A 61,649-nucleotide genomic window follows, 5' to 3' on the forward strand; every position below is an offset into this window, starting at 1 on the left:
ATCGATCGAGTGAGGAATCAAGAACAAGAATCGATCCATCCATTAATTGGCGAGGAGCTTTGAGTCAAAACGATTGGTATTTTATGTGACCATCGACCACACGTGTACGTACACGGTACACAAGCTGCTTAATTAATTGTATTGTATACCGTACCGTAGCATCGCTCTTTTCTTAAACTGTTACATGGATAATTAACGGTCATTCTCAGTGTATGGTTTTATAGTGTTGTTTCCTATAGTCCCACGTCGATCAAAACATATTGGAACGAATGAACGGAACATGTGCTCTCGGAACAAAATTTCGATTCATGGTTTTATAGGCTAACATATCATTTAAATGTTGCACCCAAGTGACCAATAAGTGTTTATTAAATACGTGAAGACAAAATGAATTACTCTCCAGGGAGATTTTAATACAGTTTTATAGTCTAAATAATTTGTACGCCAAGTTTCATCCCCATGAAACTCAACTCGTCATCACTCGTAATAAATTTTATGCCACATCACAATTTTTGCCTACATGGCATATTATTTAATAAAATTGAAACCCATATAAACCCTAATTGAGACTGACATAAACATTTATTAGTTAATTAAGCATGGCTAATAGTATCTTTGGGGCACTGTAACTACTGCAGAAGTTCATGAGCCAATCAAGTATGTTATGTCCATTGCATGTTGAAGCCGTAAAAATACCTATATCCTAAAATTAATGTAAGTATTTATAGGTTGTTTAAAAGAGATTAAGGTTGCGTAAAAATGGATGGTAGTGGGAGGGTAGGTGTTGATAAAATAGGAAGAATTAATTTTGAAATGTAAAGTGATGTAATAAGACAAGTAGTACTCTAAATATAGCAATAAATGCTTATATTTTGCTACAATATTCAAATCCTAGAAACAATTACATTTTGGGATGGACAGAGTAATAGTTGTTCATCCAATCAAGTTTGAGTCTGAGGATTCATTGATTTCCACATCCCAATGCTTTAAGGATGTTTTCTTTTAAATTATGGATTTTGGATTTCTATGGGCATGCTTTTGGAACTCCTAAACAATGTGTTTCATATACAAAAAATTCTGCCTAAAAGTTCATCATCTTGTCTTTTTGAAATAAGATTTTCACTTTATACAGTTAATTTAATCGACTATATCCTTGAATAGCAATGACAAAATAAGATAATCCTTTAATCTTAAAATCTTAGCTATGTTATCAAACCTCGCTCCCGCACCACAATACAAATAGAGGTAAGGAGTGCGTGTCGCAGGAGAATAATGAACCAGTTTCATACCGGTACCAGTTCTATAGAAATATAATGTTGGTACTGGTGATAACATGATGAATCAATATATATAAGTCTAATATAAATAGAGTATACAATTACGTTTTAGCTTAGTGTATTCCCTCAGTTGCAACCTCCTATCAAAAACAACAACGACAGAACTTAGCAAAGTTAGAACTTAACAATGGCAGATCTATAATTTTTATGTTTGACATTTCTTTATCCGATAAAGTGTTAGTATCATTGTTTATAAAATTTACATATCTTCGTTATATCTTCGTTATAGTTTATAAACTAGATAAGAGATATGTGAATTTTGTTAACAATATTACTATCACTTTGTCAGATGAACAAATGATCAAAATAAAAGTTATATATCTTGATGAGTTATATATCTTTGTTGTTGATGACCTTTTCAGTTGAAATAATTTAGTATTTCAAAATATTGTTTGAAGTTGTCATATTTTCAAATTCAAATTTAAACTATTTAAAAAATGTTATATAGAAAAATGAACAAAATAAAAGTTATAAATATTGATGAGTTATACAACTTTATTGTTGATTACTTTTTCAGTTGAAATCATTTAGTATTTGAAAATATTGATTGAAGTTATCATATTTTTAAATTCAAATTCAAATTGTTTAAAAAATATTATATAGCTAAAAGACCATAGTAAAAGTTTTAGATCTTAATGAGATATAAAACTTTATTGTTGACAATTTTTCTATTTGGGGATGCTAGGGTGTGACATCCTGGCCCAGGTGTTAATAGGATTAATAGAATACTTATACTAACAAATTACAATTTCTTTCTCGAAAGTCAATCTTCGAAGAACTAAGAGGTTAAACGTGGCCTGAGGCTAACCAAAAAGACAATGTTTATTTTTTTGATTATACTCATCCTTGACAGGGTATAATCTAGATCCGTCAGAGATGAGATCATCTATGGCGGGCTTTTGTATTGGTCCGATTGAGATGTGTCATCCGTGACAGTCGGATGCCCGATCGATATATTACCTCACTGACTTTTGCTTAGTGACGGGACCCTGTCCGATAGAGATGATGCTTTAAGCTTGTTAGAGATAACCGATCCTGTTCTAGTGGTATAATATTTTGTAACTATATAGTTATGTTGTTCGAATTCAAAAGAAAAATAATCACTATTTAATTACATGAAAAAGAAACATAATTAAATTATGACTTAATCATGACTACCCATAATTCACAAGGGTATTATTGTCAATCTACTATGTATCCTCTCTTTTAGGAATTCTGAAACAGGCCAAGCAGTCAAATAATTTTGATCTACTCTCCAGCTCCCATAAAAGAAGCTCCCGCTAGAGTTGGACTTTGGAGCTAAAATCTAAAGTTGATAGCCCTACCAAATGGGCCAGTAGTTGCGAGGGAGTACGGAACATTCTAGACCGCATAGCATATATATGGAATGCAAAGTCGATTAAACTGGATCATATTCATATCACTTTAACAGTTGGGCGATTGATCGATCTGACTGAATTATCAATTAATCAATCCTCTCAGGTCAAGATTAAACTAGCATCGTTCATTTGAAGTGGTTGGTTATTGGCTTCCAAGTTTTGGTTACTGAAAAAAACAAGATTTGGAGATTTCATTATTACTCACTTTGTCTCGTAACAAATTCATAACTTATTTTAGGGCCAAGCAAGTACTCGTATTTTTTGGGAGGTGGCAACGCAGTGTGTTGCATTTGGTTGCGGTTCCGAGCATCTTGTCGAGGCGAAGGTTAGGGAGAAACAAAATCAATTTATGAATGGGCCGGCTTAACTATAATGCAGTTCATGATGGGCTGGGCTAGATAGACCTTCCTTTGGAGCTCGGAGACACTTAAGTAGACACATGTTCTGTTATGGGACACTGGTGATTCGTCTTAACAGTTCTACATCGATCATCACTAGATATACTCAGTCTAACTATATTCAAGCTTAAATAATAAATAACTTATTACAATATAGTCATCCCATAATAGCACAAGAGGAGATACCTGTTTCGTCCTAAAATAAACCTATTTTTCAATTTTAATAACTTTATTCTTCGTCTTATTAAAAAATACGATTAATATTTTTATGTTTATTTGATGATAAAAAATACTTTACGTGTGACTATTTTTTATTTTTTTAAAAAAATAAATAAGACGGATGGTCAAACGCTGGTGTTAACACTAAAATTTAGTAAAATTCATTATTGGATTTGGATTGGGAAATGTGCAATCATATATAAAAATTTTATCTAGAGGAGTTCGAATCCAACAGGAAATCGCGAAGACCAAGGCATGCAACATAATTTTATCTATTAATTAGAACTAGTTTAGGATTTTCGCTTTATTTCTAAGAGAGTTAGAGTCCGATCGAGACTTGTTTGTTTTCTTTTTATTTATTAGGAAACCGTGTCATATTCAATAGGAATTAGAGATAGAGTCCAAATATAGTTTGTTATTTCTTTTTATCTATTAGGAGTCGTGTGTCATGTCTGACATGAATTACTATCCACCCGTGTGTATAAATATGTATGCGCGGGGTCATCGTAAATCATCTACATCATAATATAGATAACTACTTTCGACGCATCACCACCGTCTTCATCGAGGTTTCAACACCGCGGAACTTGGCACCTGACGCGGGGCTGCATCGTCTTGATCTCCAGCAGAGGGGTAAGTCCTACGTTCTGTCGGCCACGGTAATCTTATCAGCTATATTAAAATTGTCCCGGTTTAGTCCGATCTTCTATTTGGTTGCACGATTGCGTATCAGTTTCTGCTTGAGTTACTTCTGTATCTTGGGTTGATCTGGTCGACCACTTTGGGTGATTTACGTTGATTTGATATATGCTATTTGACATCTTCAATCTCGTACTATCTCGGTTCGGTCGGATCTATTACATTGTGTTTATCAAATAGTTTATATCATGTTGATGTATGTTACTCATTGTATTATCGGAGTACCAACCGATGAGTTAGGAGTCATCGGCTTGATAGCGATCTAGATCTGTTTAGTATCTATCCTGATATTGCTGAGCATATTCTTGAATTATCTCAGTTTGGTCCAATCTTCTATAATTATTCGTAGTAATATAGGCTAGATATTTTATAGATGTAGGTCGTTTATCAGTCGTTTATAGCCGATGATCTTTGTCGATCTACATGTTCATTGTATTTACATCAATGGAGTAGCCTGCATTATTTTTATACCAATCGGTTTGATTTACTTAGATCGGTATTTATTTTGTGTTGCATCAGCTTATGAGTATCACATGCTAGTTGGTTTTAGCCGATCACAGCACATGACTCATTGTTTATTTAATCACTTTTGTATCGGATTCTCAGCCGATCCAAGTTTTCAACAGCCGATCGATGAGTCTTTCAACTCAATACTTGTACATCAACATCATTAGCGGGTTTCTCAGTTTCCTATTGGGTCGATAGTCGATCGGCTTGTTTTACTGTTTATATCTTATCAGTTGCAAGATCAAACTGACGGGCACGCACGCACCTTTTAAAAATTTAGGTCCTGCACAGGAGCATTCTAAGAAGTGACTCCCAAGCCTTCGTGTGTGACATGTCATCGGATCACGTTTTAGCGTCACCAGCTGGACACGGAAACCAAAAGATTGTCTTTTTTAGATAAAGGGAGTAATATTTAACAAATAAATAGCAATGGTTTCGGTCCTTATCAATTCATATAAGTAATCCCCTAGCGACGCACAACTGCAACATATGTGTACCACTTACTTTTCCAAGTTTGAAATCCATTTTACTTCAGATTTAGGTCACAACTAAAGTTCATTTGCTGCTTTAAATATGTAAAACAATCCCTATTTCCCAAGTATGTATGTATGTATGTATGTATGTATGTATGTATATGTATGTATGTATGTATGTAATTTACTAAGCGTACGTGGCTAAGCATTTACATGTATATAACCCACTTCAGTACCTATCAAGTACTAATTCCCATCCTATGGTTTCAAGTATGAGTGAAACAATATTTTAAGGATATTTCTGCAGCAAAAAGGATGTATCATATACCCCAATTTAAACTACAGTTTATACAAACATACCATGCATAATTAAAATTAAAAATCATAGCAATGTAAAGAGCAAAACATGGGATTAAAAAATGGGCAAAGTCAGTTAACCTTTTGCTTTGTGTGATATTTTCTTCTGGATCCTCAATGTATTCAACTTCTTCTACTTCTTCCAGTGGCTCTTCCTCTAATTATTTAGCACAAAGAAAGTATATTCATCATATATGCAAAAATACAAAATACTCTAAAATGCATGATCTTTATGAATTAAATTGATACTAATTTTAGATATTTATTGGTGAAGGAATTTTCATTTTAGCACTTGCTAATTAAAGGTATGAATTTCATAGGTTCAACATATCATTGTAGGTATATCTAATATACTGGTTATTTGTGACATGATTCAACGAAAAGTAAATTAAGTAATAGAAATAAATAACACAATTGTCTAACAGCTGTAAATTTCATTTCACATTTTTGTGATGCCTAATGTTTTTTCATGAATTTTATAACTAGAAATTCTGTTTTAAAACTTTTCCAGAAGTGCTATAATTTTTTAGATCAGTTTTCTTCACAGAAAGTGCCACCTTATATTTTATAAAATTAGAGTGCATAGAATTATGAAGAAAAAATGGCTTCACTAAATTTGGAGCTAATATGAATTATCTATCAATTTTGTAACTATTTTTTAGTTGAACAGAAATCCAATTAAACATTTCTCAAACCTTGTCTAGATTCTAAATCCTAAGGGCCCACGTGTTAGTGACTAGCGCTCTACAAAAAGGTCCCTGGGGTTTCCTGGCAGTCAAAACGCAGTTCCTGACCCCTTGGCAAAAAAAATGCGAATAAGCCCCTAAAGCTTAATAAACACTAATCTAGTCCCTAGGCCCGTGTGTCAGTGGATGGCAACTTTGCTAAACAACCCTTACATCTTTAAACATTCTCAAATTAGTCCACGGTGCCATCTACTGTGCGAGCGCGCGTCCCCGGCGAGATTCACGGCGGCGCCGGCGGAAATAGGCTAGTTCTCGGTGTACAGCGAGCTAATTAAGGGCGGCGAAGCTCACTAGAGCTCACCGGCGAAATGGCAAAGAAGCCGGTCAGTATCAGAGAGGAAGGCGAACTTTCCGGCGACTTGGGGTTTGTCTCCTTGCATTCTTTGGTGAAACAGGAGGTGAGGGTCGCCGTCGGTGGAGGTGACTAGCTAGGGGTGGCGTCGCCGTCGGTGCACTGTTCATCTGTTAGATCATAATCTTGTCCATTCAGTTAAGCTAGTTTTTCTTCCACGTTTTGTTTATTTTCAGCATGAGTTGCACACTTTTTGGTTTTTAGTCATGGGATGGCACGGCAATCCGAACTAGTTGTCTAATCGATCAGAGTTGCATGTAAAAGACTCCATCGGAGGAGGAGAATAAATAGAAGAGAAAACAAGAAAGTTGTAGACTGTTCGTAGCACCAAAGACTGTTTTGTGTTGCTTATTTTAGTTCTTTAGTTTACTATTCGTCGCCCGAAATCTTCTATTTCGTCAAGTTATAGCCACCAAAAGTTAGAGAGAGTGCGATCAGTCAAAATATTGTTGACATTAGTTAAGCGCTAGTCACTGGTCGAGCGTGAAGTCCTAAAGAGATAGCCTAGAGGGGGGTGAATAGGTATCCTGAAAAATCTTTTAAATCGCAGCGGTCAATACAGGGGCCGGACCGTCCAGGCCTATGGCCGGACCGTCCGGTTGGCACTCTCGGGTTGGGCCGAGAGCTCTGGCCGGACCGTCCTGGTTAGAACATCGGACCGTCCGGTCAGTGAAAAATGCAGACTTGACAGTCTACCATTTCGGTGATGTTTCTGGGAACGTGATATGATTATGTGTGTAATAAAACAGCAGAAAGATTGCAGGAACAAACAGAACACCAAATCATAAGAACAAAGACACGAGAGATTTATCCCGAAGTTCGGATCTTTCGATCCTACTCTCCGTTGAGGCGCTCCTGCAAGCGGGATCTCTCTCAATCCTTTCTCTCTCTTGGCTTACTCTCACAAGGCCAACACGGTTCTCCGAATTCACAATTAGAGACTAAAAACCCCTTCGATCGACCACCAAGGTCAACATCAAGGCGGCTTGCCCAGCCCTAGATTGCAATTCGCTCTACCCTGCAGCCTTCTATGAGAAAGTACACGAATCCACTATCAATCTTATCTATTCCCTTGCGGAGGTTAGGTATCAACCTTCACAACTTGCTCCCGGGTGATCCACACGAATCGGAGGCTCGCGGGCGACGTCTATCCGTCTAGGAGATCAATCTCCAAGAGTAATAGGTCACCTTGACTCCACATGCATCTATCAATGCCCAAGAATGAACACTCTATCACTCACTAACCTTAACACTCTCTCTAAGACATGATCCAACGATTAATCTCTCTAGGAGATGTATTGGGTTAGTGGGGAGGCTTGAGAGGTGCTAAACTTATCCTAGCAACCAGAAAAATCGAACAAAAAGCCTCACCAACGGCTAGATCTCAAGAGCCCCTTTTATATGCTGGCAGATGTCACTTAGCTGTTGGAAAAAAACCTAACCGGACTGTCCGGCTAGGGGGCCGGACCGTCCGGCCGACACTTAACTCACTCACTCGGAGCAGGGGCCGGACCAAGGTCCGGACCGTCCTGCCACCGGACTGTCTGGCTTGGGGCCGGACCATCCACACACTCAACTTGAGCAGGGTCGGACCAAGGACCGGACCGTCCTGTCACCGGACCAAGGACCGGACCGTCCTGTCACCGGACAAAGTGCCGGACCAAGGACCGGACCGTCCTATCACCGGACCAAGGACCGGACCGTCCTGTCCCTGCTTCAGGAAAAACAGCATAGGCTACAACTGGACCTAAACTTACTCCACTCGGCTTAGACTTATTCTAGGATGCATGCGGAGATTCCAATGACCCCTCTTAGTAGTACGGAGTTCCTACGACTCAAAAAGAAAAAGATAAAATACGCCTTCGAGCGCCTTCGTCTTCGTAGAGCCCGTCGCTTTGGGTCACACATGCTCTAAGTTTGATCAAGTAATCCTTCAATCAAAATGATCTCCCATCTTTTCTGTAATCACAACTCATTAGCGCACACATGCTTGGCGAGCATTGTCATTAATCATCCAAAACTTAGTTTAGGGGCTAGATGCACTTTCAATCTCCCCTTTTTGGTAATTGATGACAATACTAGTCAACGCATGACAATAAAACATCATACATGCAGAGATGCAATAAATCTAGCTCCCCCTAGATGTGTGCTACCTTCAACAAGTAATTATGCATGAAACTTGAATTTTTCTAACGTAAGGCATACGAGTTCATGCAACGAACACACAACACGTAGCAAGGAAATTAAATGCGAGCTAGCCTACAGTCAATACATTCCAGCAACACAAAAGTTCAGAACACAGGATAAAGGAGGGGCCGGACTGTCCACCTTTGGCATCAGACACAGACTCAGAATCATTTTGACCCCCTCTCAATTCTGCAACTTCTCCCGCTTTGGCATCAATACACCAGACAAGGGAGCAAGCAGGGGAATGAGATGGTCAATCCTCATCTGATGGGACAATCTCAGTGGCGCCAGAGGCGATGCTCGCAGTGTCGTCCTCTGTCTGAATCCCATCACTCTCAGTGGCCTCCGCCTCTATAGCTACTTCTGGCTGAGCTGTTTCTTCCATCTGAGTGCACCAAACACAAACTCCTGTTGAGTAGAGTGGCCACCTGAAACCTGAGGCTCTGGGGCCGCCTGCTCTGGCAGCTGTTCTGTCTGCCGCTCTGGCTCCCCCTCTTCCTGTGCGTCTCCCTCCTCATCGTCTGCAGCCTCGCCCTCATCAGACTCGGCCTCATCTGAGGACTCCGCTGCAGGCACCTCGGACTCCTCGTCATCCTCCTCAACGTACTCCTCCTCCTCGGTGTCGACATCACTATCAATAGGAGCAGGGCGAGAAGAGGATGCACCGACGTCATGGACGATGGTACGAGCATCCTCATAGGCAGCAAAGGGATCCTCGTAGACCTCATCCTCGGACTCAGAGGGAATCTCATGCCCAGACTCACGCAGAAGCTGATTGATCTTTCTTTCGTTGGATTTTACTTTCACTGTTGTCTTCTTGCAGATCCCAAAGATAGCAGAGCACTTTCTTGAAAGGAGAAAGCGATCCTGAAGATGTGCGCTCAGGAATCTGCGAAGTGGAGGGGCGAGCTGAGGCACTGGACTTTCCTTTCGCTTTGCTGACTTTGGGGAGAATGGGTTTGTAACTGCGGTGAGCACAATCAGCTACAAAACACAGACCAGTGATTGTCTCAATCATCAGATGCAGGTATGGAGCATATGCAAGTCCACGGGAGGCATCCAGGATGATCTGCTACAGCTCATACCAGATATACTTCATGATGCTGAAAGGAGGCGCAATATTCTCCCTCATGCGCAACAGCAAGGTATGGTGCCTGGAGGTAAGGACTGTCTTATCGCCGCTCTTGGGCGAAATAGTAGTCTTCAAAAGCTTGAGTAACAGATTGTAATGAGGAAGGAGCCCCTTGGTTGAGCCAAGTGCCCCTGCCGGCATCCGGTCTGCATATAAGGTGCGAACCACATCTGAAGACATTGGGGACTCTGCGTGTATGATGGGCTTGTTCAGATTGAGTGCATCAAGTCCCAAGATGGTGGAAAATTGTGACATGGTCACAGTATACTCTTCCCCTTCAGTCAGCCACCGTATCTGTTGTTCTGTCCCATCCTCCGTCTCCTCAAAAAATACAGTCGCAAGGAACTGTCCAATCAGCTCCTCATTCCAATCCTTCTCTAAGCACATGATGCCACTGACATCCTTGTCGATGCACATCTTGATCACTTGCTTAGTTACCGGATTAGTAGAAGCCTGCAAGTAGTCCCAATCCACCCATTTCATCTCTGTGAGGGAATTGGTCCTGCCGAGGAATACTGAGGAAGTCACCGGCCGGACCATCCGGGTAGGGGCCGGACCGTGCGGCTGGGACTTTGCGAAGCAGGCCGAGGGGGCTGGCCAGACAGTCCGGCTGGGGGCGGACTGTCCGGTCCAGACTGGACTCTGGTGGAAGTAAAAGAGGCTGAAGGGAAACTGACTCTAAGAAGATTTGGCTATTCAACTTGAGAATCAGATCAAGCAATCAGTACAAAACTATGATTCTCAAGTCAACAACCATTTTCGCAATCTAGAAATCAAGTTTTCGCAAAGCACTCAACAATTTTCGCAACCAAGTTTGAAAAACAAGAATTTTGAAATTTTGTTTGGGAATGTTTGAGCCTTACTCCTGGTATTTAAGACTAATTCTATTTAAGAATTGACCTCTAGAAATATGAAGACTCATGTTGTTCTAACATGTGTATAAAATTGACTTAACTATTTGAAAAGTCAAGCCGTTTTTCATGCAATGTTGCGAGAATCCAAGATATTTAGTTCATTTCTCAACTCACAAAACCTTTTCTCATCTAAGGGCTTGGTGAAGATGCCGGCTAGTTGGTGTTCGGTTCTCACATGGGTTATGGAAATGTCTCCTTTGGTTTCATGGTCCCTCAAGAAATTGTGTCGTATATCGATATGTTTGGTTCTTGAGTGTTGGACTGGGTTGTTGGCTATTTTGATAGCACTCTCATTGTCACAAAGGAGGGGGATCCTAGTCATGGTGTATTCAAAATCTTGGAGAGTTTGTTTCATCCATAGGAGTTGGGCACAACACGCACCGGCGGCTATGTATTCGGCTTCGGCGGTGGATAAGGCGATGAAATTTTGTTTCTTGGATAACCATGAGACTAGAGACCGCCCAAGGAATTGACAAGTCCCTGTGGTACTTTTTCTATCAACCTTACACCCGGTACAATCTGAGTCGGAGTAGCCCACTAGCTCAAAATTGCATCCTTTCGGATACCAAAGCCCTAGGTTTGGAGTGTGAACCAAATACCTCAAGATTCTCTTAACGGCCACTAAATGACATTCTTTTGGAGCAGCTTGAAAGCGAGCACACATGCATACACTAAGCATTATGTCGGGCCTAGATGCGCAAAGATAAAGGAGGGAGCCGATGATTGAGCAATATACCTTGATATCTACCTCCTTACCATTGACATCAAGGTCGAGGTGTCCATTTATCGGCATTGGCGTCTTGATGGGCTTGGCGCCATTTATGTCAAACTTCTTAAGGACATCTTTCAAGTACTTTGTTTGTGAAATGAATGTGCCATCCTTGAGTTGCCTTACTTGCAAGCCGAGGAAGAACTTCAATTCTCCCATCATGGACATCTCAAACCTTTTGGTCATGATCCTACCAAACTCTTCACTAAATGAAACATTAGTTGAGCCAAATATTATGTCGTCGACATAAATTTGGCATACAAATAGATCATTCTTAAATTTCTTGGTGAAGAGAGTAGTGTCGGCCTTCCCGATTTCGAAACCGTTCTTGGTTAGGAAATCGCAAAGACACTTATACCATGCCCTTGGTGCTTGCTTGAGCCCATATAGAGCCTTGTGTAGCTTGTAGATGTGGTAGGGGTGCTTTGGATCTTCGAAGCTCGGCGGTTACTCCACATATACCAATTCGCAGATTGGTCCATTGAGAAAGGCGCTCTTGACGTCCATTTGGTATAACTTAAAATCATGGTTAGCGGCATAAGCTAATAGAATGTGAATGGACTCAAGGCAGGCAACCGGCGCAAAGGTTTCACCAAAGTCAAGTCCTTCGACTTGAGTGAAACCTTGGGCCACTAACCGTGCTTTGTTTCTTGTGATGATCCCATGCTCATCTTGCTTATTCCGGAAAACCCACTTGGTCCCGATGACATTTTGCTTGGGCCTTTCCACTGGAGACCACACTTCATTTCTTTTGAAGTTGTTGAGCTCTTCTTGCATGGCCATTACCCAATCCAGGTCTCCAAGCGCATCTTCCACTTTCACTGGTTCCAAAGATAAGACAAACGAGTAATTTTCACAAAAACTTGCAATTCAGGATCGAGTCGTTACCCCTTTTCTCATATCACCAATGATGTTGTCCACCGGGTGATTCCTTTGTACTGTTTGATGAATTCGAGGATAGTGCACCGTTGGGACCGGAGCCGATTCTTGCTCACATGTGCTCACAACATCAATCCCATCCCCAAGGTTTTTATTGCCACCATCATCATCAACTAGTACGGAATCATCTTCGGTTGAGGATTCTTGTTGAACATCTCATTCTTACTCTTGCTCCCCCTCAACCGCCCGGGGTCTTACATCACCTATAGCCTTGTTGTCTATATCCTCCCATGAAATTCCAATTCCTGCATCATTCACTTCTACTTGCTCTACTTGAGAGTCATTAGTTTTATCAAACGTCACATCCCTTGAGACTTCAACAATACTGGTGGTTTTGTTGAAAACCCGATAGGCACGTGCGTTTGCCTCATATTCTAATAGAAAACCTTCATCTACTTTGGATGCAAACTTAGATGATCTAGGCCTTTTGCTAAGAATGAAACATTTGCAACCAAAGACACGAAAGTAGGATACGTTTGACTTTTTACCGATTAGAAGTTCATATGCAGTTTTCTTGAGAAGCTTATGGAGGTATAGATGGTTGAGGGAGTGGCACGCGGTGTTGATGGCTTCGGCCCAAAAGACATCCGGAGTCTTGTACTCATCAAGCATTGTCCGAGCCATCTCGATAAGTGTCCGGTTCTTCCTCTCCACAATCCCATTTTAAGGAGAATCATATGGAGCGGAGAACTCGTGCTTGATTCCCTCTTCATCAAGAAACTCTTCAACTTGGGTATTCTTAAATTCTCCTCCGTTATCACTCCGAACTCTTTTTTATCTTCACTTCAAACTCATTTTACGCTCTCTTCGCAAATTTCTTGAAGATTTCTTGAGTTTCGCTCTTGACATAGAGAAAGAAGACCCAAGTGAAGCGAGAAAAGTCATCAACAATTACTAGACCGCATTTGTTACCTCCCAAGCTTAGATAAGCTATTGGTCTGAAGAGGTCCATGTGCAATAACTCCAATGGTCTTGTAGTCGTCATGATGTTCTTTGTGGGGTGGAAGGTTCCAACTTGCTTCCTCGCTTGACAAGCACTACAAACTCGGTCTTTCTCAAAAATGACATTAGATAAGCCAAGAATGTGCTTCCCTTTAGAAGATTTGACAAATTTCTCATCCCAGAGTGACCAAGGCGTCGATGCCAAAGCCATCCAAGAGTCGATTTGGCGATTAAGCAAGATTTAGAGTTAACTTTATCATTGTCGAAGTCGACAAGATAGAGATCCTCCTTTAATCTCTCCTAAAGACGGTAACATCTATATCGGTGAAGAGACAATTAAAGTCAACCTTTCTGCTCGGCTGGGGTCTGACTGTCCGGCCCGTAGGACCAGACTGTCTGGCTGGTACTCTCTGCCAGGCAGACAGCTCAGGTCGGACCATCCGGTCCTTAGGACCGGACCGTCCGGCCGGACCCTTCTGCCAGACCGAGAAGTCTGACCGGACTGATCGACCCAGACCAGACTGTCTGGTCTGCTCTCTCTGTTGAACAGAGGGGCCGGACCGAACCGTCCAAGCCGGGCCAGACCGTCCGGCCTGCCTTCTCTGTTGAACAGAGGACTTAGGCAGGACTGTCCAGCCCTGTTTGGACTGTCTATCCTTAGGGCTGATTTTTGTGTCCTCTTCAGTAGTTGACTCCCTTTCCTTCACAAATGCAACACATGGTTTACCATTGATCATTACTCTTTTTGGGCTTGCATTTGAGTCGGGGGAATATCCAAGACCCCTCTTATCCTTGTTGTTATAAGAGGTGATTGTCTTGAAGAGAGCATCCTTGGATTGGTAAGTTCGAATGCATCCAAATTTTACCAAGGTCACCAACCTCTCATTTTCTTTCTTCAACTCTTTGAGAGCTGCATTGTTAGTCTCAACAACACTCAAGTCAATAGTTTTGCATCTCACAATCAAGAATAGTATTGACTATTGTGTTGTCCTTAGAGTTGGAGAGGTTGTGCTTAAGATTGTCAATTTCATTCTCAAGACCATTGTGCCTCACATTCATGGACACAATAGTTTCCTCAAGGATTTCATTGACATCCTTAAGATTTGCTAGCATGAGCTCCTTAGACAAATCAACTAACTTTTCATCCTTTCCGACAAGGACCTTTTCAAGAGAGTCATTTTTTATCCTCTCTTGAATAAGGAGATCCTCTTGCCTCTCGAGAGATCCTTCCTTTTCTTCTAGCACTTTCATGAGTTTAGCGATATGAATGAGAGCGGGTTTGCTAAAATTTCTAAGCAAAGCATCATCATTATCATGGTCTGTATCATCAAGATCACTAGAGTCAACATGATGATTGGGAGCTAGATATACCTTGCGCCCTTGCGCCATGAGGCACAATGGCGTATGATCACCGTCGCCGTCGCGCAAGTTAGAGAAGAGCCGCTCTGTGCTCGATGACGATATGGTCATGGTAGCGATGCATTTGCTCTTGGAGTCGCTTGACTTGGGCTCCTCCTCTTTGTCGCTCTCATTGTCGCTTGACAACCACTCTTCACCAATGTGAGCTCTCTCGGGCCTTTTCATGAAATACTTGGTCTTGCCCCTGCCCTCCTTGTTCTTAGCGAGCTTGGGGCAATCCGCTATAAAGTGCTCAAACTCCTTGCACTCATAGCATGTTTTCTTGGATTGCCTCTTGTACCGGTCCTCATCCTTTCTCCCATAGCACTTCTTGCGGAGGAATTTCTTGAATTTGTGAACCAAGAGAGCGAGTTCTTCATTCTCACTCTCCGAGTCACTTGAGCTCTCTTCTTGAAGCTTGGAGTTAGTCTTCTTTGCCTTGAATGCAATCTCCTTGTTCTTGGCTTGGGCGACATTGGTGGCGTATTTCTTAACTTCCTTGGCTTCTTCCTCCAAGAGTTCATGCGAGATGATCCTTGAGAGCACGTCACTTGGAGTCATTCTCTTGAAACCGCTTGACTCACGGATCAAAGTCACCAAGGTAGGATTTCTTGGTGAAATTGTCCGGAGCAAGCGCTTCACCACCACATGATCCATCATGTCTCCACTCCCAAGGCCACGGATCTTGTTCACTATGACCATCATTCGGTCATACATCTCTTGAGGTGTTTCATCATCTTCCTTCACGAACCTCGCTAGCTTCCCTTCGAGAAGTTCAATCTTGGATTCTCGAACCCCTCTTGATCCTTCATGAGCAATGCGGAGCGTGTCCCAAATCTCCTTGGCTTCATCAAGTTGATCAACCTTGTTGAATTCCTCCGGGCTCAGGGAGTTGAGAATCACGCTTGCCGCTTGAGCATTGGGGTGGATGAGGAGCTCTTGTGCCGGAGTGAGATCTTCTTTATCTTCCGGTATATCCTTCACACCTGTGCACACAACTTTCCAAACACTTGGATGTAAGGAGATTAGATGAAGTCTCATTTTATGTTTCCATGCCCCATAGTGAGTACCATCAAAGGAAGGTGCACGGCCGGAAGAGATATAAATGTTAGATGATGAAGTATTGAGTTTAGAGTAATCAAACTCAATAGATGCTCCCTTTTTGGTAGAGCCTTCTCCACCATCTTAATCTTTACGATTGTTGTTGTTGGAAACGTCGCTAGTCTTGTCTCCCATCTTGGATCACTTCAAGCTTTTAAGCCTTTTCAGAAGAATAGGATCTGATACCAATTAAAGTCCTAGAGAGACAGTCTAGAGGGGGGTGAATAGGTGTCCTGAAAAATCTTCCAAATCGCAGCGGTCAGTATAGGGCCGGACCGTCCGGTCGGCACTCTCAGGTTGGGCCGAGAGCTCTGGCCGAACCGTCCTGGTTAGAACACCGGACCGTCCGGTCAGTGAAAAATGCAGATTTGACAATCTACCTTTTCGGTGATGTTCCTAGGAACGTGATGTGATTATGTGTGTAATAAAATAGCAGAAAGATCGCAGGAACAAACAAAACACAAAATCATAAGAACAAAGACACGAGAGATTTATCCCGAAGTTCGGATCTTTCGATCCTACTCTCCGTTGAGGCGCTTCTGCGAGCGGGATCTCTCTCAATCCTTTCCCTCTCTTGGCTTCCTCCCACAAGGCCAACATGAGTCTCCGAATTCACAACTAGGGACTAACAACCCCTTCGATCGACCACCAAGGTCAAGATCAAGGCGGCTTGCCCAGCCCTAGATTGCAATTCGATCTACCCTGCAGCCTTCTATGAGAAAGCACAAGAATCCACTATCAATCTTACCTATTCCCTTGCGGAGGTTAGGTACCAACCTTCACAACTTGCTCCAGGGCGATCCACACGAATCGGAGGCCCGCAGGCGACGCCTATTCGTCTAGGAGATCAATCTCCAAGAGTAATAGGCCACCTTGACTCCACATGCATCCATCAACGCCCGAGAATGAACACTCTATCACTCACTAACCTTAACACTCTCTCTAAGACATGATCCAACGATTAATCTCTCTAGGAGGTGTATTGGGTTAGTGGGGAGGCTTCAGAGGTGCTAAACTTGTCCTAGCAACCAGAGAACTCGAACAGAAAGCCTCACTAACGGCTAGATCTCAAGAGCCCCTTTTATAGACTGGCAGACGTCACTTAGCCGTTGGAAAAGAAACCTAACCGGACTGTCCGGCTAGGGCGCCGCACCGTCCGGCCGACACTTAACTCACTCACTCAGAGCAAGGGCCAGACCAAGGTCTGGACCATCCTGCCACCGGACTGTCCAGCTTGGGGCCGGACCGTCCACACACTCGACTTGAGCAGGGGCCGGACCAAGGACCGGACTGTCCTGTCACCGGACCAAGGACCGGACCGTCCTATCACCGGACAAAGGGCCGGACCAAGCAGAAACCGGACCAAGGACCGGACCGTCCTGTCACCGGACCAAGAACCGGACCGTCCTGCCCCTGCTTCAAGAAAAACAGCATAGGCTACAACTGGACCTAAACTTACTCCACTCCACTCGGCTTAGGCTTACTCCAGGATGCATGCATAGATTCCAGTGACCCCTCTCAGTAGTACGGAGTTCCTACGACTCAAAAAGAAAAAATAAAATACGCCTTCGAGCGCCTTCGTCTTCGTAGAGCCGTCGCTTCGGGTCACACATGCTCTAAGTTTGATCAAGTAATCCTTCAATCAAAATGATCTCTCATCTTCTCTGCAATCACAACTTATTAGCGCACACATGCTTGGCTAGCATTGTCATTAATCATCCAAAACTTCGTTTAGGGGCTAGATGTACTTTCAGAGCGGCTACTCACTTACCGGAGAATAGACGAACTAGATGGTGACTAGGTAGATTAGGCAATCCAAGTGGTTTTTCTATATTTTACACAGAAATGTATAGATTTCACACAAAAATCAAAGTATGACTTATTTTCCACGTGGTTGTAAGGCCACAAAAACACCTTGCAATAATAGCAAATGAGTAGGCACTACTACAGTAGAAAATATACATACATAGGTTAGAGGAACAGAGCAAGAAGCAAACTTTACCTCAAGGAGCAAACTTTACCTCAAGGAGCAGAGAAGGCCAGGAGTACGAGATCATGACTAGAGTAGATTTATGAGGAGGCTAAAGTGACTTGTTGTCTAGTGAGCAGGAGGATTGGTGGAGTAGGAGAGGTTGCGTAGTATAGGAAGGCACGGTGAAAGCAGTGCAAGGGCGGCGGCGCAACCGAGTAGAGGTGGTGGCGGCAGTTTAGGAAGGAGTACAAATAGTGGTAGTGCAATCCACATCTCGGGAGGAGAGGCAGTGGCATTGCAATCCATGTCCGGGGAGGAGAGGCAGTGGCGGCAGAAGCAGAAGCGAACAACAGGAGCAAGGCAAAGAGGGCCAGGAGCGGTGGTGGTGGCGGCAGCGAGATGAGAATTAATGAATGCAATGGTGCCATTGTAACCTTAAATCCTATCCCCTTATGTGCTACCGTAGACAATAAAAGTACTGTAGATGGTAGAATAATTTTTGTAACATTTTGCCAAGGTGCAAGATCAGATAGGCAATGGTTTGGTCTTGGCAAATTCACAAAGAATCCTGTACATTTCTGATTCCTGTAGTCTGCTAGTACCATTTAGGAATTAACGGTCGGTAATTTTATGCAGCTAATTAAGTTAGTGATAAATTCACAAGAATTTGGAAACAGTTAGAGGGTAGCTTATTCTAGCTAAAAAATCATTTTTTATGAGGTTATCTATTGACTATTTGGATATTTTACTCACTAGGCTAAGTGATTTAACTGGATTTTTAGACATTTAATAGATGAAGTATTTATTTGGAGTACTTACCTTCTTGATAAAATTATGAAAAAATTTAGAGATGTTTCTGGTACTATCAAGTTCACCTTTTAATATTTATGGGATTTTATTTTGAGCCAAAATTATATAATTTATTCTTGATCCATTTTAAGTATATGGATGCACGCACCTACAATGAGCATCACAAATGCACAAAATATATACGATAGATGAAACGATGCAACTTAAGATGAGTGTTTTCATTCATTTTCATTTTTGTTACATGGCTTTTATACATTACGTTCACTTTTGGGTTTGTTACACATGATATGGTTCTTAATTGCTCTAGGGTTGTAGTACGTGCGTACTTCTCTCTTTGCCTTCTGTAGCCTCAGATTCTAACTGTCCTCCAATAGTGTGATCAAGGAATCAAGCTAAAGATTAGTTTAACAGTCCTGAACACACATGTGCACAGCTTCAGGATTAAATCAAATGATACTGAATCTCTCTTGTCCACATATTTCACTGACCCGGAATATATACCAAAGAAAATCAGAATAAAGAATTGCCTAGCTTGCATATTGCTACTCTAGCTCCTAGCTATACTTTCAGGACAAAAATGTGATGCTAGCTTCCTCAGCACATGCATGTCATTTGTTTGGCACAGTGTTTAATTACACACACCTTGCTTGTCACACACCCTTGGAATAATTTGCCAGGAAAATTGTACACATGATCACCTATATTTGGTCTCATTGGTGCATACCATTTTTGGGTCTTCAACTTGGATAAAATCGTACTGAAGTTGTTGTGAGGGGGAATCTGTTTGGGTAGCTTGAATCTTCCGTCACCATTGAAATCATCTCCTACATCTAAAGCACATGGAGTATCTTTTATAGGGTTTACAAATTCGAATGATTCGAAACGTAAACCTGGTTGAATTGAAGATAAATTCTAGCTCGATATTCGAGGTAATTAATGGCTCAAATATGTCAACAAATTTTGCTGAATTCCACCTAATCGTAACAGTTCTAGTTGTCTTGCATTCGTCAATAACCATGATGTTAGTAATTCCAATTCATCGTTCTGTAACCCCTCGTCTGTTTTACACACATACGTACGGACATATATGTATGTGTGTAATTTTACATATATATATATATATATATATATATATAAGTAAATAATTTTACAGATCTTGAGCAGATAATTGAGTAGATACTGAGATGTATTAGAATTTTAATGTAAAATTTGATACAAGAGAGATCGGAATTATAGAAACAGAAGTAAGAACCGAGCTCCCTGCAGATTGCGCAGGGAATTTAGCTACTTATTCGAGTTTCACGGGAAATGCCAAAAACAAAGAAGGGTTCATCCCAAATGCATGAATTTTACACGAGTTTCACGGGAAATGGTTTATCATCCATTCATGCCATATACTAACACATTGAATAATACTCCCTCTGGTTTTTTTATTTCACGTTATTGACTTTTATATATACATTTAACAATTTGTCTTATTCGATATTTTGGTACAAATATGCAAAACTATAAGTCATTCTTAAAATATCTTTAGTATAATTAAATAATGATATAATAATTAATAATTATATATATTTTAATAAAATAAATAGTCAAATATAAATCCAAAAGTCAATAACATCAAATAAAAAATGGGTTTTTTATCATCCTTGAAAATTACCTCAAGATACCAAGAATTTTATTATAAATTTTTGGTACCTTAAGGTACAAGGTACCACACTTTTTATAATAAAAAGTGTAGTACATTGAGATACTTTTTATGATAAAAAAACTCTAAAAAAATAGATAGAGTATTACATAAGACTGATATTAGCATCTTCTTAGATAAGAGAATGTGGTCCTTGTGAGCATATAGCCTCATGACAAGACACAATATTTAAGTACATATATTATGAGCAAACCAATATTTTTAGTTCCTCGTTTTAAATTATTGTTCTAATTTTATCTCATCATACCATTAATCAGGGGCGGATTATTTAACGTGAGGGCGGCGAGGCTCGAACCCCGCTAAAGCCTTTGGAGGCCCCATGAAGTCCTCCCTAAAATTTATGACGAAAATCAATAGAAAGGGATGCTAAAACTATATCTAACTTGTTTAGACCCCTTTAATCTTGTTGGCTAGATCCACTACTGCCGTCAATATACGCACTGATATATTTATATTTATATGTAACGGCATACACGGTAACAATGACAATTAACAACGAACACAAACAATCAACAAACCAAGAGCTATACTTATTAACACGCAAAAAAAAGGATCATTCACTGGTGTCATGAATCTTTGGTGATCACATCGTCGTCTCCATCTTGTTTCCATCCCAAGATTTCACCTTTCTTGATCCTCCTCATCCTCCCCATGATCTCGTCGAAGGTGATATCGAAGGCATCTCTCATGTCGCCCTCAAACCTCACCCTAGGGTCCTTGTACACGAACCTAGGGATCATCTTGATCACCTCCTCCCTCATGGCGGCCACCTCGTCGTCGGTGAACCTGCTCAGCACCTCCTCGATGCGTACTCTGCCTTCCACCACGTCGTCCGGGTCGATGACGACGGAGTATCGCCGGCGGTCGGCATCGGTGGTGGTGGTGGTGTCGTCGTCGCGTTCGTGCCAGCGGTACTGCTTCTTGAAGGTGGAGGCCTCGTGGAAGAAGACCGGGATGCAGCCGGCGAGGACGGTGTCGATGGAGGAGCGGCGCATGAAGGAGTCGCCGGGAGGCTGGAGGCAGAAGCGGGCGGAGGCGAAGAGGGCGACGAGGCGGCGCGGCGAGCGGCACGTGATACTGCCCTCGAGGCCGTGGCTGCAGTCGAGCATCCCGCACCGGCCCGGCGGCGAGGCGGTGCACTCGTCGATGATGTGGTCGCGGATGGGCAGCGTCCCGTTGGCGCGCCGCCCTCCGGCGAACGCGAAAAGCCAGGGGCGGCGGTTGGCGCGCACGGTGTCCTGCCACGCCGCCACCTCGCCGGCCGACGACGGGTGGAAGTAGCTCGGGTACGGCACGGCGAAGTCGTGGCGGTCCCAGATGTTGGACTCGTAGGTGAGCACCGTCATGTTGCCGGACTCCGGCTGGGCGAGGAAGCCGTTGCCGCAGCCGAGGGCGTCGCCGGCCTCGTCTCGCCGGAACATCCACGTCGTCCGCGCGGTGACCATGAAGTGGTCACGCCCGCCGAGCGCCGCCCACGACGGCTGCGAGGACAGCCACCGGAGGAATTCCCTGGACGCCTCGTTCCGCTCCGTGGCGCTCGACCCGCACTTGTGCCGGTTCAGCTCCAAGGCCGGGTAGAAGGCCACGTACACCGCCGTCGCCGCCGCGAGGTCGCCGGTAAGGCACTCATACTGCCGCATCCGGTGGTGGAAGATCACCTCCAATGCGTACTGGTCCGTGTTGTACCTGCACTCCATCATCGTTGCATTGCAGCAGCCATGGACACCGACGCGGCTCATCAGAAACACTCAAGAATGCCGGCCGGCGACGGCGAAGGCCACCACGGACTGATCAATGCGCGTTTCTTACCATCCGGTGCTGGGAATGATATCCCCGTCGACGCTGCCATTGCCGGCCGCGGGAGGGATGACTGGGCCGAGGCCGGAGTTCGCCATGAGGACGCACACGTGATACGGCTCCTCAAACACCGGCGACCCCTCGACGCACTCGCTAAGCATCTGAAACCGCGGCGGCACCTCCAGCACATACACATACCGTCCATCGCACGTCGCCTCCGCCCTCGCCGACGACGACGACCGCCTCCTCTCGACGCCGTCGCCGCCACCGCCGTCAGGCGGAGGAGGAAGGAAGCTGGCGTCGAGCGCCGGCGGGAGAACGACACGCCGCGACACGAGCAGCGAGGAGGGGTAGGGGAAGAGCGAGAGGTGGAAGACCTGGAAATGGAGGAGGCAGGAGAGCAGCCATGAGCCGACGATGAGGAGGCCATAGAGGACGTACTTGGGGTAGTTGGCTTCCATGACCGACCAGCTAGAGCTCATCCATGGGGTGGGGTTTAGTATACTAGGGCATCCAGTGTGGAATCAAGAATTAATCCATCCATTAATTGGCGAGAAGTCTTAAGAAGGATGAGACCAATTGCTAGGGCTCCGAGGGAAACTGTTTTAATCTATTGCATGCTATTTAGATAGTCATCAAAAAATATGAAAAAATTTCTGAAGACAGAATAATATATGCTATATCGTCATACAAACATGCAAGTTAAAATATGACTTTTACAGTTCATAGTAAAAATAACAAATATATGATTGTAAGTATGTGTATATTATTCACAGATTAATTTGTTATTTTTATTATGAATTGTAGAAGTCATATTTTAACTTGTATGTTTGTGTAGTGATATATCACATATTAATCTATCTTCACAAATATTTTTATACTTTTTGATAACTATTTGAATAGTATCCAATAGACAAGAAGCCGATGAGGGGATGTCCCCTCGAAAGTTTAGAATCAAAGCTCGGGAATTTAAGTTAAAATGGTTGTTATTTTATGTGACCATTGACCACAAGTGTACGTACGGTACAAGTTGCTTCATTAATGAAAATGTATTAACTATTATACATAGTGATATTTAACATAAGCTAGGCTAGCTGTGTCAGCATAATTAGCCAGCAGTGATCAGTTAATTAATCATGGCTAGTTAGTGGTATCTTGGGGCCGGCATTGTATGTGTTGCACAAATGCATTGTCTATGTTGCGTCTGTTGTAAGTTGCAGCTGTAAAAATAATTGGGCATCTAAGTCTGACTCTGCTACTCTGCTAGGGCTCACTGATTTATATATCCTGCTGGTTTAACTTGTAATCAGATTCTGTTTTTTACATGAAGTTTTTTAATTAGTCAGTTGAGGGAGTAGTGTAATATTATACTTGTGGATTATTGTTTATATATGTATGTGGATGCATGCAAGCATGGTTGTGTGTGATCTGTGACCACTCGTGTAAGGCATAATGTTGATTAATGCACTTATTGAGATATGCAGATCAGTACGTGGTTAGCATGAACAGTAACACGTCATGATCATCAGTGTGTGTATTGCGAGAGAGATGTTTAGTTGCTGCAGGTATCTAGTGCTCTTCACAAACGTAGCTAGAGGTGTATATAACCTGGGAAAAGAATTTTGCAACTTGGCATGTTTGATTTAAGGAACAATTTCATTCCTGCCCTGATTTTCAAGTCTAATATTGATTTTATCTCTCTTATTAGGGTTTTTGTTTTTGCCCCTCTTTTTTTTAACCGAATGAACCGTTTGCCCCTATTTTGGATGGAAGTTATGTTGACGGTTAGTTGACCAATATATTTAGTTTAAAAAATAAAAAAATTAATTCCCAAAATAATTAATGACAAAATTACCCCTATTTAAAAAATTATAAGTTTTTAAACATGTCATTTGAATTAATAATATATTGCTTTTGTATATTTCTATGAAACCTATAATTTTTTCAAAAAATTTGACATAGTTTTGAAACTCTGTCAAATATTTTAAAAAATTACAAGTTTTAAACATGTCATTTGAATTAATAATATATTGCTTTTGTATATTTCTATGATTAGAATAGAGGGTAACAACACAAATGACAAAAAAAATATCAAAATTATATTCTCGTGCAGGGATAAAATAGTAGTCCTTCCATCCAAAGGAGGGGCAACTGGTGCGTCGTTCAATTAAAAAAGTAAGGGCAAAAATAAAAACCCTAAAAAGGAGGGGCAAAATTAGTATTAGAACCTGAAAGAGGGGCAGAAACGAAATAGTCCCTTGATTTAATTAGATTATTGACCAGATTATTTACTTGATTATAGGGGTAAATATTTTGATAAATTAACTTAACAAATGGTTTTTAAAAGTGGTCTAAATAATAAAATAGTAGAAAAAATGCTCTTTTAATTTGAGAAAACGTTTTTTTTAAAAAAAACATGGAGCAAATAATAATCTGAAAGTAACAGGGATATATAGCAGCACCTGATTAATTTATATGAAAGATATCGCAAAACATCCTTACAAGTTATATATGGCATTGTGTGTAAACCTCTGGCATATTTTTTTTCACTTGTATTTTCTTCTTGTAATTACATATATGAGTTGCACATCTAATGCTATTCTGCATGCATGCCTGAAGATGCATGGCAGCAAAACCTAAATTTTCATTGTGAATATCGATCACACCCATTAAAAGTTCTTGGAACTGCGAAGATAAGATCGCACGGCGAGAAGCTAAATCTAAAGCAAAACTGTTCCTTCAGGTGCACTTCTTATTACTTGGAACAGTGTGCTTATTGTCTGTGCCAAGCTCATTCAGTTGCACGGAAGTGCTGAGCCCAACAGAGAAAAAAAACTGATGGTTTCGTTAGATCCAAAAACAAAGCAAATTAGTATATGTATACACATGCATGCATCTCTCCATGCAAGAAACTATAGTTTTTTTATTGTTTATGCTGCAGCTTGACAGTAATTTTAGCCCATGGTGTCGTCGTTGCTTAGGCTAGTCTCAATGTAAATTTTATAGAAATGGCATGTATATTGAATAGGGTGTCATATCAGCAAAATTGCTAACTTGTCAGGGTCATTTAATGAAAGAGTTTCATGAGATAAGAGAGAAGTTTCATCCCCATAAAACTTATCTGCCTCGGTTACCTAATTTACCGTCTTGGTAACTATGCCATGAAACCATGCATGCATTAAGACTAGCCTTAGCACTCCTAAGCATTATTCAATGGCCACCCCTGCAATTGACTTGAGTTGTCAATAAGATTTTGCTCATTGGGATTCCAAGTAGTCGTCTAGAGGATTGGTGTTCAGATTCCAGTAAGCATTAAGGTGCAGATTAGAATAATCACCAGGGTTTGCAATCTCCATGAGCTGATCTCTCTCTTGCTAGCTAGATCGTGAGGCCGATTATTTGTAACGGATTCCACGGGCACAAGATTCAACTATTGATCATGTGATTTGGTTAATTTGATCAAGGCATTAGTGTTGACGGATTCTCTTGATCCTTCTGACCTGCATTGTCAGCTACCTGTACTGTACCTAGAAGCTGGGACCTGGATATAAGAGCATCATGAATGCTTATCAGTTATCAACATCATTTTATCAAATAATTAAAAGCAATTAGATTCTTATTTACACTTTAAAAATGGGGTGAAGAGGGTTTAATTCTAAAGAATTTAGACAATATATATAAAGACCACTGATTATCTGGCTTTGCCTGCCAGCTAGGAAATGTTGTTTTTTTGCCGAAGGGCATTCCGTACGCATAGCCACTGCTCATAGAAGAATGACCAGATTTTGTAAGATAGGAATGGAAGAGATATATCTTGATTCATATTTGAAGAATTTGATCACCATTTTCTCAAAAATAAGAAACCTAATAGTGAATTAAACATTCTCTTTTCATATTTATATAACTACTCCCTTCACTTCATATTATAAAACTTTTAAGCCTCACCCAGATTCAACCAATGATCAAGGTGTATAGGATTGTATATGTGTCTAGATTTATTAACATCTATATAAATTTATGTAAGGCTAGAAAGTCTTACGTAAAATGGAAGGTGTAGTCATTTAATTAAATTACTAGTATTACCTTTGTTTTGTATTGGCTTTGTTTTGCCAATACAAATATATTTCCCTTTTTCAGCATAAGGGACTCGATTTCTCCGGAGAATTCAATGTTTCTAGAGGACATCTATACTACTATGAAAGTAGTGGTGCCACCACCATTGTCTATATTAAGATGGTCATTATATCAGTATAATATGCGTAAATGCTCTAGCTTTCCTTTAGACTTAATTGAGCAGCTAGCTATAAAACTCAAATTTCTAAGCAAGGTATTTTTCTTTTTTCATGTGAAATATCTTTTAATTTTTTAAAACACAGAATAACACACAAATGATTTTATTTCAACCAATTAAAAAATTTCAGCAAGACTTAATTTTGCTTTTTTTTTTCAATAACTTGTTATAACGCAAAGGCATTTAGCTAGTTTAAGAAATTTTGGTAATAATATCTACAATCTGCCATTATATATAACTCCATCATAACTTATTGTTATTATTTTAGAATTAAGTCCATGGTCCACCAGTATCTCTAGTGTGGAGTACTGGAACCCATCCTCATTAATGATAACTCACAACATATATAATCTCAAAAAAACATATTAAGTCAATCAAAGTATAAGATAAATGCAAATGCTGAAAGAGTGGTTTGTTTTTCACGGGCGTGCTTTCTTTTTTCTTTTCTCACTTATGGAAGGTGTGCTATCAATGAGACATAATTTGCCTACCAATAACCATTGAAACATTGAAACATGTAGATAGGAAAAGACATCTAGGTTTCTAACAATGTATTAGAAAACACACTAAATAGCCAAAATAGATGAATGGATAGACTACGTGTCAATATTATTCGTACATCAGTAATGTTAGCTAATAAGTTACAATTGATAACCCATACTCCTTTGTAATGAGCCAAGTTAGGAAGTCATTAGGATCAATAATCAAGGTTAACCAGACAAGTTAGCAAGTATTTGAACAGTAGTACCATAGTCAGTCAAGTTGCAGAGCAATTTAGCATCAGTGTCAGTAATGTTATAGTCATTCAAGTTACAACACAAGTTATTGGCAGTAGAATCATTCAATAGGTCTTGTATGTTAAGCCTACCATGTTAATTAAGTCCACTACTATATTTCAACAATGTTTTTTTGTGAAAAATCATAAACTTTATTCCATTTACCTTGCTCTTGTATTGCTATGGATATGTTGAATGATAACTACTCATGGAGTGGAAACTATCTATCAAATATTCAGTGCTTGCACTTGTTTGAGTATACGGATGAAAGAATGTAATCGTGTTCTTATATAGACAAGGGAAATGTACATGCAACATGCAAATTAAGCTAGAAAAGTAACATGGATGCTATAACTAGTGAGCTGCTTGTTTTTTTATGGAGATATATACGTTGGTTACTAGTCGTATGCTGTTGCAATGAAATGTCATTGTCTACCAATAGTAAAACTTATAGACTTGTTACATGCATATCCAATATCATCTGCTACTGCCAGCATCTAGTCATCTACAACTACCAAGATGCATGTATGCACAACCAGACAAAGGTAGGCCAAGCATGCATGACCTTGTATTCTTTGCAGAAACTCCACTGATCGATTTTGCCATCTGCACTGCTTGTATCGGAGCCACACAATGGATATCCAACTACTTAAACAAATAGCGCTAACGTGGGCATAGCAGGGAGACGCACTGACGTGGCTCGAACTGTGGAGACCAGCAGGCAATAGGTGCAACCTTAGTTTTCCTCCATGTGTTCCAGCACGGAAGTTCATCAAATTTCTTTAAATTTGTGTGTATTTGAATCTTCTCTTAAAGAACCTCGCTGAGATCGTTACATATTGGGGATTGTTGCAGAGTTTTTTATTCCAAGGACATCAATTAAGATTTTAAAATTTCATGAGGCCTGGAAATAATATCCTCCCATACGTTGGACGAAAAAAAAAAACAGATGCCGTTCTCACATGAATACATGATTACTCGCATTTGGCAAAACAGAATGTTTTTCTTCTTATTTCTGTCCAATGCAAAATATGGTTCTAACATCTTTTTGTCCTTTTCAACGGAAAAATCCAGTAACCGGCACAAAATATAGTGCAGATTTAGAGACCTCAAGCCACAAAATTGCTTGTCCAAACGCACGTAAAGCACAAGCACGCACTTCACAGAATCATGAGTAATAACAAAGTCGTCTAGTGAACACTGGACAGTGGTCAATGGCAATGTTATCTTCCATTAAAATAACAGTAACGACATTGTTACCGATAGACAAGTGGCATACTGACAGTTCACCAAAGTGAATTACGTTGCACGTTCTAAACTTCAGGAGAAAGTGAAAGTGTTCGCAAGAATCTGCTAGCGTAGCAAACGAACTATATATTATGTTAGCTTTACCTAGAAAAGTGAGGTTGGACGGTCAGTCATCAAGCCAACCGCATGATCCTGGGTATGGAAGTGGGAACAAGTCCTTTGGCGCAAACGAATTGAAACCATTGGGAAGATCCTTGTCAGTTTCAGTTGCTGGCTGGGGAGGCGGCTGGGACGGTTCGGGAGAGTCATGATCAGGTGGCATCTCTTCTTTAGGTATATCTTGTACTGTGGGTGTATCTTCTTGCCGTCTGGCCTTTGAAGGAGCGCGTAGCAAAAGATTTTTGGAATCAGGAAAGACAATGTGGTTCCTCTTGGGAGTGCCCTTTTTGGGTGCAATCTCATGCTTCCTGGAAAGAGAATTCAGTTAGTTTTGGATGGCCAAGAGTAGTAATTCGCGTAATTGACAAAAGTAGGAGAGTTAACACACATGCAGTAGATCAGAATTTGACCAGGAAGTACGTTATCCCATGCTCTTTTCATGGTACCATTATCTTTATCACCTTTAAAGGTGATATCACTGCAAAGTCGAGTGGAACCATGAGCAAAAGGAAAAAAAGATCATGTTTTCAACATAGACCGTTAACAATAGAATGCTGGATAACGGCAGAGGAATCTCCAATGTGAAGCCAAACCTTGGCAAGCATTTCCTGTGGTATACAGTTGGACAGCGTCTGCACACTGCAAATTGCATTTTCTTGTCATCTTTATTCTCTGCTCCCTTGCATACATGGCATTTATGCACAGGACAACGGAATTTCAGCCCACGAGCAATTTCCTGCTCAAAATTTAAGGGCTGCGTACTGCGGTCAGGGTAGAGAAGTCTAGCTAGACACTTTGCATGGTAAAAGTGTCCACAATATTGATCCTCACATTGGAATACCTGTCAAGACATGCAGAAGTTAAATTGAACTTATTCATATGATAGCATACATATATTAGAAGTTTACAAATTGGAGCATATGAAAATGAGAAAATGGCATCTTAAGATACTTGGTACATTTTTTATTAGCAGGAATCGAGTTTTCCTCCTATTTTTATTTGTTTGTAGTACTAGATGTCACATTGTCATTTCAATCAAGTGTAAAGCCTTAATGAAAAGTAAAAAAATGGATTTGTAAATTATACCTCAACCCCTGATGACAAGTCTGAAGAACCAAGCAATCCACAAGAGAAGCACTGGTGCTGATTATACTTGCAGTTCTTACATATATATTTTGGACCATTCTGAATTACCAAAATTATGAAGAAAATTTTCAATATTGGACATAAAAAACATCCAGTTCTAAATAATGAGGCAACTCAAATAAGATATACCTTTCCATCATTGTTTTTAAAAATTTTCCATTGTTCTTCAGTTAGCCTAAGAGTTTTGCACCTGTTTAGCTTTGTACTTTGTCCCTCTGTTGCATGGAAAGACCTCAAGCATCTGCCCTCACAGCTAAGAAAAGGCAAAATAATAGTAAGAGGCATTGAGATTAACGATGTAATACTGTTTTTCCTTAGAAATAAGTTATTGAACAAGCCAAATTGCAACACGTTATGAACTTTCATGTAAGCACACATACCAAAGTACATCACCACCATCATCGCAAATTGAACATACATCTTCCCACTGCACAAAACAGTATAATAATCTTATTATCTTTATAATCGTTCAAAGCAGAATTCTTATTTGAAGGATCAGTTTAAGAAGGCATATTACGGTAATTGGGTCAGAGGGCTAAAAATACATGCACTCAAAAAATGTGTGTACCATGATGGGGGATAACATCTTAGATGCAAAAACTGAATACTTCCTTTATTTTCTTTTAGTAAAAGATAATCTTTCATAGTTACATAGATGAGAGTACGTACATGACCAATACCACAATTCAGAATTAACAGTCCTGGCATGACAATCTACAAAAGTATAAGTAATTTCTTGCTATCCTTGAAAAATTCAGGCCACGCAAGGTAAAAAAAAAAAAGGTGATAGCAGTTTTCAAAAAAAAAAAAGCGTAGCATTATTTTCTTATTCCTAGGAATAATTTCCCTTGCTAAGGATAAATGGTTTATGTTTGAAAGTTCCCATTCTAAAAAAATGCAGAGAGCTACGCGTACGGGCTTATAGCGAGCAAACCTATGAAGTAATACCCATAAAGTTGGGAGCTCCTTTAATAGTTGAAAAAAAAAAGGAAAAAACATGTGCACATTACCATACACATTGATTCGCCATAGCACAGCTAAGTAACAGAGACGACAATGCAGTTGATTTCTCTTGAGCCAAATGCCAGCCCTCATTGCATCAATGATCAATCAGAGGTTCAGCAACTTTTTTTTTCCTCTAAACCCTAACATGATAACCACCAAAGGCAAGAACTAACTAAACCAGGAGGCAAGAACAACAGTAACAAGAAGAGGAAGAGGAAGAAGAAGGAGATGAGCAGTGCGGGGCAGATACCAGATCGCTGCTGCTGCTCCTCTTCCGCTTCCCGCCCCGGGCAGCAACCGGCGCGTACCGGCGGTCGCTCCCTGGCCTCCTCGGTCGATCCATCGGGGAGAGATCGAGCGCGGAGGGGATTCCCCGATTTGGGTGGGTTTAAGGAGGCGGGCCGCCGTTTCCGGCGCGCGGATCCGGGATTGGATTTGGGGAAAGCCTCGGCGTCTACGCTCGGCTCCCCTCGCCGTCAGGGGCGGAGCTGGGATTTTATACCGATGGTGTCTCCTTTAATTTTCAAGAACATGATTTCTACAGTTATAAATGCATAAAATTGCAAGTGCAAGGAAAAAAAAGGCAACTTGGGCCAAATATAATTATAAATTAGGCCATGTTCGGCCATATGTAAAATACCTAGCGTGGAAACCATAGTATTATATTAGTACATAATTAATTAATTGTTAGTTTAAAAAATAAAAAAATAGATTAATATAATTTTTAAAGCAATTTTCCTATAAAAATATTTTGCAAAAAAAATATCGTTTAGCAGTTCGGGAAGCGTGTAGTAAAGACAAAGAAATCTGGGCTAGCAAAAGGGGAAGAACAAGGCCTTAGTACTATACTAAAATTACTGACGTGCAAAGTAAATAATAGCGCTACCCTTTTAGTTTTTATTTCATGGGGATTAACTTTACTACATTTCTTACCTGAACCTAACATTGTAGAAATTAGAATTCAGAAATCCTAGTCCCCGGCATGGCGGCAACGGCTCCCAGCACCCAGCTAGTTGTTTGCTTTCTTTGCACATTGCACAGACGCAGTTCACCAATGAAAAACAACTCTTAAAAGCTCTGACGATAAAAATAAATTCTACAAATCAAAACCTCCAAACTAAGCATAGGAGATGAAGGAAATTGGCCCTCTCCACAGTTGTGTGAAAACTAAATTTGAAGGCAAATCAGATGGTTAATTGGGAAATTTAGTGCCTAGGACCACTCCTCGTCGAGACACCGACCCACCTACTATCGAGTATATTGTTGTGCTAAGAGATGTGCTGATACGGTCAAACCGTCGAAGGCAAAGTGACAAGCAAGCATCGATAGTTGTTGTTAGACAAAAGATCAAATAGCATACATGATAATGGCTGCTGTATATGCAGGTTTAGAATAGAGCAAATAGCAGCCCAAATATGGATCGGATGGTGTCATAACTCAAATTACAGTGGTGTCACCCTTGGTAGAGTACAAGGAAGTTGCTTAGGGCAGCAAAAATTCATTGGTGTCATGTGACACCAGTCCTATAACTGTAGATCCGCCTCTGCTCACCGTCTCCGTCCTCGTCTCTCCACGCACCTCTGCAAAACCGTCCGTTTTTCTTTATCTTTTGTGCGTGCGTTTTTAACTTTTTTTTCCTTGAACGGCAAAAACTATTTTGTAGGCAATTTCCAATAGTGTCCCCACCTAGTTAGAACGGCAAAAATGATTTAAGGCACGATGATATCTAATGCCCCGCCTTTAGAGCAAGGCTAATAATATAGCCAACAAGCTGGCTATAAGATTTTTTGTAGTTTTTTTTATAGTCTACTCATATAGAGGTTAGTTCTTTATTATTAATGCAGGACTCACATGTCTCTTACAGAGTGTCTTGGTTCTTGTACCCGCTTCTCCTCTTTCTTCTCTCCTCTCTTCCACATCAGCGTTTAGCCGACTTATAGTCTGCTATTATACTTGCTCTTAGAGCAAGTTTAACAGTGCAGGAGACTATCGACGATAGTATTCATCCACGTCGTATACTCATATATAGCGATCGGGAGAGAAAGCCCATGTAAGAGCATCTCCAACAGGCTCTTTAAATTAGATTCTCCAAACACCCACATAGCCAACTCTCTATCTAATTTAACAAGTCAAACTATATATGCACTCCAATAGCCTCTCCATCTACACTCTCTATTTTAAGTCTACTACCAGTGGGTCCCACATGTCAGCCTTCCTACCCTTCTTCTTCACCCATCCTTTCTACCTTTTCTTTTATTCTCCTCTCTCTCTCCACTCCACACCACCGGACACAAATAGGATTCAGGGAGACGCCGTAGACAACGGCGGCGTCGGCAACGACGACCTCGACATCAACCCAGGGCGCAAAGTTCGTCGCCGTCGGGGTGCGGAACCGCGCGGCCCCTGAATCCGCGCCGCTGACCAAATCGGTGAGGAGGTCGTCGCTCGGATGAGGCGGCGATTGGAGAGGCTGTGTGCGGTGGACGGCGATGGTGGTCAGCAGAGGACGACACGGCGGCGGTCGACGCGAACGGTGCGGACGGCGGCCGCAGCTGACGGCGGCAGTGGTCGGCATGGAGCCGCAGACGGCGGACGGCGACAGTGGTCGGCGCGTGAAGTAGTAGTAGTAGTAGTACGCGAGTAGTAGTATGTGGGACCCACTATTTGGCAAGTCTGCAGGGCTGGGCAAAGGCTGGCCAAATTTGGCCAGAGAGGGAGCGCTTTTGGCTAGCAGGATGGCTTGCCCATCCGATTGGCCATTCTATTGGAGCTCGTTTTTTTTCTTTGAATCGCTAAAATTTGGCTTGAAGAGGCTAATAGAGAGTCTGTTGGAGATGCTCAATAATTATTTAATTTATACATGCACATTCAAATTGAGAATCGCCTAGGGGTCTTCCGCTAGCTCCACGATGTGGTGGGCTAGTCGGCTTGGATTCAAAATCTCATTTCTACCTATTAATTGATATTAGATCCTTCCCTAATATCCAAATCATATGTTCTAGACTAGTTAGATAGGAATTAACTCACACCGCTAGACATGCAACAAAGTGGACCTGTTTGTAGCATGCAAGTGGATCATGGAGAATCTTGGAGATCCACCAAATGTGTCACATATGAACACTTACAAGAGACCAAAACATGAATCGCAGCATGTACGGAAGCCTAATAAACAGTGGTAAAAAAGAACACCACACGTACACCATTGCATGAAAAACCATCATGTCTCTTCATATAATACGTGACATATCAAGGAACAACAAAAGAATAACAAAATAAATAAAAGAGCTGAAGCCAACTACGCAAAGCGAAGACCTCGAAACCCAATAGAAAATAAAAGGAGACTTGGGTAACATTTGAAGGGTGCCTCAACAAAACAATAGCGAGGCCAGCTTGTAGCATCTGATTATTAAGAACAAAACAAAAATGGTCATCTAAGCTAGAACGACAACCATTCTGAAACTAAAACAGCACACATGGAAACAGTATTGCAACTTGGTATCGCATAGAAACAAGCTAACATATGTCAAGGATAGATATATTATCTATGGCGAGAAAACAACCAAAAAGCAACCAACCTAGAAGCGATGAAGGAAACAAGCATCGGCTAAACCTGCCCACAATGGCAATAGGAACTGCACAACAACACGTAGACGCACACCAACCACTCCGACTAAATATGAGAGTAAAAGGCACGGTAACTTACATGAAGCAACCCTTACCTTTGCCGAAGATCCCACCAAATCCCTTGAAACTAACCTGTTCAACCGAACATAACCGATGAAGCAGCACACCTAACCCAGCAATGGTAAAATATAAGAGATTGGGTGAAACATCAACATGAGGTAGCACAAGGCATGCATGTGACCCCAAACAGTATAACGGTATAAGCCAAACAACACAATAGAAATCCCAAATCAGAGAATATACCTTATCGGAAGATGGCAACTGCATACATTTGAGAGATATGATATGCACGATTAAACATGTAGACGCGCCAACTATAACCAGAGAACCGTATGAACCCACCATCGCCACCGCTGCAAAAGAGCGACCGCATATCATAACAAAACAATTTGTGGAATAGAGAAAGCGAACGCAAGAGCATAAATCATAGCTACCAGAGAAAACAAAGAGACCAGCATGGGTCCACCAGCGTCGACCGCACCAGCGGACCAGAAGAACATGATGAAAGAACACACGGGGGGCCGAAAAAAGAACAAAGCCCAACCATACGGACAAGGCAAGATCACGAAGCAAGAGAAACAGCAAAGTGATGGCGATGATACTGGATCTAAGATAGGGAGTGTGAGCACAAGCAAGGTGGCTAGGCGCCGAGAACAGAAGGCAGAACAAAGAAGAACAGATCGAATGATGGGGAGGCGTAAGAGTCTATTGGGATAGGCCCTATATCTAATCTGACCCTTCACCAAGAATGTGTTTGGTTGAAGGGATAAGATGGGTTGGGACGGAACATTTTCATTCTTAAGGTTGTTTGGTTACTGGACCAACCGGGTTGGATTAGACCCAGAGAAAAAAAAAATTCTCGGTAGATGCTGGACGGGACGGTCCCTCCGATTTGCCCGGACCGATCGGCTCTGGGACGGCATCACGCAGAGGGGGAGAGAGTGAGGGCATCGCACAACAGAGGGAAGGTGAGCTCTCACCGTGGCTGACGGCGGCGCGGAGGAGGACGGCTGGAGATCGCTCACCTCGTTCCTCTTCCTCTCCTCCCTCTGTCATCCCTCCTCTTTCATGGGCGCCGGCCGGCTGGAGGTCGCCGCCGGGGATGAAGCTCGTCGGGCGCGTGGAGGAGAGAGGAGGTGGCATTGCAGATGCGCGCCGACGGGTTCGCTGGGCGGCCACGACGGCGGGGAACGCGGGATGGAGGGAGGGCGCCGCCGGGAGGGATGGAGAGCTCTGGGCCAGCATGCATGTCACTGTCGGGCCGGGATGGGGGAGGTCGTCGGCGGAGGGATGGAGACCGTCGGGCGCGCGCAGGGGAGATGGTGATGCATGTGGCCACCGTCGGGGAAGGCTCTGGGCGCCTCTGCGGTGGGGCACGCGCATGGAGGATGCACGCCGTGAGGGAAATTGGTCGTCGCCGGCATGGCAGTGTCATTCGGCGTCGTTTGTCGTGAGGCTGCTAAGACCTAAGAACTACTATTACTGGTGCAGTGCATAATATATATCATCACAAGATATATATTATAGACATATATAACTCATCAATTTCGTATCATGTTTTGGACTTCATCTGATCGATCGAGTCCGTTTGTGCCATACATGCAAGTGTTTCAAAGCTAGACTCAGATCGATCGATCGATCTCTGCCAGAAAATAATTCAGATGGATGCATGTGAGAGTTCATCGATATCGATCGCTGTAGAAACCTAATTAGTTAGAAAGCAAAATTTCTTTGGCATATGATCATATCTGATGCTATATATTTCTGTCTGGACATGTCTTTTCTTTCCTAGTTCTATTTGTGAACTGCAGTAGTGGTATTTGTGCCAATTTTGGGTGGGTAATCAGCGTTGCATATATATACGTTTTATTTTGAAGATGGGAGGTAACTTCACCAACTTATTATGAAAGGTACATTTGGTCAGCACATGTCCATCCCTAGAACCAAACAAGTGATAAATTCATTCTATTTCATCTCATCCCTCCAACCAAATAAAAAATATGGTCCAACCTATCTCACCAAAAAAAATAGAACAAATATATCCTGTAAACCAGGGATGGAACCAACTCATCCCAGCTTGTCCATGAATCAAATACATCCCAAGTAAAGGACTCAAGTCCTACCAAATTTCCTTCCTATCCGAGAGGCCATGAAAGCATAATCGCAAGAAAGTAGATAGGCCCCACACGCGTATACCACCGGAGAAGGGGGTGTTTTTATAGGGCTAAACTTTAGCCTTAGTCATATCGGATGTTTGGACACTTATTTTTAAAATAGTAAACGTAAACTATTAATATATAATCTTGGACTAATTCACGAGACGAATCTAATGAGTCTAATTAATCTATGATTAGCCTATGTGATGCTACAGTAAACATTTACTAATTATAGATTAATTAGACTTAAAAAATTCGTCTCGTGGATTAGCTCTCAATTATGAAATTAATTTTTTTATTAGTCTATGTTTAATACTTTAAATTAGTGTCTAAACATCCGATATAACATGGGGCTAAACTTTTTAGCCCTATCTAAACAACCCCTGAATCCATCCACACGCACCACATCCAACGACGGAAACAATCCCCGATGACGCGACCCACGCCTCCATCGCCCCAAGGCGCCACCCTTTTACTTCTTCGATTGGCTGCAGATGAGCAGCTGAGCTTTTGGTTCTCCCACTGCCGCCCGACGATATATCTAGTGTCCGTTTGCTTCTCTCTCTTTGTTTCTCACTCCACCTAGGATTTTGATGATACGGATCATGAGTCTATAGCCGGCTGACTCATCCTTACTATACGTCTATACCTGCTCTAACTCACCTCGGCCCATGAAGCTACACGTGTATATTTCCATACCTGCTTACGGGTTATCCTCTCTTTGACGTGTATATTTTTGTTTTTGGTTGAGAAATGAATGGTTCTAAACTTGTTGAAAACTTATTGTTGTAGAGACAAGAAATTTTATTCCCCTATGTATGGAATGGTCAATTATTTGAAAATATTGGTACAATTTTTTGGATTATTTTCATTAATGACTGTAACCAAGATAGAGATTATTTTTTAGTTTTATTTGATAGCTTTGTGGAAAAATCCATCGCAAAAATTATAGTTTTACGCTATTTTGCGGTGGAGGCACCTCCTGGACAGGTCGGGCATCGCCTAGGCTCCATCACCAGCGTTTTCACTATGTTTATATCACAACATTCGTAAAAAATTATACATCACTAACACACGCCTAGTCGTCCGGGCTACAAGATATCACTGGCTCCGGCACTAATTTTTACTGAAATATTTTCTATATAAATTTAATTTCAAATTTATAATTTATGATACTGGACCTTAAAGCTGTACATTTACAATATTCTTACAGAAAATAATAATTTATGAATTTTTCATCTTTTATGGAACGCATAAGGAAAGTATTTTGACACATTGATTCATCACAAGAAAACAGCAACAAGGTGGGACAAATAAAATGACTACATATGCAACACATCAAAATTTTGATTTACACATCTTAGCAAAGAGAGAAAAGAAATTGCGAGTCACAAGTAGGCCAATTCCTCCTTTAATGAAAAAACAAACAACTGAGCCAATTCCTCGTTTCAAAAGGAAAAAAAACAAACAAGTGAGCCCATTCCTTACAAATTAGCCTTGTTCAGTTGGCCCAGTAGTGGCTGGGGTTGGGCCGTAATCCGCTGGATTAGCCCGGTGCATATTGAATCCTAGCCCACAAGAAAATGAACATTCTCTAGACATCTTGGAATATTCATGTTATCCTTTTTCTTTAATAAGAAACCACTGCGCATCCCTGTAATGGTAAGAAACTGGATGCATTTCATTAGTTATCAATTAGAAAAATAACAGCTTTCACGACCATTGCACCCTCTGTCAAAACGACCCAAGCGCCGCATGAGACCATGGAACAAGACACAAGCATCATCATCTTTTACTCTGCTTTTTTTTTTGTAACATTTTTTGATGAATAATGTCTTCCACTCTTCCCCATGTAGTAAACTTGGGGTCCAAAAATAGAGATACAAAATGGTAGTGGTAACCAGCTTTAAAACCATGCAACTCACCAACCAGAACGTACGTTTGGCTTCAAAGCACATGACAATACCAATACCATAACCAGACGGTCCCAAACACTTCACCACAGACCCATCAAAAATCAAGCAACATGTTCTGAAAATGACAAGTCCTCCAGCCATCTCTATCATCACCACACCAGCATACTCACCGGAATACCTCTCATGACGATGAATCAATAGGGTTTTCAAGGCTCGACGGCCGCACACAAACCTGGTAGCAACGGCTGCGGCTTCCCTCTGCCCAAGGCGAAACCCCGGGTGCCATCTGGCATGCGGGGGCCAGGTGGCTGCTTGGTGGCGCCAATTGGCAGCTGCAGGTGCTGCTCAGGCTTGGCTTGCTGCTGATTGGGCGGAGTACCGACATGATGGGCACCACCGCGGTTGCTACCTTGGTGGTGGTGGTTGCTGCCATGGTGATTGTGGTGCTGACCGTTGGGGTAGTTCTGGTGGTGGTGGTTGTTGTTATGCTGATGGTAGCCACGCCCTCGCCCTCTGCCACCACGACCGCGACCTCTGCCACGTCTTGGACCTTCCTTATCATTGGAACCGTCATCGAACTGTGCAGCATTAAGGTGTTAGAGGCCCTGAGTTTTTTATTCATCACAACTCACAGGGAAGAAGAGCAAGGTTGTAAACTAAGTGGATTGGCAGTACATAGCAGATTCTTGGTAAACTTTATGTACAGTAAATAGCAACATTGTTATCTGTTTTATAGATATTGTAAGTTTATTGACGAGTTTTTTTCTATTATTTGATATATGAATTATGAATGTTCGCTTAGGTCTTACCAAGTGGTCTGGCAACATATCTGACAATAGAGAGGGCTGTTCGAGTTGCTTCTCATTTGATTGGTTTGAAGTGGAGACATCCTCCTCGCCATTTCCATCAGCTTCATAAATTCCCTTTTTCCCTTTGCCTGCCCCCTTTGTCTGCATTTTAGAAAGATAATACCAAAACTGGAAGATGAGACTCCAAACTAACACATCAACTAAAAGCATCCCACGACGCACATATGCAACTCATTCCTGTTTGCATTGTACCAGGTAGATAAAAATATCAAGAACTTTGAATAATAAGTATAGCAGCTGCAAGGTATATAAGAAAAGGAGAGCTAGTCACGGTTGATAACAGTACTGCCACTAATAAGGCATAGTGATAAAGATCACATGATGCATTTAAAGGAAATAAAAAATACAATATCCAAAAGCAGCTTTCAGGTTTCAGCTGCCAGCAATTTGCAGTTCACCAATTACATATTCATGCATGGTCAAGACACACACGTGTATATTGTACAGGAAAAATAGAAGGCTAGCTTATGTGCTACTATCAAGTTAATTAATAGATTATTAGTTGATTACCGTGCAGGTATTCAACAACCTAACTCTAAGCCCATTTCTCCAATTCTTCTCATCATTAAGCTCCAGAATCTGCATTAGATCAAGCCAAAAGTAAGATAATATATATAGTCAAGGAGGTACTGCTTCATGAAATTCATAATAAGTAACACATACCGCCTTCTCAGCATCTTCAATAGTCTCATACTCCACAAAAGCATGCAGCTACTCCAAAAGAAAAAAAATGCATCACTTCATTAATAAACCAATGAACAAATGCTATTGTAAAAGCATACAAGTATGAATACAGGGTCAAATGATCACTTCAACCATGCAGTGTTATCAAGTCATCCAATTAGTTGTGATTAGCTCTCCTGATCTTGATTAGGTGCTCCAACGCTTATTAGCCCAACTAGAAACCTAGTCGTCTACAGTCAAGGACAACAAGGGGAGGGAAATGTGAGTTGAACTTGAGGACAGACAGGCTGCTCCCTCCCTGGACGTACCGGCAGAGCACCCACGCTTTCCATTTCCCTTCCTCAAACTGCAAGTGGGTTAGTCTTAAGCCCCACCCCCACCGGTCTCAAGTTGCTCTGCTTCTCTAATTCTCAGTATCTACTCTGCCCCTCTTACCGGCTAGTCATGACTGACTGGCTTGTCAGTACCCATACGACTAGGCTCAACTAGCACTGACTTCAAAACATTGAAACATGTTGCATGTATTGTCAGGAAAAGTAATGGTAACTTCAACTATGTTGCACATTTTCTAAACAAGTCAAAAATAAACAAACATAGGTTTCATGCATGTTTTATAGCAAACAACTTGGTATGTTTAAAAAGATAACATGAATGAGACTTCATATAGCTAAGTAAAATCTTCCATGATGATAAAGGTATCAAACAGGGGAAAGAGAAAGGGTGCAGGCTAACAGCACAAAAGCAACGTACTGGATGAGGGCTAACATTGTGTTCAGACTTGCAAGTAAATCAAGCAAGTGTGCAACAAAACCTGACACATATTGTGCCCTATAGATCCACAAGAAATGTTCAACTCAAATTAATATTAGTCACTATTAGCCAGCTAGGTAATAGAACTCATGGTAGTTTTCAGAATTGACTTCTGCGATTATCAAAAACAAAAGTACATCTAGCAGTCACAGAAGTCAAAGCCAATACTAAATAGGGTAGTCTATCTAAAGACAACATTGAATGGGAACTCTATCTCAAGACAATGCTAAATAGTGAAGTTTATGTTAGATAAGGGGCAAGTCTCCCATAAAAAGCATACATCCGTAAGCCTTCATACTGCTCATTGTTCACCTAATATAATTGGGTTAATTGGATTCATACCATTGCAACTTGGGTTAATTGGATTCATACCATTGCAACTTTGGCTGTTTAGAAAAATATCATTATAATTCATGAAACCGCATAGATGCCATTAGTATTTCTTCCAAATTGAAATCATGCCATTATAGGCCCACAAATCAGCATACAACTCGTTTTCCCCGTACCGTATTATCGTGTGGTCATTTTTGCCCCTGTCTGGCCCTGCTCGAACACCGACGGCGACGACGGAATCAGCGGTGGGGGGCTGTCCTGGCGGCAGTGCAGCGCAAGAGGAGGTGGGGAGTGGGGACGCTGAGTTTTTGAGGAGGATCAAGGAGCTCGCAGCAGTGGTGGGGGTGGCTTGCTGTGCTGGTCTAGGTATGCATCTCGCTCTGCAGGTCATTGCACAACATTGCCTTCCACATGTGCTGTAGCGTGAAGCTCTGAAGCTCCAGCACGACGAGAACCATCGACGAGAAGGCACGGCCCACTGAATCGCCGGTGGAACATAGCAGCTTCTCGTCCCACCACATCTGCTGCGTCACCGGCTACTGACGCTGCTTCTTCTGCTTCAACATCTAAAGCGACCGAGGCATCTCGGCGTTGCTTGCGCTCCGCTCCACGCTCACTGGCCACCCCCACAGCCACCGCGAGCTCCTCGATTCTTCTCAAGAACCTGCGGCCCCACATCCTCTTGCGCTGCACCACCGCCAGGACAGCCCCCCAACGCCAATTCCGTCGTCGCCGTCGGTGTTCGAGCAGGGCCAGACAGGGGCAAAAATGACCACACGATAATACGGTATGAGGAAAACGAGTTGTATGCTGATTTGCGGGCCCATAATGCCATGATTTCAATTTAGAAGAAATACCAATGGCATCAACGTGGTTTCGTGAATTATAATGGTATTTTTCTAAACAGTAAAAGTTACAATGGTATAAATCCAATTAACCCAATATAATTTATCATGTGCCACTATAATGGAGTAGAATGCCCGCGGCAGTACTGCTAGAGGATGAAAGTTTGCAAAAGATTCTAATGCAGTTGATCACGTAATTGATAAGAATTGAATGAGAATTACCTTGTTGGCAAACAGCATATCTAGCTTGGCAGATCTATTAGTAGCAGGACTATTGCCATTTGAAGATTGAGGATAACAAGTTCGAATGGTCTTCACACTAGAGCATGCAAAAGTCAATATTTTTTCTAAGGTAAAAGGGGAAAAAAAGAAGTTCACATGTTGCAAACTCCTACCTGCCAACAGCTGAAAAGATCTTCATAAGATTCTGATAACAGGGATCACCAGGAAGATTTTCTGCAACAACTATTCGGGACTACAATAAAGATGAAGAAGCCACATAAATCAGTGTACATTATCATAGATTTACAAAAAAATAAAACAGCATGTGATTGAAATTCATGAATACCTGGAGGTACTGCATATCAGATTCAGTAAATGACTGGAGCCTCTTGACTCGTTTCCCATCATCACTTACAACCTGCGATGTGAATAATATGAGCAGATAAACGGATTTTCTTTGCCACAAATACCAGTAGATAAAAACTGCTAAACTGGCGTATTACTCCTTCAAAAGGGTGCCACAGTAGGGTATGAAGAAACTTACAAGTTTTGATGAGGTACGAAGAGCTGCGGCAAGCATTGAATTATTATGCACTAACGCTTTTATTTTATTGAAGCCAGCAATTACTGTTATTGGCACTGCATTTGCGAAGAAAAATTGACATGTTACCACCAAACATGGCTTGTTATTATGTAGTCTTGACTCTTGAACCAAATAAAACTTAATATTACCTCTTTTAACCCAAATATTTAGGGAAATAATTAATAACCTAAAAACATCATTTTCCCCTGGCATTAATAACCTAAAAATATTCATGTGCATCTAACATCTAGGATATGTTTCCCTTTCTCCTTTTGGAAAGAATAGTAAGCTGTATCAGAAAATGTGTATTGCCAACCATTTTGCTTTGAAGAAATATATTACTCATAAACATCATTACAATCATGTTAAAAGATAATCAAAATTCTCCAAATAATCCATTCAAATAAATATAATGACTCACCATATCCCTCAGGGTCCTTGGTAATAAATCTCATCAGGTGTTCCGTCGTTGCTAGATTTATATCACTGAAATAGAACTCCACCTACAAAATTGTACTCAACAGTTTCAGGCAATAGAAAACACAAAGGAAAAGATAAGGGTGAACATTTGTCATCAACATGGTAAGGCGAGAAACTATATGAACTTATTCTTGGCATCAACTGTAAGAGTAGATGGAAAACATAATAAAATAGGGAAAGGCACAAAGAATCCAACATCAACTGGCCCAGAAAATCCAACAAATGTAACACAGATTACTCATCAATTCTATGCTCTGAAGAGACAACTAGAAACCACCAGAAAGCTCGCTGCCACCAGAACAGGGATGATACAACAGGGTAGGGCTGTTCAACAATGGCTTTAAGGCATTTTAGCTCGTTAACCCAGCCCAGACCAAAATAGTATGGTTTGGATTGGTCTGGTTTCACGGGTTAAACCATTTCCTCAACACAAGGAAGCAAATCGAGATTATCAGTCACAAGTGCAAGAAACAATAATGACATTTGGTGAAGTCGGCAGCTCTAGATTGCATGACGGAGCTTCCCAAGAAGACAAGCACCACGGAGCAAGTTGCAGAAATCACATCCATGAGTCATCTACGGATCAACCACACATTGACATGAATGGCTGTAAAGGCGAGGCCCATCAGCCATCAAGCATCCGATGAATTGTTCACGAGGGTATGTAGTCATGGCCACCGTCGGGACACAGCCCGCTTGTATTTTATCTGTTCTGTACGACGATAGATTTCTATAATCAATTTGTCAACTGTGTACTCGGGCTAGTCCTGGACTGGGACTGAATATATTTTTAGCCTAGAATTCTGGTTTTGATTAGTACACGGTATGGACTGTTGAAGTGCACGGTTATGACTTCGGACTTACCAATGCACCGATCTTCTTCATAAATTTGATGAAGGTGTTCAGAGTTTTTGAATAAATTTGTGGTGGTCATTCTGAGGATTGAGTTGATTGCTACTATCATGGATGCCTTAGAAGCTGCTTGTATTTTATCTATTCTGTAAGAGATATATTTCTATAATAATTTGTCAACTGTGTACTTGGGCTGGTCCTGGACCGGGACTGAATATACTTTAAGCCTAGAATTCTGGTTTTGTGAATTTCTAGGTGTGACACAAATGAAAATTGAACACAAAAACATGCATATGAACAGATATTTTGATATGATTGCAACAGCTTCCTCCACTAAATGTTAAATCATGTGATCATGAAGGACAAAAGTAATTCTATTGTATTCTACAGTTTTATAAACTAGACAACATGCTGATTGCTATAATGTTAGACTACTAGGAATATTTCCCTCAATTGTGACATAAATTCAAAAAACAAACAGCTGACCTGATAAAATTTCACAAAATAATTTAAAAGTTCACCATCCTAGCACACCTAAATATTCTTCAAACCTAAACTGCTACAGAAACCACGCGGTTGAGAGGGAACAAGATGGCATGGCATCCAGACCATAGTTACTTATTAGGATAGGACTGAACCAGACCATCAGCCTGACAAGAAAAAACCAGAAACAGGGCCTCAGCCATTTCGGTTCACTTACAAGATCAGGTATGAAGGAAAAAATGGTTCAACCATGGATTTTAAGTAGAGACCTACTGGACCAGACATTAAGCCACTATGGACTGGGACAGACATGCTACTAGCACGGCGCATGGAATAAACCGAATGGACTAGAAGGACGTTTCTTGCCCCTGGTCTAGTCGGTCCAACTGGTAGGACCAATCAAACCATGAATCAAGGGCTCCGCTGGTCCAATGACCTGTCCAGTCCTGATAATTGTGATCTAGGTAGGTTTCTTAGAGCATGTCCAACAGCTCATCCATCTCATACTCCATCAATAAAATAGAGGATGAAAAGTAAAAAAATGTGGTCCATCAGTTTATCCAAACCATCCATTTTTAGCCATCATCCATATGGGGTTGAGTTTCTCTCTCCTTACTCCAAATGGGGATCTCTCCTTACTCCAAATGGGGATGCAAGACTATTTCTTGAGTAGTATATGCTTAAGGGGAAATGGATAGTTGATTGATATTAATAAAATATAGTTTGTTATGATATGGAGGATGTAATATGGATGGTTTGCTGGAGTACAAACAGATATGAATGAGGAATCTTTTTTGAGTGATCATTCAAATGGAGTTATAGAGGACCAAATTTAGATGAGCTATTGGCCATGCTCTTAGTTGTGGTCAAGGCAAGGGGAACTGGCTCCCATCATTTCTACTAACAAGCCAAAATTTGAACACTAAGACTGATTTTGAAGTTGTTTTTGTGGTTTTCTTTACTGTAGTTTATTTCGCAGCATTAGTTTTTGGACAGTATGGACATGTATATAAAAAGTTTCACCCACAAATTATTTTCCTAACAAGCCGTTTCACTTTTCCTCAAACAAGCAACACGATGGGAGCCTAAGACCCTGTTTGTTACACCTCCAACTCAGTTTTTTTTTTCTTTTGAGATGAGTTTTCCTAGCTCCAGAAATTCTGAAGTTGGAGCTGGGGCTAGATTAATGTTGTTGATGTGAGATATTTTGTTCACGCTTTAGGCTAGAATTAAACACCTTTTTTAATAATAAACTCTATATCTGCAAGAATAAGCTGAGCCCTGCCAAACAGGGCTTAGTGCAGAATAGAGGAGAATTAAAGGGTAATGCTGAACAGAACAGAATCAAAATCAAGCTATACAGAGCAAACAATGCCGCAACAACCAAGTTTCAGTTTCAGACTAAATCAAGCACAAGAAAAACAAGTAACCACACACGACCACAAGTGCTCTTGATGCTCAGCTCAAAAAACTAATACATTCCACAATTCAAGAACCTAAGCTGACCAGTATCGTGGAATTCAGTGGTGCAGTGATCCTTATAACTAGGAGTTTTTTTTTTCATAAATTGCATCCCCAACCTTTCATTCGTTTTTAAAAATAATCATAAATGGCTAGTAAAGATAACATCCTGCCAGTACCTGCTTGGACTCTGGATGCTGTTAAAGTCAATACATGATCAGTAAAGTCAAAATATTAATATTTTTAATCTACTTTCCCCCTAAATCATCCAACTTTAATTGACTGGATACCGATAATATTTGTTTTGCGACCGATGTGATTGCATCTATCTACCAGAAATAGATGCCTACCTGTTTGGTGATCTTGTGCACCACCTCGTCGGGTAGCCCGTCTACCAGCGGCTCCACCGCCTCCGGCGAAGCGCGCTCCACCTCCGGCTCCTGCTCCTCGGCGGCGGCGGCGGCAAAGCCACCCCCACCACCCCTCACCGGCGCGTAGTACTCGAACGGCCGGTGGTGCGGCGGCGGCGCCGCGAAGTAGGCCGCCCGCGGCGGCGGCGGAGGGGGAGGAGCCGCGGCGAACACGCGGATCACCTGCGGCGGCGGAGGGGGCGCCGCCGCGGGGGCGACCCGCGGCACGAACTCCGGCGCCTGCGCGTTGAGCCGGCTGGCCGAGCCGCTCCTCTGCAGCCCCCCCGCTGGCCGCTCCGCCGCGATCTGGTCGGCCACCTCCTGCTGCGGCATCATCGGGGCAAAGCCAGGTAGCAGTAGAGAGGGCCGGCCGCTACTAGTAGCTCGTGATAGCGGCTGATATAGGGGATAATAGCGCGAGCCTGGTCTAGTAGCGGCGGCGGGGGTACAAGGGAGAGCTCGGGGTGGGTAATGGCGGAGAAGGGGAAGCTCTCGAAGAGCTAGGGTTCAGGCGAGGTCGGGTATTTATAGGGCGCTGACCCTGGCAGAGGCTCTCGCGGCGGCGGAAGGGGCGGCGACCGTGGGGGTGGGAGCCTGGATGCACCCGGTGTACCGTGGGATACGTCCGATCTGCCTCGGGTTCGGGGAATGGCTAAGCTGGGGCTTGGACGCGGTCTAGGGACCTGGTGGGAGTGGGAGGGCGACCCTGAGAGGAAGTATGAAGCGAAGGAGCAGAGACAGAAATATCTCCGGACAGGAAACAAAAAATCTAACAAACGTCATCGACAAACGCATAATTCTAACAAATATTATCCACGAGCGTAACTTTTAACAAATACCATCCTATAAATCAGAACTTCCCAGAAATACCATCTCCGTCACTACTCTGTTAACCCAGCTGGTACTGTGCAATGACCATTTTAGCCTCATAAGGCTGTGCAAATACCAGCTCTATCTAATTTATTCATACTTCTTTAACATCTTTAGCTTATAGAGCTCCAACCATGATCATCCTTGCATGGTAATAACAAATAAAGGCCTTTTTACCAAACCAAAAGGCAAAAGTCTCTAATTAATTATAAAGTTAAGCTATAAAATTCAAAATAGTTGTACAATGTGCGGATGTGATTTTTTTAATTCCATAACAAGGCACGGCCATTTTCCTAGTAAATAAATAAATATACGAAAAAGCAAATCGTATTATTTTTTGGAATACTTGACAGCATAGCAATTCACATAAGCGATGCATTGTGCATGGATAGCTGCCACAAACAAGAAGCTGCCAACTTACAATTGTAACACATAGATTAAATAAAATTCTTACAGAGCACACATAGTGTAGTAGTCTACTCCCCATTGCCCGTCGAATCGCCACCGCCGCTGCCGTGGGTCGCATCACCGCCACCGCCGCCGTCACAGCCGTCCCCACCGCCGCAAGCAGTATCCCCGCCGTCGCTGCCGCCGGGGGATGCATCACCATTGCCGCAGCCCGCATTGCCTGCGCCGTCGCAACGGCTGTAGGCAACATCACCCGCGGCGATGTCATCCCAGCCTGTGCTGGGGAGGTCGCAGCCCCGGCGCCATCGGCGCAGCTCGCGCCATAGGGCCCGCCGCCACGGCCGTCGCAACCCTCGTCGTGGCCGTCGGATCCCCAACCGCCCCTGCGCTGCAGGCGCCGAAGGCCGCATCGCTACAGCCGTCGCATCCTCCCTAGCCACCGCCGGTGCATCGACCCTGCCGCCGCTAGAGCAAGCTGCTGGTTTAGGGTTAGCCATATCACGTGTTTTTCCTTTTTATTTTCTTTTACATTTTTACATGTTAAGTGCTTACCCTTCGTATGAGGACTATTTGGTCATTTCAACAAAAGTAACAGTAGCTAACGGAGATATTTTAACAAAGCAGCGACGGAGATAGCATTTCTAGAAAGTTTTGGTTTGTAGGATGGCATTTGCTGGAAGTCACGCTCGTGAATGGCATTTGTTAGAATTATGCGCTCGTTGATGGCGTTTGTTAGATTTTCTCCAAAAAAAAAGAGGAACGGAAATAGTCGCTTTTTCTTTTACACTTTTGAATATTTCGAGTAGTCTATTTGTACGAATTTTATTTATTGCTAATTGTCGTGTGTTTTTTCTTTTTCATCTATGATTTTATATTTTTCTTGACAAGTAGATCTTAAACGCAGGCACTTATAACATATGTGCACTATTAACATAAACAATATCCTTGTAACCACCTATGAAGTTACTTTTAACGTACGTCACTTCCAACTAAAATAATAAAATAATAATTAGATATAGATACAACTAGTCATATCAAAGTGTTTGGAATAGAAAGTTTTGCTAAGGTGTCAATATACGTATCGCATGGATTGGTTAGGCATGGTGGCTCTTTATTCACGTTGCTCTGAGCACCATGCTATTTTTTAAAAAAATTGTAATGATCATACTCATCTTTGGTAAGTATTGGATAATTTTATCTACATTTAGTAGGATAGAGTACAACATTGATTAAATCTTTCAAGTTGAAATACATTCTTATACAATTCAACACTAGTGAAAACCATGCACCAAAATATCATATCATGCATTTTATCTTGCAATGTATTTTTAAAGTAGGACAGAGTATAATTGTCTTTATACCTATTTGATAACTATTACACCATAAACTTAAACTTAGAAGCTTGTAACGAATGCAGAATAAGACTGAGAAAGACGATACATAGAAAAATGTGAGTCATTAGCGCACGATTAATTAAATATTTATTATTATAAACATAAAAATAGGTTAATATGGTTTCTTAAAGCAACTCTACCGTAGATTTTTTTTTTGCAAAAACAAACTTTTAGCATTTTCATCGACCATGTTCATGGAAAATTAGAAGATTTTTCTCCCTTTCAATCGATAACAAATGTTAACTAAGTAAATAAGATGAGGTGGCCTAGAAAGGTATTCATACTTGTGACTTATACGAATATTACGCTACAAAACCTACTAGAAGCTTGCTAAAAGTATAGAACATGTAAATAAGACGATATGAAGTAGAAAGTTTTGCGTACCTTGTGTTCTTGAACATGACAATTATACCACATAAAGAGGTGTTAAAGCTCCAAGGTCGTGTTCTTTAACCTGTTTTTTTTAAATTTTCATGACTTTTGCGCACACGTTTTTCAAACTACCAAACGGAGCATTTTTTCCAAAAAGTTTCTATATAGAGGTTCATTGTCTTACCTTTCAAAAATATATTTTTAACTATGCAATAGCTAATTCTAGTATTTACACCATTAAATATCAATCAGAAAAATCAGATAATCTGTCATCATTTAAAAGCTAAAACAGAGCACAACCCAATTGTTGTATAACGCCTGCAAGATAAGAAAAAAGGACTTGTGCCATCTTAACTAAATCCAGACTAGTAAGTGAAAATCAAATCAAATGATTATATCTTTATAGGAAAATATTACTTGGAACATTTTTGCACATAAATAAAACCAACAAAGAATCGAATGTAGAGTTTTCACTATAAGACAAAAGGCTAAACGAACTCTAACATCATATAGTACCCATCTTCATTGTTAATCATTATTAGTGAAGATCAAATTACACTTTAACCTTAGGTGAGCTACTCACATGAGTAAATGCCAAACACCGAATATTGGGATCGACGCAAAACTAAACATGTAATACATCACATAGTCAAACAATCTATTGTGATCTCCACCCTGTTATCATGATGTGACATAGGGCTTTCAAATGTAACGTCTCTAAAAGTAATGAGAGCACCAATATGATCCATGTCAAATCCTATTATCAATACCAAAAATAGCATTACATTTACAATGGCATATGATATATGAGGAATATACTTAAATTAAAAAAAACCACATCATGCTGCTCATTGCCACGACTCCCAATGAAATGTCTTATATCAATAGGACTCTCATCATTTGCATGTGCCTTATAAACCACGTGCAAAATTTGAATTTTGAGACTTAAATTCAAGGTTAATGTTGAGGTTTTTTCATGCAGTGTATTTTGCAGCATAGGCTTTTAAATGACAATAAAAATATAAAAAATTAACTTATTTTGGTTGTTGTTCATTTATTACTTCTCAAATATAAGTCTACCAATCAGAGCCCAAAACCTATAACAACATATACATAAACCTACTTACGTGCAATTAGCTTATCCAATTGACAAATGGCTAGAACGTCAATGGTCATATGGTGACAGCAATGACACATCTCTTGGAGTTGCACGACAGTCTTGCCTGAGATTTAGCTGAATTTAATGCGTACTACCTTAGTTTCATCATTCTCATTTATAAGACAAGTTTCTTTATAGATGCCACGAGCATATACAATTATTTATATCTTATACTTTATTATTAATTCTCGATGGGTTTATGTACTGTTTGTGATAACCAAGGACCATAAACATCATAATAGTGGAACATCATGTGCAAGCTCTCCCAAACTCTCATAGCATGACATAGAGAAAAAAATTGTTTGATTAGTCTGGGAAAAACACTAGATTTTGAGAATCATAACTGGGTACATTAAACAAAATATAGGTACAATAACATCAGACCATAAGCAAAATCACAGAACTTGCACCTTTGAAAAGGCAAACGAGTTACAAGTTAGCGTAACGGTCCATAGAGAACATATAACATACCTCGTTAACATCGTACTCATCGCGGTATACAAATATTTTTTGGCGTGTATACAAACATTTTTCCTACCTGCTCCTGTCGCCGAGTCGAATACAACGAAAGTTCCAGAAAAAAAAGTTTTTTCGTGATTCGAACGGAAACGGAAAAAGCACCAAACTTCTCGAAAAACAAAAGGGAAAATGTAGAGATACGAATACGGTACCATATCCTTCATCACTACAAGACGGCAACGGTCACCACGCGTCCTCTTCACACCCTACCCTCCTCCTCTCCTCTCCTCCCCTCCCCTCCTCATCGCCGCCTCGCCTCGCCTCGCGACGCATGGCGGCGCCGGCGCTCCTCTCCGCCCCGCCCCCGCCCCCTCCGGTGGACGACGACGGCGCCCCAAGCCCCGCCACGCCGTCCCCGGAGCCGGAGGGATCCTCGCGGCTGCGGTGGCCGGCTGTGCGGGTCACCTCGGAGTTCGACAGCGCGACCCGGCTCTTCTCCCACCGCATCTCCTGCCGCGTGATGGACGGGCTCGCCAAGCTCCGCATCCGGGCGCACCACGGGGGAGGGGGAGCCGCCGCAGGCGCGCTGCCGCCGCCGCCCCCCGAGGTCGCGCTCCTCGCGCGCAACTTCTCCGTCGCCGTCGACACCGCCTCCCGCACCGCCCTGCTGCGGGGCGTCGCCGACCTGGCCGGGTCGCTGCGGCTGCGAGCTTCACACAACACCAAGGTGCGACCTTTTGGTTGGTTTAGAGTGCATTTACTGTTCTATTTTGCCATCTCGTTGTTCAAAAGGTCAAAATCAACCTTTGCATATTTATCTCATTTTGAAGAATAATTACAGCACTCTCGGCTGTTAGAGGGCTTTAATCCAGACCTTATGCCGTCCGGGACGATAGAAATGGGATATGCAAAAGGGGGAAAAATTGGAAAAATCTATTTCAAAGAGACAGATGGACCCACACGGCATACACTTTGAGTGTTAAATTTATAAACACCACATGTTTGGAGACCCATTTTTATAAATCAGTACAGCACTCTCCGCTGTTAGAGGACTTTAATCCAGACCTTATCCCATCCGGGATGATATAAATGGGATATGCAAAAGGGTGTCGGTGAAAGTTTTCTGTTTTCTTGGTGATTAGAAGGCAGCTATAAGTAGAGGCTTTTGAGTGAAGAGCAGAGACGGACCAGTTATTCTTGCATTGTTTGGGGAGAAAGAATAAAAGTGCATGTACGTTTGTCCTCTTTATGGGTTTAGTAATGCTGATTCTAGATGCCAAAACACATGGCCTGACATACCATGCAGACTTATGGTATGTCTGCTGAAATTTCGAACTTTGGTTCTCACCTTGTGCATTATTACACGTGTTATTGGATGGCCATATGAGCAGCCTTGTGCATTTCATGTGGTTTTGTTTAGGATGGATTGATTGAGTTTGTGCAATGCTGCAAAACATGCATGCGGTACAACTGAATCGGCATTAATTTTGGAATTCTTGAGTTGAGTTGGGAATGTAGTGGAACACTGTGGCTAGTTATTTGTGAGATCAAATGTACTGCACTATGCGTTGCACTTTATGAATATCATATACTACTCCCTCCGTTTCATATTATAAAACTTTTTAGCTATGCCTAGATTCATCTACTGATGGATGTATATTAGTTGTATATATGCCTATTCATTAGAATCAATATAAATCTAGATAATGCTAGAAAGTCTTACATTATAAAACGGAGGTAGTAGTTCTTAAAAACTTGTTGTCATGCATTCTGTACTTACTGTAACCTTTTGAGTTTACAGATGTCCTTTAATATATTATTATCCTAAAAATCATAGCTCTAGAGCCATTTTCTGCCTGAATGATTCCTGTGTTGAGATCCCTTGGTAAATATGCATGATTTGAAGTTTCAAAATCAGTTGCTATTGATGCTCATTCTGTTTTTAGAGCAGTGCCGTGAGATTCCTGAGACTACCTTATGTTTCAGAATTGCCAGAATGGAGAGCAATCATATTTTCATATCGGCTGCTCGACCCACATTTTGTCTCTGTCTTGCAGTCATGAATATGACAAATCAATTGTTTCTTGTATTCACTTGGATAGGTACTTTCAATTGAAGTACCACAGTAGAAAGGTGTGTGTTCTGTACACGGAGAAGCTATCCTGATAACATCTGTTTTGTTTCCAATGATTTTATTTTTGAGAAGTTCTCTTACCAGCTTGCATTTTCCCCAACCATTCCTGAAATTATTAACTGACATCAGAACTGAACTCGAAAGAGCATCTGCTGAAAGTCTGAAACACATTTATGAATCGGCATCACCATATTACTAATATATTCTTATTATATGTTTCTTTTTTTGTGGTGGGTAGGTGAGTGGGATTGCTTTGGCTTGTTAATCAGAAGCATGTTGATCAAATGATTTTGAGTTTCTGACACTTTTGATCTTCTGTATAATGTACATTCTACCTGTTCTCAATAAGACGCGAGTGTAAAAAAGGCTTTGCATGCAGGAAATTGTTTACCATGGACAATAAGTTGGTATTTTATCTATTTGTTATTTTAGAGCATAGCTTTTATTCTCTTCCTATGGGAACATGTGCGGTCCTGTTACATATAATATCATTGCATGGTCCAGGTGATCATTTTTTGTTTTCTCAGGAGCAAAAAGGGGAAGTGACAGTGACAGCAAATTTGGGTGATTCACCATGCAAGATTGAGTTATCATCTGTGGTTCCACCTGATGGATTGGTCAGTATTTATGCAACCAAGATGAAGTGAAATATTCATTAGTTTTTGGACTGTAGGGAAAACACTATGTAACCTTTGCTATTGTTGATAATGTTAAATTAGGAACACCTTGCATGAGTTCATGGATCTTATTTTTTTTGTAGCCAAGGACAACCTTCATCTTCCCCAATGGTGAAGTTTCAGTTAAGGAGAAATATTTGGATGAAGGAAACAGGGTTTTGTCAGTAAATGGCATGGTGAAGTCTAATGTTCTGAATGGAGTTTTTACCGCATTATACAGTGACGATGAGATGAACTTAAAATATCGTTACAAGGTAAATATCTCTCACCTGGCTATGTTTCATTTACATCAATATTACCATCCCACTCATTATGGATAATATGTTGTATTTTATAGGATGAAGAGTTATCATTTATTCCCAGCATCTCTTTACCATCGAACTCATTATCCTTTGCATTTAAGCGCCAATTCACTCCTTCAGATAAGTTAAGGTAAGCGCAAGTCATGGTCACCTTCAGAGTAGTTTATTGCTGTTGAGCTGTTTGTTTTGGGTTGCTGGTGATGGTCGTCGTCCTTTTGATTTCTGTGGCAAGTCTTTTTGTAATATACTTGGCCCTAATGGGCTACTTTGAGTCTTCTTAGACTCTTTTCCTTCTTCTTAATATAATGAGAAAAGAAAAGCTTTTGCACTGAAATTCAAAAGTTGTTTATAGTTGAAACACCATCATGGAGTGTCCATTTGACAAACCTTATTCTTAATTCACTGGGTTAAGCAGACAACTGTAAGTGGGTAGATAGCTGGGGGTGACTGAACAAGGATGAAGAATCTCCAGAGGTGCCTAGATTAATTCATCTTTATTGCTTCACGAAAGGAGATACAACCCTTAAAACTCATCTGTAAAATTATGGAAATATTTCCTCCGTTCCATATTATAAGAATTTCTGGTCTTGCATAGATTCATTTGTATGCTAATAAATTTAGACACATATACAAAACACATACATTGATGCATGAATAAATCTAGCCATCTAGACAAGACTAGAAAGTCTTATAATATATAATGGAGAAAGTGGTATATAATAGTTCAACCAAATCATATCCCTAAGGTAGCAGTGAAATCTTATGCCACACAAGTACTGTCCATGCTTGTGAACATTCTTGCATGCAAGACTTGTGAAGCCGCACAACTTGTACGCGAAGCTTGAGCCTTGAGGTACGCCATTTACACTTCATGTGGTATTTATCATTTTCAGCTACTGGTACCAGTTTGACACAAACTACTGGAGTGCTGTCTATAAACACAAGGCCACTAAGAATGTCAAGTGGAAAGCTGGTTATGAGTCTGACCAAAGGCTTGGATGGGCATCTCTTTGGGTAAGCATTCATTCACTTATGCTTCAATGTCAACGACCGAGACACAGATTGGTAAACAGCTTTTTTTCATGTCTTAACATTTCTTGCACCGTGTATTCTAGTAACTTAAGCTGAATTTGGTGTCAAATAATTGTTTGTTTGCTCTATTTTGTAATAAATGGCAAAGTATACGTCTAGTTTTTTAGCTGCGTGCATCTTAGTTATGCAGAGGTCGGAAGTGGTATTTGAGTGATTGTATCATCTTGATGACCTAAGATCAATAAAAACTTCCTTTATCTAAAAAAATATTTTCTATCATATGAAATTGACGCCAATCACATCTTGGCATGTAGGTTGGAGATGCAGGGGGCAAGACGAAGGAGGTGCCTTTGAAGGCCAAAGTTCAGTTGACGCTTAAAGTTCCACAAGACAATGTAAAGAATTCAGCCGTAATGTTCCACGTGAAGAAAAGATGGGACTTCTAGTTTATGAACTCTGTATTACACCATGCGCACATAACTAAATTTTGTGCACAAATAAAGGAAGAGTAATAAAAATAAAAAATGTGGATGCATTTCCATGAGTCAATATGTAATATGATCAGCTTATCTGCTGCAGAAATGGAATGTTATTTTGATGTACAATCGACCTATGACAAACAATTTTGTCGCAGATCCATTTACAGCATTGTGATTAGATCGACGTAAATACTTCTGTTGACATCAGTGCAAAGTTAATATAGGAAATATATGAACTGATAAATAATTAAATACTCAAGTAAACTATACTGATACCGAACAACTTTTACAAGGTTTGCACATGCAGATCTCAACCATTTCATTGCCAAAGGAAAAAAAAAAGAACTGCAATGCTTCCTACCCTAACGGCCTAAGTGTATCCCCAACGGTTCATCTTTCCCATCCTTCATAGAGTGTGAGATAAAAAATGAGCTTCAGCAGAATATTTATCTCATCCTCTATTTTTAGATATCATCCATATTAGAAGAGAGACTTTATATTTAAATGTCCTCTCTCTATCCTCCAAAAAAATATGGAGAATGTCATATATAGATGATCTGCTAGAGTAAAGAAAGATATAAAAGATAAAAATTGTTTTACATGATCCTCAGAAGATATAGATGACTAAATTTAGATGAGTTGTTGGGGATGCTCTAGCCCCTAACATCAAAGGAATCCCAACCCTCCTTGCCAGTTGCCACCATGAAAATTGCATTCAACCACCATTTAGGGCTAATTCTTAATCCCAATTTTTGGAAATATTGATTGTTAGATTGCGTCCAAACTCCTGACCAACTGAACATCTGAGATGTGGAGGGCACAACGGCTGAAGACTGACGAACAACTGTCAACTAGCCATAATCGTGAAATAAACCTCATAGGTGCAGTGATATCAAGGATCAAAGTAGGGTGGTAGTGTCCATGTTTCAACCCATATTGTTGCTGTTGATCCAAATCCTGTGCAACATGTATTACAGTAAGAAAAAATATGTTAAATACCCATCCTTAAGTCACAAAGCCACACCGTCACAGTATGCCCCCCCCCCTCCCCAAGGCGCGTAGATCCACTTGTTGGCAAAGTAATCAAGGAAAATTAGGATCTAAGAAAACATCTTATTCCTGTAATCTTCATCGAAGACATCTAACTATTGATCACTGATTATCGAACAAAATATTGTTTTCCTTGGGAAATATTCTGTTCTTTTTGCAAAAACAGTTTTAATGGTTTCATATTTGTGTGATGGGCCTGATGGCAACATAGTAAGACATCTGTATGATGTTTATGCTTTAAACATGAGAGCGTGTACTATGTAGCAGGGTAAGAAGAAAATATCTGAAAAATAATTTGAAAGATTGAAAGAGTAGCCGATAATAACATTAAAGTGTATCTAGCCATATAATTACCTTGAGTGATAATGAACATTTTTTCATTTACCATCAGTGGAAATCCTTTTCATCTTGGGTCCACATTCTGTTATCCGCTGGCCAATTCCATGAAACCATGCAATGGTGGTAATTCACATTGCATCTCTAAGAGAAGACAAAAGGATATGCATTCAGACTGGAGACCAAGAGGAGCCAAGAAGCTGGCCTAGAAGATTAGGTTCCTGTAAAGGCAAAGAAAATGCATCACTTTTTGCACAGCTTGACTCTGATAGGGAAACATTTGATATTGTACCAACACACATGACATACAATGTTTTATGATGATTGTCATCTCAATTGGTGTCTTACGAGGTTTCTGACTCTCTACTGCCAACATTTTTAGGATGTTTTTTCTGGGTATGATCATGAATTCATGATCGCAATTAAATTCAATCCTACTGATTCCAGTAAATAAACATCGATAATATCTTGCATATGTCCTCACAATTGTAAAAATTCACCTATAATTTATTCACATCTAAGGCAGAGTGACAAAGTCATTATCAAGAGTTAAAATACTCATGGCAATTTTTAAAAAATATCTAACATAGAATCAAGTTTAAGAACATTACAAGAGATTGAAACTATAGTTTGGCTTCTGTTTACACTCCTTAAGGTTAGGAAGTATTACAATCAGTGAATAGTACCGACTATGCTCCAGGAGTAATTTTGAAGAATCCGTCAGTAACCCAAAATCATTACAAATATTGCACTTGTGACTCCAAATACTATTACCCTGATAAATTTACACAACATTTTATACAATTTAAATTAAACATACCTTTCATCATCTATCGTGATATCCTCATTAATGTTTATAGCATCCCTTTGTAATCCTCTACCAGGATTTCTTTCATAGGAAATAATTTCTTCATATGCTTTATGTAAGATATCTTTTGCTGCTTTATACGTAGCCTTTGATACAGATCCCTTCTCAGCACATCTGATGACATTAGCACACAGGACATTGTAACGGCTTGCAGTGGATTGACAAGTAGCATCATGGTGGCTATTGTTGTTATCTTCCGACAATTCATCATGTTTGGCATTCCTTGTCCAGCGTTTCAAAAAGTAATCAGGCGGAAGTGTACGTGGATCAACTATTACGAATACTCCAAGAATATGACGGCATAAAATACCTGAGAACTCAAAGTACTTGCAACTACACTTTGCCATCTTACTGGAAGCATTATAAGTCACACAAAATACATCTGATGGATTATCTTCATCTTTTCGGATGCTGAATTTGCTTATACTACCATCTTCAGTTTTCTGAATGATATAACCCAAGGACTCTGTGAACTCTTCTTGAAACTTACTGAAGACTGCTTTTGTGTAAGTGCTTGCTGCCTGTTTCTCTATTGGCCATGCAGTCTTTGTAGTTGCCTCAAACCAAGTATCAATATCTGCCTGTGCTTCATTTTCATATCGGCTTGCCATGGTCAAATCAAGTTGATTAAGGAAAACCTCCAGCGTTGTCTTTGTGTTGAAGTATTTCTTGTAAAAGTCATTCATGGTCTCTAATTTATGTGTGGGGGATATTTCTGCAAAAAATGTATCCATCATGTACAAAGGAACCCACTTTTGGCGTATATTGTAAATTGCTTGAAGCCATGTATTTTTTCTCAAGTCATATTTCTCAATGATTGACATCCACGATGCTTCAAATGTAGATATAGTTTCAGATCCAATCACACAGCTTTCAAGCTCATCTCTTAGTGCTGGATGCTCAGAGTATGCATGACATAATTTTTGCTTGGTTCTACTTAAAATATACCACTTGCAGAAGCGGTGAAAGGAGTTTGGAAAAACCTTTCCAATTGCAGCCTTCATAGCCCTATTTTGGTCAGTGACTAATGATCCTGGTGCCTTCCCACCCATTGCTGCTAACCAAGTTTCAAATAGCCAAGAAAATGAGGATTCAGTTTCTTCTACAAGAAACGCACAACCAAACATTACAGTCTGAAGATGATGGTTGACACCTGAAAAAGTGACAAAGGGCATCATATACTTGCTCTTCTTGTATGTTGTGTCAAATGTGACAGCATCCCCAAAATGTTGATAGGCTGCTTTAGCTCTAGAATCAGCCCAAAAGACATTCATCAGACAACCATTCTTGTCTACCTGTATGGCATGGGTACAGCCAGGGTCATTGGCTTGCATCTTCTTCAGATAATCAAGAATACCCTGGCCGTCTCCACCCTCCCCAAGGATGTTCTGCCTAAGAGAGGTCATCCCATCAGAGACCATCGCGGTCACCTTGTCGGAGGCATCAGGTAAACCTCTGGCACGAAGATACCCAACTCTTGTACCGAGGCCAAGGCAATGGTTGTGAGCCTTCTCAAGCTTGGAAACAACCCAATGGTCCTTCTCCCTGACCACCTCCATCATGGCATTGCAGCCCTCGCGCATCGACATCCTCTCACGCTTGCTCGTAGCCTCACCGGACGGCGGCTGCTTCTTCTTGTACACCCCTTCCCTCGAGCAAACAAACCTCTTCATGATGACAACCTCCTCCACGCCTTTGGAGCGGCGTGACCGGCCGACGCGGAAGGGGAACCCAAGCCGCCTGGCGTACTCATGGTAGAACATCTTGGCGGCCTCGTCGGACTCGAAAGTCATGCCGAGCACTGGCTCATTAGGATCATCAGCATCAGCAGGAGCAAACTCCCTCATCACATCCTGCTCCGCGACGGCGTTGAGAGAGACGGCCTCCACATCAGGAGGAGCTCCTTCTAGAATCAGGCTATCATTCTGGCCAGGCCGAGAGTCCAGGGACATGAGGCAATCGACATAGTCGGCAATAAGCTCATCACCCTCCGTCCTCGCACCCTCCATCATCATCGCTGCGGCTCACGCATCAAAGAAAATGCACTATCTTTTATTTGTTTGAGCCTCAAAGAAATGATATTTGGGACGAAGCTGGATGGCCTAACCTAATTGGAGGGCAAGAACTCAACCCAAGCCCCCGACGGGGAGGGGGCGGGGGGATCTCCAGTCTCGGCCACACGCGGCACCACGGCGGTTGTGTCTGCGGAGGAGGCGAGGGAAGACCGGAGGACGGAGGAAATACCTTGGATTCTATTCGTCGCCTCGCCGCCCCCTGGCTCCAGACCGGCTTGCCTACGGTGTGGGCGAGGATGATAGGGCCGGGCGAGAGGAAGCCGTACACACCGCCGCGCTCGCGGGGGGAGGAGGCTCGCCGGAGCCGGAGACGAAGAGGGGAGAGGGGAGGGGAGGGAGGGAGTGAGGGAGCCGAGACGAGGGGTTTCTTTGCAAAACACGAATTCATATTTCGATAAAATGGAATTTATTCCTGATAATTATTGGTATGAATTTCACATTAAACCCCAACTTTGTTTTTACCAAAGAAAATTTCTCTCTCCATTTGGTAGAAAATAATCTCTAAGTTATGTAAAATCTATACTTAGTAAAATAATTTCTAATTAAGAAAATCTATTTATACCATACTAAAAAGACTACTGGTGGTGGTCTGCCATCACCACTAGAGTCAATGATGCGTGCGCTACTGCTGTCAGTGTCAAACAACTCCAACATACTAGTTAATGACGTGTGGGTCGTCGAGGCCGTGCGAAAAGACGACCGCAGCCACCGAGGCCGAGGGCAACCAGTAGTAGTTGAGGAATACCGCCGTCGGCTAGCTTGGCACGAGATAGGGAGGAGGCGAGGAATGCCGCCACCGGCGGGAAAGGAGCGCACAAGGGCGTTGGCGAGGGCAGCGCCGCGAGGCCGCTCAACGGCGACGCGCTCACTCGCGGGAGAGCGCGCACACCGGCGAGGGGCCGCATGACGGCGCCGCCGACTAGCTGAGGAGGCGAGAGGTAGGAGGAAGGGAAGGGGGCGCGGGCAACGGTCGGCCGGAGTATGTGCGCCGGTGAAAAGCCGAGCACCACCGTGACCGCAGGGGAAGCGGCGCCGCGCCGGGCGAAGATCGTCAGAGGAGAGGGAGAAGAAATGTGCCGGCTAAGGTTAGGGTTTGAGGCGGCGGCGGCTCAGTCGAGGGGTTTTGTTCCTCCAATCTCACCGCCCTGCCGTCCGATCTTCCAATCCTAGATCGGACGGCGAGAATGATTGGGCCAAATACAGCCCAAGTGGGCGCATGGGAGAGAGGAAATCGCGACCCAGGCCCAGGTTGCGGCCTGGTGCGAGAGGTCGTTCGCGCGGTGGGAAGAAGGCCGAACGGGCCAAAAGTTGGATAAGAAAAAGTCTGAATTAGACCCCTTTTAATTGTATTCTATTTTTTTAAGAAAAAAATTACCGTGGATTACATGTGTCGACCACTCACACTTAGACTGTGGGATTAATATGCTCATATATTTGTTGACGTCAAAATGCGAATGTTGACGTGTCACACACGAACGCCTAGGA

At 41.6% G+C, this 61,649-nt stretch overlaps 5 protein-coding genes across 6 annotated transcripts; 1 reads left to right on the forward strand and 4 right to left on the reverse strand.

Moving 5' to 3' along the window:
* Positions 1–20,905: 20,905 nt before the first annotated feature.
* Positions 20,906–22,597, reverse strand: LOC102710651 (xyloglucan galactosyltransferase KATAMARI1 homolog). Its single transcript, XM_040529208.1, has 2 exons — positions 22,149–22,597; positions 20,906–22,025 (listed from the first exon to the last, which is right to left on the reverse strand). The coding sequence occupies exons 1-2, from the start codon at positions 22,595–22,597 to the stop codon at positions 20,906–20,908; spliced, it is 1,569 nt and encodes a 522-aa protein (XP_040385142.1).
* Positions 22,598–28,411: 5,814 nt separating this feature from the next.
* Positions 28,412–31,262, reverse strand: LOC102708572 (protein ENHANCED DOWNY MILDEW 2-like). The gene is made up of 7 exons (XM_006663850.3): positions 31,012–31,262; positions 30,137–30,183; positions 29,886–30,009; positions 29,697–29,795; positions 29,204–29,451; positions 28,999–29,088; positions 28,412–28,918 (listed from the first exon to the last, which is right to left on the reverse strand). The coding sequence occupies exons 1-7, from the start codon at positions 31,102–31,104 to the stop codon at positions 28,618–28,620; spliced, it is 1,002 nt and encodes a 333-aa protein (XP_006663913.1). The 5' UTR covers positions 31,105–31,262; the 3' UTR covers positions 28,412–28,617.
* A 7,110-nt stretch (positions 31,263–38,372) lies between these two features.
* On the reverse strand, positions 38,373–47,033 carry LOC102710935 (la-related protein 6B-like). The gene is made up of 10 exons (XM_015842759.2): positions 46,490–47,033; positions 43,285–43,366; positions 42,825–42,919; positions 42,627–42,698; positions 42,454–42,533; positions 42,281–42,377; positions 40,050–40,097; positions 39,897–39,965; positions 39,327–39,467; positions 38,373–39,095 (listed from the first exon to the last, which is right to left on the reverse strand). Exons 1-10 carry the CDS (start codon positions 46,883–46,885, stop codon positions 38,724–38,726), a joined length of 1,452 nt encoding a protein of 483 aa, XP_015698245.2. The 5' UTR covers positions 46,886–47,033; the 3' UTR covers positions 38,373–38,723.
* Positions 47,034–51,464: 4,431 nt separating this feature from the next.
* On the forward strand, positions 51,465–55,989 carry LOC102711213 (outer envelope pore protein 37, chloroplastic-like). The gene is made up of 6 exons (XM_006664373.3): positions 51,465–51,938; positions 53,873–53,962; positions 54,106–54,276; positions 54,360–54,454; positions 55,218–55,338; positions 55,671–55,989. The coding sequence occupies exons 1-6, from the start codon at positions 51,543–51,545 to the stop codon at positions 55,800–55,802; spliced, it is 1,005 nt and encodes a 334-aa protein (XP_006664436.3). The 5' UTR covers positions 51,465–51,542; the 3' UTR covers positions 55,803–55,989.
* Positions 55,990–56,417: 428 nt separating this feature from the next.
* On the reverse strand, positions 56,418–60,678 carry LOC102711490 (protein FAR1-RELATED SEQUENCE 5-like). 2 transcript variants are annotated; one of them, XM_040529697.1, is made up of 4 exons: positions 60,197–60,678; positions 58,042–60,106; positions 57,240–57,442; positions 56,418–56,792 (listed from the first exon to the last, which is right to left on the reverse strand). In XM_040529697.1, the coding sequence occupies exons 2-3, from the start codon at positions 60,102–60,104 to the stop codon at positions 57,427–57,429; spliced, it is 2,079 nt and encodes a 692-aa protein (XP_040385631.1). In that variant the 5' UTR covers positions 60,105–60,106; positions 60,197–60,678; the 3' UTR covers positions 56,418–56,792; positions 57,240–57,426. The 2 variants fall into 2 exon arrangements, with proteins under 2 accessions (XP_040385631.1, XP_006664437.1); XM_006664374.3 differs by having other exon boundaries at positions 58,042–60,678.
* Between the last annotated feature and the right edge of the window lie 971 nt (positions 60,679–61,649).

The sequence above is a fragment of the Oryza brachyantha genome, chromosome 12 (genome assembly GCF_000231095.2).
Source record: "Oryza brachyantha chromosome 12, ObraRS2, whole genome shotgun sequence".
Taxonomy (NCBI): domain Eukaryota; kingdom Viridiplantae; phylum Streptophyta; class Magnoliopsida; order Poales; family Poaceae; genus Oryza; species Oryza brachyantha.

Coding starts and splice junctions, on each gene's coding strand:
- LOC102711213 (XM_006664373.3), top strand. CDS start 51,543: ATGGCGGCGCCGGCGCTCCTCTCCGCCCCGCCCCCGCCCCCTCCGGTG. Junction 53,963..54,105: donor TGGTTCCACCTGATGGATTG/GTCAGTATTTAT, acceptor TTTTTTTTGTAG/CCAAGGACAACCTTCATCTT. Junction 54,277..54,359: donor ACTTAAAATATCGTTACAAG/GTAAATATCTCT, acceptor TGTATTTTATAG/GATGAAGAGTTATCATTTAT.
- LOC102710935 (XM_015842759.2), bottom strand. CDS start 46,885: ATGATGCCGCAGCAGGAGGTGGCCGACCAGATCGCGGCGGAGCGGCCA. Junction 42,534..42,626: donor CTGATATGCAGTACCTCCAG/GTATTCATGAAT, acceptor TCTTTATTGTAG/TCCCGAATAGTTGTTGCAGA. Junction 39,966..40,049: donor TTGAAGATGCTGAGAAGGCG/GTATGTGTTACT, acceptor GATCTAATGCAG/ATTCTGGAGCTTAATGATGA.
- LOC102711490 (XM_040529697.1), bottom strand. CDS start 60,104: ATGATGATGGAGGGTGCGAGGACGGAGGGTGATGAGCTTATTGCCGAC.
- LOC102710651 (XM_040529208.1), bottom strand. CDS start 22,597: ATGGAAGCCAACTACCCCAAGTACGTCCTCTATGGCCTCCTCATCGTC. Junction 22,026..22,148: donor ATCATTCCCAGCACCGGATG/GTAAGAAACGCG, acceptor GATGGAGTGCAG/GTACAACACGGACCAGTACG.
- LOC102708572 (XM_006663850.3), bottom strand. CDS start 31,104: ATGGATCGACCGAGGAGGCCAGGGAGCGACCGCCGGTACGCGCCGGTT. Junction 29,796..29,885: donor TTAAAAACAATGATGGAAAG/GTATATCTTATT, acceptor TTGGTAATTCAG/AATGGTCCAAAATATATATG. Junction 29,452..29,696: donor ACTTGTCATCAGGGGTTGAG/GTATAATTTACA, acceptor ATGTCTTGACAG/GTATTCCAATGTGAGGATCA.